The 72089-nt window shown below is 40.3% G+C and overlaps 2 protein-coding genes and 1 pseudogene across 3 annotated transcripts in view; all 3 read left to right on the forward strand.

The window, feature by feature from the left end:
• The first annotated feature begins 2633 nt into the window (after window positions 1-2633).
• On the forward strand, window positions 2634-30938 carry dcun1d5 (DCN1, defective in cullin neddylation 1, domain containing 5 (S. cerevisiae)). 2 transcript variants are annotated; one of them, XM_060923457.1, is made up of 12 exons: window positions 2634-2741; window positions 3116-3175; window positions 8905-8960; window positions 20322-20364; window positions 20449-20557; window positions 21039-21130; window positions 21284-21354; window positions 24574-24665; window positions 24759-24867; window positions 27118-27222; window positions 27583-27685; window positions 30538-30938. In XM_060923457.1, exons 5-12 carry the CDS (start codon window positions 20487-20489, stop codon window positions 30591-30593), a joined length of 699 nt encoding a protein of 232 aa, XP_060779440.1. In that variant the 5' UTR covers window positions 2634-2741; window positions 3116-3175; window positions 8905-8960; window positions 20322-20364; window positions 20449-20486; the 3' UTR covers window positions 30594-30938. The 2 variants fall into 2 exon arrangements, with proteins under 2 accessions (XP_060779440.1, XP_060779441.1); XM_060923458.1 differs by having other exon boundaries at window positions 2723-2741; window positions 8886-8960.
• A 1597-nt stretch (window positions 30939-32535) lies between these two features.
• Window positions 32536-34893, forward strand: LOC132888245 (piggyBac transposable element-derived protein 3-like; annotated as a pseudogene).
• Window positions 34894-57819: 22926 nt separating this feature from the next.
• capn5a (calpain 5a) overlaps window positions 57820-72089 on the forward strand; it is an 84706-nt gene continuing 70436 nt past the window's right edge. Inside the window, exons 1-2 of the mRNA XM_060923459.1 lie at window positions 57820-57939; window positions 69085-69256. Of these exons, the coding sequence (XP_060779442.1) occupies window positions 69092-69256 (165 nt within the window). The 5' untranslated portion in view covers window positions 57820-57939; window positions 69085-69091. The remainder of the gene's footprint in view (window positions 57940-69084; window positions 69257-72089) is intronic.

Raw genomic sequence — 72089 nt, forward strand, 5'->3', positions numbered from 1 at the left:
TGATACAGAAATAACAGACTGCAGATTTCTGGAATTAACCAATCAGAATTGAGGTATTCAACAAAACCATGTAATAATTATATAATAATGTGACCAAATAAATATGTTAATATAAAGTAGGGTTGTAATAAATATATTGTAGGCTTTTTTGCTGTTATATAATCAATAAATGATCTTCTTGTGCAGCACACATGAATGTCTTTTCACATGAGTGTCCAGTGTCTTTTCTTAAAACACACTATCAGCATTCCTCACTGATTTCATATTTATTTAAATGTGGAAATTCTGCTTCAGTTTCAACCTTGGTGTTCAGAAGTAATAACACTGTTTTCCTCTCACAAGCAAACACACTTTTTAGTCAACAAACTGAACCTGTTAAATCTGTGTATCTAATAATCTGGTGTTCTTGTAATGCTAAATAAACTGATAACAGATGGATCTTAAAGTGCAATTTTGCTGTAAAGAGTTCAAAGTTAATTCTCACAAGAGATTGCAGCAAGCTGGCCAATTTATTAGTTTCCAAATGAAACTTACAAACTAACACACCATGATGAAGAGTTCAGGAGGGTTTGGATAACCAATTTCCATTTCCTTTCTACAACATTCCCTAATTGACCAAAATGTTTTGCACATTTTGATTTTTGATAAATCCAATTGAAAGCCAGACTTTTGCTGTAAAATTAATAGCCAAACATTTTACATTAACAAATTCACAACAAACTGTTTGCTTTTATTATATTGCCATTAAATGTCATAATACTTTACACTAAAGATAATTTTACAGTGTATTTTATGGTAAAATGCTGGCAGCTGCAGTTGGCATTTCGGTACCCTACAGTGGTGCTTGAAAATTTATGAACCCTTTAGAATTTTCAATATTTCTGCATAAATATGACCTAAAACATCATCAGATTTTCATACAAGTCCTAAAAGTAGATAAAGGAGAACCCAGCTAAACAAATGAGACAAAAATATTATACTTGGTCATTTATTTATTGAGGAAAATGATCCAATATTACATATCTGGGGCAGCATGGTGGTGTAGTGGTTAGCACTGTCACCTCACAGCAAGAAGGTTCTGGGTTCTAGCCCAGCGGCCAGCGATGGCCGTTCTGTGTGGAGTTTGCATGCTCTCCCCGTGTCCGCGTAAGTTTCCTCTGGGTGCTCCGGTTTCCCCCACAGTCCAAAGGCATGCAGGTTAGGCTAATTGGTGGCTCTAAATTGACCGTAGGTGTGAAGGTGAGCGTGAATGGTTGTCTGTGCCTATGTGTTAGCCCTGCGATGACCTGGTGACTTGTCCAGGGTGTACCCTGCGTCTTGCCCATAGTCAGCTGGGATAGGCCTCAGCTTGCCTGCGACCCTGTAGGACAGGATAAGCGGCTACAGATGATGGATGGATGGATGGATGGGTTACATATCTGTGAGTGGCAATAGTATGTGAACCTCTAGAATTAGCAGTTAATTTGAAGGTGAAATTAGAGTCAGGTGTTTTCAATCAATGGTATGACAATCAGGTGTGAGTGATCAACCTGTTTTATTTAAAGAACAGGGATCTATCAAAGTCTCATCTTCACAACACATGTTTGTGGAAGTGTATCATGGCACGAACAAAGGAGATTTCTGAGGACCTCAGAAAAAGCGTTGTTGATGCTCATCAGGCTGGAAAAGGTTACAAAACCATCTCTAAAGAGTTTGGACTCCACCAATCCACAGTCAGACAGATTGTATACAAATGGAGGACATTCAAGACCACTGTTACCCTCCCCAGGAGTGGTCGACCAACAAAGATCACTCTAAGAGCAAGGTGTGTAATAGTCGGCGAGGCCAGAAAAGGACCCCAGGGTAACTTCTAAGCAACTGATGGCTAATAACGGGGTCCATCTTGGATTTCCGACTTGCTGTACTGGAACGCAGTCAACTCAGGTGTGACGACATTCCCAGCTCTGACTTCCAAGCTAAATGGACCACAGCGTTAGCTTGGTGAAGAAGTATTATCACAGTTAACACCCGTTAAACAATCACCAGCCACTTTAATAGGAACTTGTTCTTAACTCTACAGTGGTGCTTGAAAGTTTGTGAACCCTTTAGAATTTTCTATATTTCTGCATAAATATGACCTAAAACATCTCTGATGATGTTTTCAGGATGTGAAGATCAGACTTTGATAGATCCCTGTTCTTTAAATAAAACAGGGTGCCCACAAATGCACGTTAAAAACAGATATAAAGAATATCCAGAAACACCTTCTCTGGGCCTGAGCTCTTTTATGATGGACTGAGGCGAAGTGGAAAATCGATTGAGCATGACACAAGCTTGATTGAGCATGTCCTGCTATGGACAGGAGGGAGATGCCATGGTGGTTATTGCACGATTCCTCAGTAGTGTCCAAAAACACTTATCGGCAAGTTTAAGCTTAGGCATCCTGACAGATGATTAACATTACTCTTTAGATTTTTCTGATGAAGTTTTTTTTTTCATGTCTTGGCGGGTCAGCTGGTTGAGAGATCATTTTGCGGGTCATTTGGGTGGTCTATATTCTATATTCACGCTCTGTACTGTTTTTTGTTCGAACTTTTATTTTGAAATATTTGCCTCCCCGGAAGTCACTGTCATCATGGGGGCGAGTTTCACATTTCTCTTCACTCAGAAAAACCTGCGATTTTCCTGTTGTGAAAAAGCAGCTCGGGTCTTAGTTTCTTTATTTACACTAAAGTCTTTCTACTCGGAGTTTGAGTTTTCAGGTTTGAAGAATATTCTGATATAATAACAGTGTTCTCGTTAATGGTAACATCAGCTTTAGTCAGATATTTTTCTTGACATTTATGACCGGTGTTAGTTTTTATCGACCACCCGGCATTCGAGCTAGGTTAGCCAGGTTGCTAAGTTTAGCTAGCTAGCAGAATACTCAGTTAGGGATTAGCTGCATTTATCTGTTTATCATCTCTATGTGCTTTATGTTTACTTAGAAGTCTGTTTTATGGAGAATAAATAATAGTCTACTTCTCATCTTATGACGCGACAAGCGTGGCAGCTTCCTTCGTTTTCTAGGGTTATATTTAGAAATGTTGGCTGGGTGTTTTTTTTTTTTAATTTTATATATTTCTCTGGTTTTCAGAAACACGACACTCAGGGATTTGAGCTAAACATTGAGGAAGAGGATCTTCCTATACCTGAGGTGAGATTTGTATGGCGTTCATTTTGTACCAAAAGTTTTTTTTTTTTTTTTTAATCCACAAGCAAAATATTAATCAAAATGTGTTGAAGTAAAAACAATTTATTCAGAGTCTAAATAAAAATGTCCAAAAGGTGTCTCTTCATTCTCACACTCATTTTGCTTTATTTTTTTTCCTATATGCAAATATTTGTTGATGCAGTTTTTCTTCTGGAATCTATACTATTGGTCAATTGATTTGAGTGGGCGGTGCTCTGAAAGTTAACCCCGCCCACTCGTTTAACGGGAGATTGGAACAGAAAATTTGAATAAGAAGCCAACTTCTGCCTGGTCACCAAACTAATGGTAGCTGTTTAAACTGTTACTCAGCTGGAATAAACGTATAACGTGCGTGATGAAGAAATGTGTATGAATGCATCTACAACCGGTTCAGTACTTACTCATTCTTTTCGTAATATGAGTAATATAAGATGCAATGTCATAATGAGGGCGTGGTTAACTTTTAGAACACCTCCCACTCAAATTAGTTGACCAATAGAGTTTGAAGGTGAACACCTTCTAAGAAAACCCTCCTCCTAAAAATGTGCTAAAGGTCAGAAGCAGAAGAATGATTCTAGAAGCAAAGAAACTGCATCAGCAAAATCCACAAATAGAAAAAAAAATGAAAGCAGAATGAATGTGTTAATAAGCAGCATCTCTATATTTAATCTGGAAATGAAATTAGTTCGTCGCAGCGGTCTGCTGTGTGTGCGCGCGCGTGTTTTTAATAAAAGACTTTGTGTCTAATACCCAACAGCAGAAGGACCATCACGCATCTGAAGTTTAATTTCCCAGTTTTTGTTTTCAACTTTTTTTTTTTTTTAAGCATTGATCTAAGATTTATTAGTGATGGCGGATCACAATTTGTCTTTGGTTTCAGATTATAAGGTTTCCAAACAATTATTGGTAACCTCATTTTCCATCAAATAACAAAATAGAAGTAGTACGATACTACAGTGACCTCATGAAGCTATAGTAATAAGTCAATTACTGTCCAATACTTGACTCATATTTTCCCAATGCTATCTTAATAGTACAATCCTTCATTCACATAAATCAGTCCAACATTTTTCAGATTGAGGCTTCTCATATATGAAGCTTATTTGTAACATAAATAAGTTCCAGTGACGCTTGAAAGTTTGCAAACCCTTTAAACTATTCTCCATTTCTGCATCAGTATAACCTAAAAGATCAGATTTAAACTCTGGTCTTAACAGTAGATAAAGAGAATCCAATTAAACAAATGGGACAAAAAAAACCATACTTGGTTATTTATTTATTTATTTAGGAAAATTATCCAGTATTACACGTGTGAATGTGTGTGAACCTCTAGGATTAGCAGTTAATTTGAAGGTGAAATTAGAGTTGAGTCTTTTCAATCAATAGGTTGACAATCAGGTGTGTGTTCACCCTGTTTTATTTCAAGAACAGGAATCAAAGTCTGACCTTAACAACATATTTGTGGAAGTGTATCGTTTCACTAACAAAGGAGATTTCTGAGGACCTCAGAAAAAAGTTCTTGATGCTTATCAGGATGGAAAAGATTCTAAAATAATCTGTAAAGAGTTTTGACTCCAATCAAGTCAGACAGATGGAGGAAATTCAAGATCACGGTTACCCTCCCTTGATCAAAGTGTGTAATAGTCTGTGAGGTCACAAAGGAACTTAATGTAACTTCTAAACAACTAAAGTCCTTACTCCCATTGGCTAATGTTCATGAGTCCACCATCAGGAGAACACTGAACAACAGTAGTGTGCATGGCAGAGTTGCGAGGAGAAAGCTACTGCTCTCCAAAAAGAACATTGCTGCCCGGCTACAGTTTGCTAAAGATCACATCGAGAAGGTAGAAGGCTATTGGAAAAATTTTGTGGACGGATGAGAACAAAATGGGTCATTTTGGTTTAAATTAGGGCTGTGCCGATAGACGATGCCATCGTCCATCGACGATGGTGGTCATCCATCGCGATGGAGAGCCACCATCGTGATACCACGCCCCCTCCTGTCATAATCATGCATACGGTATCATCTGGGCCTATTTAACCTAAAAAGTTAGTTTTTTGTTAGTTTAGTTAGTTAGTTTTGTTTAATATATAAATATATTATATAACGTGTATATATATAAATACATAATTATATAAATCATTATAAAGTAATATCCTATTACCGCTTGTTCACGTAGGCTATGGTGCAGGGACGTGCTAGTGAACATAACGTGGTTACACAAATACAGTATGCTACTAATAATAAATTTCAACTTCATTTTTTAGCCTACACTATACTTTTAATGTAAAATTTGTCATGTTGTTCAAACAAATAGCCACTATTAACGACTTCAGTCGGGAAATATTGCACCTTATCAAACGGCAGTGAAGCGCAGACTTCGGCAGAAGTCAAATAACTTTAATCTGGTAAATAGGCCTACTTTCAGACACAAAATGGTCCACTCTAAGCCATAATGTCAACCCAAATGGAAGAATGAAGGTGATTCTGATAAATGTAAAGACAGTAAAAAAAAAATATTAAATCATGATTTTAAAAGCGGCTGCAGTAATTCAAACACTAATAAATTGGAAAAATTAGCGCGTTCAAGTGCGCACTAAAGGCCGAAACGCATCTTCAATTGATATGGTGTAAATAAACAATGAGTAATAGCTTAAGTGTAGTTTCTTCTCATAGTTTGAATACTAGTCTTTCATTGTTAGAGCAGATTAATATCTTGCCGTGATCAGTGAGTGCTCGGGGAGGTTCATTTCCACCTGCGCTTTGCGCAGCTCATTTCTCCGAAGCCAGCTGTGCGCAAACGCAGTGTTGACTGCTCGGCAAACTCCAAACGCTCGGTCTGTATTGGCCCTCTGTTGCGCAAGCGAGTTGGTTATGGCCAGGTTCAAATTGTGCCCAAAACAACTTAACCACGGCCATTTCAATTGCCTGATGGCTGTGACAATATTCGCCCCGTTGTTATGCAGGCGATCTTTTTCTCCTCTATTTTCCATTCGGCAAGTGTCTCGCGCAATGCGTCTTCTAAATTGTCTGCTGAATGTGTCTCTGGCATGAAACTCGTCTGCAGGCATTTGGACTGCATTGCCCACTCTCGGTCCACATAATGTACGGTAGCTGACATATAGGGCATCATGTTGCAGCTGAACCACATATCCGTTATCAAGGCCAAATATTCCACATCACCTAGCGCTTTTTTTTCCTTTACGTGCCAAAGCCTCGGATGAGTATCTAATACTTTTAATAATAATAATAATAATAATAATATATTTAATAACGTGGTATTAAAATCCCCCGCCCACGATATCATCGTCCATCACGATGTTTGCACTGTAAACATCGTCGATGCCAATTAAGGGGACATCGCACAGCCCTAGTTTAAATGAGGAACATTTATGTTTGGAGAAAGGAAAACACTGCATTCCAGCATAAGAACCTTATCTTATCTGTGAAGCATCATCGTTTGGGCCCGTTTTGCTGCATCTGGGCCACCATTAAATTGAATAATGAATTCTGAATTTTTCCAGTGAATTCTTAAGGAAAATCTCAGGACATCTGTTTTGCCGCTTTTCCACTACAAACGTGGCTGAGCCGTCCCGTGCTGAGTCGAGCTGAGTGAGGCTGTTGGAGTTGCATTTCGACTACAACCGCGCTGAACCGTGCTGGCTGGAAGTGGGTGGACACATTGGGTGGAGTTAGCGAAAGTGGGTGGACGTCACGTGATGTCGTTAAGCAGCGCAAACAGTGACATCAGTGACAGTGGCGGAACAAGTCAGAGCCGGGCCGGGGGCGGGGCAAATGACCGGGCCCTTTATTAAAGCTTATCATAACATCATTTTAGGCTACAAAATGTCCGCAACTGCGGTGTTTACCAATTTCAACACTACCGGGTGCAACTATGTTATTTAGTACATCAAGTCCTTCAAATGAACATGTAACTCAGAAACAAAAAACATTAGGATACTGTACATGGCTCATAATAAAACATCAATAGCCTATACTGCGCACATTATTTGAAGGGCATACGAATGAGCGCTCAGAGGTTGCAACGGTGACAGGAAGAGTCAGAAATAAAAGGAGGGCGGTGCAAACCTCACTGAATGCACTGTGTTTACCAATTTCAACACTCCGGGGTGCAACTATGTTATTTTGTACATTAAGTCCTTCAAACGAACATGTAACTCAGAAACAAAAAAACATTAGGCGACATACTGTACATGGCTCATAATAAAACATCAATAGCCTACTGCGCGCATTATTTGAAGGGCATACGACGAGCCTTGCGCTCCGCGAACTCGTCCACGATGCTCTGTATGTCACTGATTCAGTGATCTTTTAAGCGGTAGTCTCACGACCCGAATAGTAAACAATAAACATGGAGGACATGGAGTCGTTAGTGTTGCTGGTCTTGGTGCTGTGGCTTGTTGTCACCGACAACGCCAACAGATACTGGCAAGAGCGTATAGATGAGGCGAGGCGCATAAGGCTTCAGAAATTCTCGTAATTCGTAATTCTTCTTCTTCCAGGTTTGCGGTGTTTACAGATCCCAGCGCGCTCGCGGGGCGTGTGTGGGCATGTGAGGACACTCCTCCTCACCAATCAGTGCACAGGGGGGGAGTGTCTGCTCACACCCCCAGCCTCACTCGGCACGGTTTGGCTCGCTTCAGCCCCACTCCAAAACGGTGCGAGTTTTAGGGGCTAAGCAGGGCTGAAGCGAGCTGAGTCGTGCTGGTTTTTGGTAGTCGAAATGCGAGCCGTGTCGGGCTGAAGTGAGCTGAAGCGAGCTGAAGTGAGCTGAAAAAGGGTAGTGGAAAAGGGCCATTTGTGAACTGAATCTCAAGAGAAAGTACGGTAGGTCATGCAGCAAGACAACAACCCTAAGCACACAAGTCATTCTAACAAAGAACAGTTGAAGAAGAATAAAGCTGCTGTTTTGGAATGGCCAAGTCAAAGTCCTGACCTTAAACAAATAGAAATGTTGTTTGAGCAGTTCATGTAAAGAAACCCACCAACATCCCAGAGTTGAAGCTGTTCTGTACAGAGGAATGGGCTAAAATTCTTCCAAGTTGATGTGCACGACTGATCAAGTTACCAGAAATGCTGAGTTGTAGTTATTGCTCTACAAAGGGGTCACAATAGATGCTGAAAGCAAAGGTTCACATAATTTTTCTGCTGAATTATATATAATGTTGGATAATTTTCCTGAATAAAGTTCTTCTAACCAATGCTGACAATTTCAAGGTATTCCATTTAAATAGGTGACATTTGAGAGTTTATGAATGAATTGTAAACAAATAGAATCGTTGCTGTTGCGAGGTGACTTATCTGATAACATTTTTGTGAGTACCCACAAATCACGAGTTCTGATTTAATCAGTGACTGAAATCCTTGTTTGAGACATTTCTGAGATGGTGTAGTAAACACAGTGAATTGAGATGTTGGGTTTCGGCATAGGAGTATTGTTAATTCAGTAAAATGAAGTAAGTACTTGCTGTAAAAACAGTAGCTTAAATCACAATAATACTTTTTACATTTATAATAAATCCTTTATATTTTTCCTTTTAAAACACAAGTATAACTTTGTTTTTGTCATGATTTAAAGTTACTGTCCAAGGTTAAAATGTTATAAAGGCCTGTAGAATGTTAATGTGTTATTTGTAATGTGTGTTACAAAAGCCTCGTTTTTATTCTGAAGGACAACGGTACGGACTGGAGGACGTTAAGAACGTGTCCCAAACACTGGATAGACTTGTAAGTCAATTTTTGGGCTTTAGATGATCTATTGAATAGTGTGTGGTGTTTGTTTCTCTGATTATTGAATCGTACTACTGGAGGTAAACTATAGTATTGTGTTAGATGAAATTATATTAAGATAATATCTTAACCATTAGAGGTATAAAATGCATAAATTGGAGTGATAAAAAATAACAGTGAAATAGTGAAAAGTATTTACACTGATTTGACTTAAGTCAGATCTTGGTGAAATTTGTGACTTGATTTATGCATTGAAGTGTTTATTAAAGAATCTGTAATCTGTTTTTTATTTGTTTTATGTTAGGGCTGAGAAATAGGAAGATTTAATCAGATATTGGTGAAGTGACAATCTTGTCATCTGAAATTTTTAACTTGTTGATGATTAATATTAGGCATATCAGATACTCGCTGGCCATGCTGTGAAAATTGTGCATGCAGACGCTCATCTTATGCCGCTTTTCCACTACGAACGCGGCTGAGTCGGGCTGAGCCGTGCCGTGCTGAGTCGGGCTGAGCGGGGCTGTTGGAGTTGCATTTCGACTACAACCGTGCTGAACCGTGCTGGCTGGAAGTGGGTGGACACATTGGGTGGAGTTAGCGAAAGTGGGTGGACGTCAGGTGATGTCGTTAAGCAGCGCAAACAGTGACATCAGTGATCTTTTAAGCGGTAGTCTCACGACCCGAATAGTAAACAATAAACATGGAGGACATGGAGTCGTTAGTGTTGCTGGTCTTGGTGCTGTGGCTTGTTGTCACCGACAACGTGGACAGATACTGGCAAGAGCGTATAGATGAGGCGAGGCGCATAAGGCTTCAGAAATTCTCGTAATTCGTAATTCTTCTTCTTCCGGGTTTACGGTGTTTACAGATCCCAGCGCGCTCGCGGGGCGTGTGTGGGCATGTGAGGACACTCCTCCTCACCAGTCAGTGCACAGGGGAGTGTCTGCTCACGCCCCCAGCCTCACTCGGCTCGCTTTGGCTCGCTTCAGCCCTACTCCAAAACGGTGCGAGTTTTAGGCTACGTTTACATTAGACCGTATCTGTCTCGTTTTCTTCGCGGATGCACTGTCCGTTTACATTAAACCACCTGGAAAAGCCGGGAAACGGGAATCCGCCAGCGTCCACGTATTCAATCTAGATCGTATCTGGTCCGGTGCTGTGTAAACATTGAGATACGCGAATACGCTGTGCTGAGCTCTAGCTGGCGTCCTCATTGGACAACGTCACTGTGACATCCACCTTCCTGATTCGCTGGCGTTGGTCATGTGACGCGACTGCTGAAAAACGGCGCGGACTTCCGCCTTGTATCACCTTTCATTAAAGAGTATAAAAGTATGAAAATACTGCAAATACTGATGCAAATACTGCCCATTGTGTAGTTATGATTGTCTTTAGGCTTGCCATCCTTCCACTACTTAGTAAGTGATATGCGCTGGGATCACACACACAGCGGCTCAGTCCCGAATCGTGGCTTGTGCACTTCACTCGCGCGCTGTGTGAGCTGCGCAGGGCTGGAGTGCGCACCCTCCAGAGGGCACTCGCTGTTCAGGGCGGAGTGATTTGGAGCGCAGGATGCCTGCGGAGCCGAGCGTATCCGTGTATTGGTGTTGCTGTGTGCACGGCTAACGGTTTTAGTGTAAATGCGAATCGTTTTAAGAACGTTAATCTGATGATCCGCTGATTCGACGTAATGTAAACGTAGCCTTAGGGGCTAAGCAGGGCTGAAGCGAGCTGAGTCGTGCTGGTTTTTGGTAGTCGAAACGCGAGCCGTGTCGGGCTGAAGTGAGCTGAAAAAGGGTAGTGGAAAAGGGCCATTAGTTTCCAGATCTCTTGCATATTTTCTATTGTGAATACTATCATTAAAAAGCTTATTTCTGCTTTCCAAAGAAATTTATCTCATTAAGATCTGTTCAGTACTTTGGGATTAACGGCAGGTTAAAGTTGGTACAACAGAGTACACACTCTGATCGCGTGACATCGGGAAGCTGACGGTGCTTTTTGAGTCACGGGAAAGCGGTCAGGCTCTCTCTCTTCTGATCAGTTTCTGACTGGATTACTCATGAATATCAATCAGATAACTTTTATAGGGATGTTCTGTAGCTCTCACTGTTTCTGATGAAGTATTCAGCAAAATTTTCCATCTGCTAGTTTTGATGTTGTGATTCATGGGAGACTTTGAAGTGAGTTTTCATAGCTTTACCTACTTATTTTTTCAAATCAAACATTCATGTAAATAAACAACCATTTGAGAAGATAACTGTAGTTGTTTTGATTGGAATGAGATTTTAAAAAACGGGAAGTCAGAAACGCGAGTGTCAATTTCAGTTCAATTAATTGGGATTGTTTATTGGATGTGGCTTGCACAGTTTTTTTTTTTTTTTTTCCCGAGGTTTGCCTTGAAAGCTGTGAATCTTATCATTCATATTCTTTCATATAAACACTAGTAGGTGCTACTTTTGAAAAATACAAAGGCCTACAGAGCAGTGTTTTCGTTAACGATGACGAAATTATTTCGTTAGCGCACCTTTTTTTCATGACTAAAACGAGACAGTGACGAGCTAAACATAACTCTTTGATCACGAAAATATGACGAGACGTATCTGTTGTTTTCGTTGACAAGACGAAAATGTTAGTGGGTTGGCTATAGGACTATCAAAATGCATGGCATTTTTTTCCTCCAACGGCGCGTGCAATCTGTCTGCCAAGTGCTGAAAATATCAGCAATACACTGCATCCTGTCCTTGTTTGGCCACGCCCACCAGGCACAGTGCACACAGTTCATGGACCATGGTGGCGGCAACGCCAGTACAAGGGCTTGGTGGGCGGAAAAGACGCGATGATTTATGGACATACTTTACACATAATCCAGCAGAAAATAAAATGGAATGCTTTGTAGTGGGAGACAGGTACACGCTGTGGCTATAAACTACGTGGCAAGAATACGACCAACCTCAAGAGTCATCTAAAGGCTCACCATGCTGCTATTTCTGTGACGGTAAGTTAACGTTACAAGAAGTCCTTAACAGATCATGTATACGTTTGCTAGCTTTGGTTAATGTCACTCAACAATTGGGCTGTGATGAATTTCCTATGAAGTTTTCCAAAACACCGTGACCTGGCAAAAATGAATGGGACCGCTAGCTTCATGCTAAAGTTGGCTTGGTTAAGCTAACTTAAATTCATTTAACATGTCCATGAGTAAAACTTGTCCTGCAGGGATTATTGGTGGGACAACAACTGAATGCTTTGTTATATATTGACCCATATTTGAGTTACTGTGAAACATACGGGGGGAAATGCAGCTTTTCAGACCTGTTGCTGTGCCTTAATATATTGCGACATGTTAAACGGAGGCAGAAACACGAGTCTGTGAACAATGGAGCATGCGTACTAGCAGACATCCCAGCCTGCAGAAACTCATTTCAGGGAGGTGTCGTGACGCATGACTTTTTTCCCATCAGCGAAGGGGGGTGTCACGACACCTCCCTGAAATGAGTTTGGATGCCTGCAAGCCAATCAGGATGCTCTTTGTCTAGCTTGCACTACATGAACAGGCACACACGCAGAGACTCTCGCTCTCCCTCGCGCACTCCGTCATATGCGCGATGCAGACATTAATGTTTTGCGTGCATGCTCTTGCTCGCTTGCTCTAGATTCCGGGAGATATTATCCAATTTGCGGGCATCAGGGAGCCACTATCAATATGCGGGAGACTCCCGGAACTTGCGGGAGACTCCCGGAACTTGCGGGAGACTCCCGGAACTTGCGGGAGACTCCCGGAACTTGCGGGAGACTCCCGGAACTTGCGGGAGACTCCCGGAACTTGCGGGAGACTCCCGGAACTTGCGGGAGACTCCCGGAACTTGCGGGAGACTTGGGATGTCTTCACTAGACAGTGTTTATGTAGAGAGCATGCGCACTTCAATCAATCAATCAATGTTTTATTTCAATTACATATAATAGACTACACGAGTCTGCAAATAGCGCACTGCTAATCAAAGCAGACTCATGTTTACAAAGAAATAAAATATTTTATATGAATTAATATAATACTTAAATATGTATGAAAAAGATAATAAAACATACTTGACAACAACTATTTTGTTGATTAACAACGAATAACAACTTGTTATTCAATATAAAGGTACAATAATATATCATTCAGTAACATTGAAAAAAATATACAGAGAGAGGAGTATACTTGTCATACTGATAATAATTCATGCATGGTATTAAATAATATTTAAAGTTAAAATTAAGATATATAATCTTAATTTTATATATATATATATATATATATATATATATATATCTCTGTAGCGCGTATCGAGTGTGGGTGGAGCACAGAGGACGGCAGGACAATGCTTGGAGGCAGATAAATCTATTTATTTTCACAACTTTTCAGTCTGAATACTTCCATACACACACACACACTTGTCTGGTCCCGGGTTGCGCTCCCTCTCCTCTCTCTCTGCCTCCTTAAATAGGGAGCGGTTACTGGGAAAACACACACACAAACGCAGGTTAATTACCCTCAGGTGTCGCGATTCTGCCACTCACCTTCCCTGGCTCCACCCTCCTGTCACAGACCGGCGCTTGACCACGCCCCCGCTGCCACAATATCTTAATTATATATAGAAATAAAGTTATGTAGAAAAAAAGAGTTTGGAGATGTCAGCATCATATCCATATCTACTTAAATCAGAAAAAAGGTGGTGTCTGACTTTTTTCTTGAACGACAATTTAGATGAAGATCTTATAGAAGTTGGAATCTGGTTCCATACCCTAACACCAACACAGGAAAATGAGTTCTTTTGTAGATTTGTACGAGAATACTGAGTATACAAGTTCTTGGAGTAAGATGACCTAGTGTTATAAGAATGGATACTAGAAATAGAAGAAAATAATTTACAAATGTTTGAGGGTGCACTTTGATTAACAACGTCATACATTAATTTAGAAATACATTCATAGAAAAGATTTACGAGTAAAATATTGGTTTTGGAAAACAGTGGAAGGGCACCTTCTCTATTATCAACAAAATGGATTAATCTTAAAGCTCGTTTTTGTAGGATTAATACTTTATTTATATGTTTTACAAGCCTGTCCCCAAGAACTAAGACCATATGTTAAATAAGGTTGAATCAGAGAGCGATATAATGTCATAAGGGTATGTAGTGGAATAAAATGTCTAAGCTTGGCCAAAAGGCCGACAACCTTGCTTATTTTGTTGCAAATAAAATCAATATGCGGCTTCCAAGAAAGATTGTCATCGATTATTAAACCCAAGTATTTGACATACTTTTTACGTTCAAGTGAAACAAGTTTGTTTTGAGACACCGTTTTGAGTGTTATGCACAACCTGTCAACCTCGATTACAATTTCCTATCTCTGTATTGGCCTAATTTAATGTTTTAAAGTAATTATTTTTTTCAACTAAAATGAATGACTAAAACCCTTTTAGTTTTCGTCGACTAAAACTAGACCAAAACTATCAAGGATGGAATTGACTAAAATGTGACTAAAACTAATAAGCATTTCGTCCAAAAGACTAAGACTAAAACTAAATCAAAAATGGCTGCCAAAAACAACACTGCTACAGAGCACAACGAGGTTATTAGAAATCTTATTACCTTTTTTGAGTGTATCAATTTTAGCTAATTAGCATAATACCAGGGGCTTCAAAGTTTGGGAGAATAGCAGGGTACAAATAATTTACAGCACGGTGCAAAATGGTAAAATGTCTGCCAGTGGCAGACATAATGCACGCAAAGCATGCAGGGGGGGTTTCAAAGGGGGGTGCGCCCCCCTTTGGGCACGGAAAGTTTTATGAAATGCACTGAGAAATGGTGGCCTCTGGTAACTTTTAACAGTGAAAATAAAGGGTAATCAATACTATTTGGAAACTTGAAATATGAAACCATACCTCAGTCATTTTATCAAATTTCAGAAATATTTGCAAACAAACACAAAAAGTAGTCCGATTGAAATCCACATATGGATGATATAATAATTTTAAGTCTGATGTGCACTTTGACTAAGCTAAGGTTACAAGTTTCTCCAGATTCTCTAATACTATTGAATATGGTGAAATCTTGAATACAGATGAAGAACAAAACAACTTCAATTATAATCAAAATGTTTATTTTTTGGCAGTCAATAAACTGTTACATAAAATGCAGCTACATGTACTTCATCAGCTGACTTCATCGTTATTAAAAAACAGCAGCTAGCAGCACTCATTGACAGTCTCAGCATTTCTATTGAAAATAACTTTTATCCAAATCTCATCAACTTAATCATGTAGGGGCCTACTGAATAGAAATTTAGTGCGGGTTAGGCACAACAAATATTGTGTGTGTGTGTGTGTGTGTATATATATATATATATATATATATATATATAAATATATATATATATAAATATATATATATATAAATATATAATATAAAATTTTCCTTCTCACCCCCGGCGGGGTGTGTGTGTGGTATCCATGTCATCCTCAAGCTCGGGTCCTCTACCAGAGGCCTGGGAGTTTGAGGGTTCTGCGCAGTATCTTCGATGTTCCTAGGACTGCGCTCTTCTGGACTGAGGCTTCAGATGTTGTTCCTGGGATTTGCTGGAGCCACTCTCCCAGTTTGGGGGTTACTGCCCCAAGTGCCCCCACTACCACGGGGACCACGCAACCCTTGACCTTCCACATCCGTTCCAGCTGCTCTTTCAACCCTTGATACTTCTCAAGTTTCTCATATTCCTTCTTCCTGATGTTGGCGTCAGCTGGGATCGCCACATCTATCACCACCACCCTCTTCTGCTCTTTGTCCACCACCACTATGTCCGGTTGGTTAGCCAGGATCTGTTTGTCAGTCTGGAAGCTGAAGTCCCACAGAACCTTGGCCCTGTTGTTCTCAGCCACCTTCTGTGGTATGGCCCATTGGGACTTGGGTACTTCTATTCCATACTGGTTGCAGATGTTCCTGTATACTATCCCAGCCACTTGGTTGTGCCTCTCCATGTACGCTGATCCAGCTAGCATCTTACACCCTGCTACTATGTGCTGGACTGTTTCAGGGGCTTCTTTGCACAGTCTGCATCTTGGGTCTGATCTACTCTGGTAGATCCTGGCCTCTATGGCTCTTGTGCTTATGGCCTGTTCTTGTGCTGCCATGATTAGTGCCTCTGTGCTGTCTGTCAGTCCTGCATTATCCAGCCACTGGTAGGATTTCTTGATATCAGCCACTTCCTCTATCTGACGGTGGTACATGCCATGTAGGGGTTTGTCCCTCCAGGTTCCTCCTCCTCTGCACTCTCATCAGGGTTCTGCTGCCTGAGACATTCACTTAGCAGTTCATCCTTTGGGGCCATCTTTCTGATGTATTCTCGGATTTTCGATGTTTCATCCTGGACCGTGGTCTTGATGCTCACTAGCCCTCGGCCTCCCTCTTTCCGCTTAGTGTATAGTCTCAGGGTGCTGGACTTGGGGTGGAACCCTCCATGCATGGTGAGGAGCTTTCTAGTCTTGATATCTGTGGCTTCTATCTCCTCCTTTGGCCAGTTTATGATACCAGCGGGGTATCTGATGACTGGTAGTGCGTACATGTTGATGGCTCGGACCTTGTTCTTACCATTCAGCTGACTTTTCAGGACCTGCCTTACTCTCTGGAGGTATTTGGCTGTGGTTGACTTCCTTGTGGCCTCTTCATGGTTTCCATTAGCCTATGGGATGCCAAGGTACTTGTAGCTGTCTTGGATATCACCTATGTTGCCCTCTGGTAGGTCAATCCCCTCAGTCCGGATCATCTTGCCTCTTTTTGAGACCATCAGGCCACACTTGTCCAATCCGAATGACATCCCTATGTCATCGCTGTAGATCCGGGTGGTGTGGATCAGCGAGTCTATTTCTCGCTCGTTCCTGGCATACAGCTTGATGTCATCCATGTAGAGCAGGTGGCTGATTGTTGCCCCACTACGGAATCGGTACCCGTAGCTGCTCTTCGTGATGATCTGACTGAGGGGGTTCAGGCCTATGCAGAACAGCAGTGGTGATAGCGCATCTCCTTGGTATATGCCGCACTTGATGACTTGGGCAATGGGTTTTGAGTTGGCCTCTAGGGTTGTCTTCCACATTTCCATTGAGTTCTGGATGAAGGTCCTTAGGTTCCTGTTGATCTTATACAGTTCCAGACATTCCAGTATCCATGTGTGTGGCATTGAGTCATAGGCTTTCTTGTAGTCAATTTATGCAGTGCACAGGTTGGTCTGTCTCTTCTTACAGTCTCGGGCGACTGTTCTATCAACCAGTAGTTGGTGCTTGGCTCCTCTGGTGTTACTGCCAATTCCTTTCTGTGCCTCGCTCATGTATTGAGCCACATGCTTACTCATTTTTGCCGCAATGATGCCCGACAGGGCCTTCCATGTTGTGCAGAGACAGGTAATTGGCCGGTAGTTGGATGGGATGGGTCCCTTCTGGGGGTCCTTCATGATTAGGACTGTCCTGCCTTGGGTTAGCCATTCTGGGTGGGTCCCATCCCTCAGCAGCTGGTTCATCTGTGCTGCTAGGCGTTCATGGAGTGCAGTTAGCTTCTTCAGCCAGTACGTATGGATCATATCGGGGCCTGGTGCTGTCCAGCTCTTCATCTTTGACACTCTTTCTTGGACGTCTGCCATTGAGATGGTTACTGGTTCTTGTTCTGGGAGGTTGCTGTGGTCAGCTCTTAGGTCCACTAACCATTGGGCATCGGTGTTGTGTGATGCCTTTCTTTCCCATATGTCTTTCCAGTATTTTTCCACCTCAGCTCTTGGTGGGTCTGACCGGTTGTTGTTCCCCTGCCACTGAGAGTACACCTTGGCTGGTTCAGTGGAGAACAGCTTGTTTATTCTCCTAGCCTCTCCCTCCTTAGTGTATCTCTTCAACCGGGTGGCCAGAGCTGTTAGTCGCTGTTTGGCAGTTTCGAGTGCGTCTGGTATGGAGAGTGAGTTGTACTTCCTGGGTGCCCCTTTATTCACCATGTTCCCTATATATATATATATATATATATATATATATATATATATATATATATATATATATATATATATATATATATATATAAATAAAAGAGAGAGATATGCAAGTACGAATTTTTCATGGGGCGGGATGGTTTGGAACAGGTCATCTAAAATTGGGATAACGTTTACCCGGGACGGGTATTTGAGGCGGGTCGTCTAGCTTAAGCTTGATTAGCGTTGTTACGCACGCAGTTTGTTTTTTCGAGCAGCTGTCAAACGCAGAGTCAACTTTACGATCTGCGATTATAATGTCTTAAGCAAGGCTGAGAAATGGTGGACTAAGACGTATTTATTTTTCTATATCAACACAATGACAGAATAAATTTGCGTTCAAAGCGTACTTACCTTTCCCTCTAGACCTTTTTAGCCACGCATCCAGCATGGAGCCGCTTGCAACTCTCTTCGTCGCCATTTGTGAGTCACATGATGGTATGAACCATTCACAGTCCATGGAACACTCTAAGCCAATCAGAGTACGGCTTACATATGGCACAAGGGGCAGTAATGGCTGCACTCATATAGAGGATGTAAACAAAGTTGACGCGGCAACGGACATACATGACATAGTGGATGTAATTTACGTTCACAACTTTTTTTTGCCGTCAGAAATATTTAATATTAAATTTTGTGACTTGACTGACAATAGCCGGCGGCATAACAAGCCACAGACGGCGATTTGCCGCCGGTGACCGGCTACTTTTGAGACCGCAGAATACTCATTTGCATAATTGGGTTTTACTAATTTTTCACACTTTGTATTCAGTATACAGCCATCTATGTACCTGCCAATTTCCACGTAAATATCTTGAAAAATAAAAAAAGTTATTAAGAAAAAACATTTGATCTCATGCGTTAATGAGGCCCATTTTGGACCATGTTATCCTAATGCATAAGTTTTCTAAAAATTAAACCATTTTTTTCAATCTTTAATTTGGAATATCTCAAGAATGGATAAATGTATTTTAATTCTGTAAAATGTATGTTCTGCATTCATTTCTGAATTCAGTGAGAGCCATTTCAGGCAATTTGGACTGAATTTGAATTTTCACCTGATATGCCTAATTAAAGAATCCGTTTTGGATCTGTAATCTGTTATTTTTATTTTTTATGTTGGGGCTGGGAAATAGGATGATGTCATCAGATATTGGTGAAGTGACAATCTTTCTGTCTCTAAATGTTAACTTGTTGATGACTACCACAAAATTCTTTAGTTGTATACTTACTGTCTCTGCTATCATTGATTTATTCACTGCTGTCAGCTCAGGCCGGGTATTTCCACCAATAACAAGCGATCATGGCCCCCCATGTGAGGACACTGATGAAGCGATCGGACCGTGGACATGTTCAGAGCGAAGAAGCTTATCAATACTGCTTTAAATTCTCAGCATTTGTAATATGTGGTGTACGAGGGTGAGAGCAGGACATCAGGATGAAACAGGTTGCCATGACAACCCTGCTGTAAAACATTTTACACATGGTGCTGGGGGGAAATGGTGATTGTAATCATATCACAATACTTTTTTTTTTTTTTTTGTGTAATCACTTTCAGCTATCACCCAGCTCTGGTTTATTTACAGATTCATGATTTTTAAAAAGGATGAGATTAATATACTGTAGCAGTTCAGTGGCAGTGTGATGGATCTATCTTAGCCTTCAGTATATTATCTAAACCATGGAGGAATTCTATCAGTAAAAACAAAAATGGAATTAAATGATAATTAATGTGAGCGTAGTCATTGGTTGTTTGGCAGCATGGTGATGCACTGTTACCTCAGAAATCGGAACTGGGAATGACATCACACCCAAGTTGAAAGCATTCCGGTACAAATAGTCAGAAAACCAAGATGGACGCCTCCAGGAAAACTTTTGTATGCTGTTCACCATTGTTAGCAATACTAGTTGATTATAGCACATTACACAGTATTATGCACATACGAACTCTGTAGCAACATGTCCATGGATAGAAGTGGGATAGTACGGTGTGTACAACTGACTTAAGACAGAAGTGCTAATAAACAGTATATTACTATAGTTTTCACTTACTGGTGTTGCGCGGAGCAGCCATCTTGTATTTTGAGGTCAGGGTTGGTAAGGTTCTTTCATCTTTCCGAGTCAAAAACCTGACTTCAAGGGGCATTCCAGTTGGAATTTCTAACTGGGAGCTCAGAAATTCCAATATCCTAGGTCATATGGAAACACACCATGAGCACAAAAAATTAGATTGTTTGTTTAAAAGTCTTTTCTTTTTTTTCCCCTCAGTCGCAGTGTAACAGAATTTCTAATGCTGTTTTTGTTTTTCTCTTTCTGAAGAATCTTGTTGACTTGAATGGACAAAGTGGCCGCGTGCACACAGGTATAACAGGCTTCCAGTTTTTGTTTAGGACATGTTGTTTGAGTTAATGTCTGTCGTGAGCAGTATTATGGTTTTATGTTTTAGATTCTGCAAGGCTAAATCAACCTTTTGGAAACCCCGTTATGCCTGTAAAAAAGAAAAGAAAGTCCTGTGGTTCTGAAGACCCCAGCATCCGGAAGTGCAAAATTACCAGGTAGGCCGATGCCCCAAAGAGCTTTCATCCTCTGTCAGCCTGCTGGATGTGCAACTCAATTGTGCTTGACAGGGTTTAAACTAAATTGATCTAATGTAAATTTAAAGCAATAGTTCAGCCCTGATATAGTTGATTTAACTAAGACATGCTTACTTTTGCACTGGAGCAGCATGTTAGTTTGGCATTTTCATATTGCAATGAGTTTATATACCTCGTGTCCAGTTGTTTTCGGACACTGTGATGTACTTGTTCTATTCAAATATATATAATGTGTTATTTATTTTATCCAAACCAACTTATAAACCATACAATCCAAGCGTGCTGCTAAAGATTTGAGTGTTTGTAGCCACAAATGCATGTGGGAGTTGAACTTAAGACCTTCTGGAATTTACAGTTTGTGAGTTTATTAAATTAGCCTCCAGATATTAGCCTCCAGTTACGTGACAGAGTAACTTGAATGTAATGATTGAATTTTTTTCAGTTACTGTAGGACACAGACTCCTGGGAGGTTGATAAACTCTGAAGATCAGTTCTCCAGCAAGAAGTGCCTTGCGTGGTTTTATGAATATGCAGGTATGCCATTTTCCTGCATTTGCTTAAAGAATTTGATGCTGTTTGACAGTAGACCTAAGAAGCTCATCATATCATAACATAACCGTAAAGTCTGTTTTCTGTCCCGATGTGTAATTTTACATAATCAGTGCATCATCATCTTGCTTCCATCAGGACCGGATGATGTGGTGGGACCTGAGGGCATGGAGAAGTTCTGTGAGGATATTGGTGTTGAACCTGAGAATGTTAGTGTCTTCTTACTTTGTTGATTCCCCCCACACACACACACTCAAGAATTTAGTACACAGGTTTGAAAAACTGAGAGCGTCCTGGATTAGTAATCTTTAAAATTTTTTTTTTTTTAATTATTGTAAGGCATTTGTAAGGGACAATTGTGCTTGTGCTCAATCACTGTGGTTCTTCAACAGTTTTTATTTTATTTTTTTAATTCTCTTCGCTGTATCAGTCACCAGCAGTCTCGCACTACAAGAACGTTTTAAGGCCCTCAGAAAAATCAAATGTTTGAAAATATTGCAAGGCATTCGATTATTCTAAAATGGGATCTAAAATCTTAGACAATATGACATCAAAGCTGAACTTTTTGCTTTGCCAGCTCGTGTTTTTAGTCAGATTGTACATGCTTTGTCTGTATTAATCATTTAAAATACTAAATTTCTCTTTGTCTGTAATCTTCCACTAAACTGCAGTGACGTTTCACAGCTCTAAACAGCCTCTGAGCCTTGTGAATGAGATGATAAAATGTTGATCATTATATATTTATGTGCATTTGAGTTTGGACTGGTTGGATGTACAGGCACAAATAAATATGGCGTCACTCCTGAGACAAAAATACAACAAAATTTTGCCTCCACAAGTATAGTTCTCCATAGTCAATTACAAGCTAGCGCCTTAATGTTTGTTTTGGAATGGCCACTTTCACAAGCCAGTCAAATCCTGCTCGATAAACCCACCTGCTCGAATATGGCATTTCATTCAGGAAGGTTACATTGTGGGGGGAAAAAAAGTGCTTTTCTCTAATCACCGACGCCAGCTGTCCATATTGATCCAGTCGAATTTGCTTCTGATTTCAGAAATTAGATTCAAGCGAAATGTTTTATAGAATATCCCTGGTTTTCTAGCTCAGCCCTGACTCTGGATGATGTTTAAAATTATGTACACGAGCACTGTGCACTCTGTACTGTTCCTTCTGGTCGTATGTAGTATGCAAAAATTGATTTGGTGTACTAGAGTCATGTGATATACAGTTCTAGAATTATGAAATGACTGTGTTGCACTGGGGATGCAGCATAATCACAACGTTGGTCTGCCTTCTTGAAAATTCAGCCTGAGTAGTAGCATGTGCTCAGTGTAAAGGAAATATTTGTTGTTTACATACAGTGTTGTCCATACTGCTTTATCTCTAGTATTATATCCCTCATCAAAAAAAACCTGTGCAGGGATTGGCCAAGGATGGCTCATGTGACAAACAGTTCCACCATTGATTTTAAGCAATGTATCTCGTGACGTATGGTGCGTCAGTCATGGTATATCCTGGATAACTCATGAACTGCTGTCACAATTTCAAGCTATACAGCTAACCTGATTCTTTTTTAAACAATAAAAGGATGAAAATAGAAGTCATTAATACGATCAGAACATTAACGTTTCAGCCAGGGGGATTTTCAACTGAAAACATTTTAATATAACCACATAAATCAATAGTTTTAATAGCTTTCTGATTTTCTGAGTCAGTGATTGTTTTTATGTACTGCTTGGGCTCCTTTTTCAAATACCAAAAATAACTGTTTAGTAACTGACTCGAGTCACAGCTGTAGCGCCATGAGCATTTGTATATTGCACATGTGCAGGTTGAAGGCCGCTCCGACATAACAAACATGGCTGCCTCCAGTGAGTTTATGCTGAGATTCAAACTTGTAGATGAAAGTTAACACTTTTAGTTTGGAATTTTTTGATGAGGGATGTACTGTAAATCAAATACTATACCATGCACTGAAAGATACCGGTAATTATGGATTCTCTTTGGTGACTGGCATAGTACTGTTTTCTTTAGGGCTGCACCCCTCACTAAATAGTACTATACCAGTCACCTCAGAGAAGCTATAATTTCAACTGGAGCCTCTTGGTGCATGGTATATTTTATTTGTATACATAGTACATCATTTTGAATAATCACTGGGGCTCCTTTATACATTTTAGTAAAGTTTATTACAAAGATTTTCTTTGTACTCTCATGAGTATGTTGATAAATGCCAGTCACATGGTGGGTATTCCAGAAGTAGGTTTAACAAACTCTGAGCCTAACACTGAACTCCGAATTGATGAACACTGTGTTTGTGGTTCCAGAACAGCTGATCCGAGTTTGTACAGTCGACTCTGAGTTAAGCGTGTGTGGAAAAATATGAAAAGCCATTATCAATGGTGTTCTATGGCAACTAGCCAGTGGGGGAAAAAAAGGTCCTAGAACTTCCAGGTTTCCAAAATTGTATGTGGACTGCCTCTAAGGGGTGCCCAAGACAAAAACTGTAATGGTGGAAATTAAAAATAATAATAATAATTTTTTAAAAATCTAAAATAAACTGAAATTATTTTTTAAAGATTTGCATGCATTTAAAAATATCAAACTTTCAATGTATTGTAATCTAATCATTAGACAAGATATTTTAGACTCTATTGATTTACATAGTACATCTAATCAGGGTCTCAATATTCTTCCCCCATGTAAGGCTTTGTCAATTAATTCGTCTTTTAACATCAAGTGAATAAAGGACACCCCGTGTCCGATGGCTACTTCAGGCACAGCAGGAGGGAGGAGATAGGAGATGGTGAGAAACTCGGGGTTTGTTCAAGAAAACCTGCCAGCAAGCAGGTTGGGGTCACAGACTTGGTTGCCATGGTAACTAACCTAGAGTCTGAATTGGCTGCCTTTCTGGAAAGGAAAACCCAAAGTTTTCTTCTTCTCAGGGTTAACAAACTCCGTTTTTCCATGAAACCCAATTTAGTGAGCGCACTAAATCTTCCAGTAATGCACCTCAGCCATTGCAGTGCATCAGCTGACTTGGATACACACTTGCACTTACTCTTGTCCTAATTGAATGGCAACTGGTACTATTGTCACGACATAGTGACAATTTTAGCAAATGTCAGTTATTTTCATACATCGTACCTACTGCAAATTTAAATGTACACAAACTTAGGAGCCCTCATAGTATACGTATTTTTTCAGAGCAAATTGGATTTTTATGAACGTCACGTTTCTCATGTAAGTGTTCTTGTGAACATTTTTTTAAACAAATAAATCCATTTGTATCTAGCTTGATAAATGAGGCCCACTGTCTGTGTTATCAGTCTGTTTTGTTTCCGTATTACCTCCTGCCTTGCTCTGAGCACCTGATATTTAATCACCTAACATTTCTAACTTTGTTCTTTTTGCATTTCTCCTTTAGATTATCATGCTAGTCTTAGCCTGGAAACTAGAAGCACCAAATATGGGATTTTTCACAAAAGAAGAGTGGCTGAAGGGAATGACGTCACTGCAGTAAGAGAGTCTCTCAGTGGTGTTCTGGTGGAGCTGTGAATGCATCTGGCTCTCCAGCATTTTAACATTTAATTTCCCTTTCCTCTGAAACAGATGTGATTGCACAGAACGGTTACAAGGCAAACTCGACTATCTGCGCTCTCAGCTGAACGACGCAGCCGTGTTCAGGAACATTTACAGATACGCCTTTGACTTTGCCAGGGTAATGTTTTTGTTTTTAATCTTTGTTTTAGGCATGCACTGGTGAGTGATTTTGAATGGATTCCTTTAATGTGTGCACCGAAATTCTGCACTAGTTCCAGCAATCCACAGTAGCAAGGACATGAAAAAGAAGGATGTGAATAAGGGGAGGTCATTGAATGCTTTAAACCACAGCTGCAATGATTAGTCTGAATAATTGATTGTCCATTATGAATAATTATTGCTGGGGATTTTTATGTGAGACTTGTCATTTAGTTAACAGTGACGTGCTATGAGTGCAAAGACCTCTATTCTTGACTATAGGAGTCTTTGCATACCATCATGAAGCCTCGAGGGGCAGCAGCTGCTTCTGCGTTGTCCATCAGTTACGTTCACAACTCAATGGGAAACAACATTAAATCTTTTTCCACATTCACTCTGATGGTTCTGTTTGGCTTCTTGTTATATCAGTAGGACCTGTTAAATTGTTTTCGTGTTCTTTAAAAACCACCTAAGAACAGCTTTGCGCACAATGCTGTGTGATACAGTAATGTCAGCGCTGCTGCTGACTCTAGCAACCTCGCTGATCTTACATTCAACACAGGAATAGAGGTCTGTATGCTCTTACGTTTTTTATATATGTTATTCCACGAAATCGAGTCGGACATGAGCTGATAGCCGATGAGTCACGTAGTGCCAACTTGGCAGTAAGCCATGTTCAACAAGATTGAGTGGAGTAACTGTTTTATTCTATCCACATTCACTGGATTTTGAGAAACGGAGCATTTTTTTAAATTTTATTTTTTGCAAATTTGATAAGAACTTTTATACAAAACATCCGACAAAATAATTTCCACTTAGAATATAAACAAACCGGTGAAATGACCGTAGCAATTTGTGAAAAATGCTGCTAATAATAATTATTCTTGGGGGAAAAAAGAGAGAGACCATCAAATGCTTTTATTCCATATTTTTTTGGGGGGGTCTTCTTTAGGGTTTTTTGGCGGTTGGCAAAACAACTTAAAGGTGCATTACTGTCATCGAGTGTGGAACAGGAGATATTGGGGGGGGGACCAAAAATTATATTCTTTTAGTTATTTTTGTTTCTTTTAAATACTTTTAACAGTTTTTGGGGGTTTGTTTTTGAGTAGAGTTTTTTTTTTTTGGGGGGGGGGGAGGAAACAAACAAAAAACACGCTCTGCCATTTTTTTGCTTTTCTCTACTCATGGTATATGAGCAGATATCCTAGTAGTAGAGTAGCCCATCAGAGCACGCAATTGCTCATATCCAGTGAATATGGGTAGAAATGTGTATATAAAATATATTTTTAGGCACTGCCTAAAAGCGGAGCTCCAGATGAGTGTAAAATGTGTTAGTAAATAATCCCATGTAATTTTTATTTATTTTTAAGGTAAATTAAAAATAACTACTGGATTTAAAAACCTGTTTATCTTATGTAAATAAAGATACAAATTTCATTGCCAAGTGTTTTTGAGATGCCTTGCACTTGCAGACAGTTTACGTATGGACGTTGTACGGTCAAAAGCCATCAAAAATTTGGTTGATGCATTATCATATTCTCTTAAGTATGGAGCTCCATTTTGTGCGTGGGGAGCTCCACTATATCACGTCTCTGTTATTTGGAAGTCAACAAGGTAGCAAAATAACAATTTATACTCGATCAAAATTACCCATTAATGGGATTAATCCTTGCAGCCTTAACTCTGTCTAACTTTTTATTAACTTGTTATTAAAATATTTAAACCTTGTATTAGGGTGGAGTAATGTGGGGTCCCCCCCTTCTGGGTTGATACTGATGGTGATTATTAGTAATCCAGGACACCAATAACTAATTTTCATTATTTGGGGATTCATTGACCATAAATGTGATGTTTGTTTGAAAATTTAGAAGAACTTACATGAATTGGACACAGGCTGCATTCACATTACAAGTTTCATTGAGCAAAGAATCAGAATTGAACAGATAAGATTTGCTTGTCTTGATGGTTCACATTGATAATCACACGTAGCCTGTATCTAACTGTAATGTGAACACATTGTCTTCCAAAGCTGCAAGCATATTAGGCTCTAGAGTAATAGAAGTAATAGAAGCCTACACTTTTTCCCCTCTCTTTCTTGCAAAAAGAATTAATTTGCTACAGTTGTGGCCATGTTTAATAAATACTCGGATACGTGTATATATGCATACAATATTTTTCAGGAAGCCCTAACAGAATATCTTTATCCATAATGTCTGTTCTTTATCTCTAGGATAAAGACCAGCGTAGTTTAGACATGGACACTGCAAAGTCAATGTTGGCGCTGCTTCTTGGAAGGACATGGCCCTTGTTTCCGGTGTTTCACCAGTTTTTAGAGGTTGGTGTGTGCATCTTTATTATGGAACTGTTCATTATTGTGGTATGTGGAGCATACATATTACTATATTTTACAGGGTACAAGCTATTTTCTTTCTTATTAGCTGTTCAGCTAATTTTCACAGCTTAATGTTATGCCTGTTTAAGTTTTACAGCATAATTGCAAACAATAAACTCGACCAATACTGGAAGTGAAGTCACACTTGTAATTAAAAAGACATGATGAGCAGAAATTACTCTTGAAACCTTTTTTTTTCCTTCTTTCAGACTATAATACACTGTTAGATTTTATACCACGCATGTAGAATTGAACTTGTAGTCCAAATATGGTACCCTCACACTTTTTCCCTTCTCCTTTTAGCAATCCAAGTATAAGGTTATGAATAAGGATCAGTGGTACAACGTCTTAGAGTTCAGCCGCACTGTTAACTCAGACCTCAGTAACTACGACGAGGACGGAGCTTGTAAGTCTGAGGTCTTAATCTACTGTAATCATTCATTTCTTTTGACCACTTGAGTTCCTTCACTGTAGCTTCACACATTGTCATCTCTCAGGCCATAAAATTGTGCGGTAGTCATAGATGCGACAGTATACCTAGATAAACAAAGAAAGTGGTTATACTTGTGGTGTAATCATCTAGATGATTGTACCATAGGAACAGTCCCAGGTATCATATGTTACTATCAATACAGTTTTTCAACTGGGTGGCCCACATTTTTATAGGTTTATAAATTAGAGAAATGAAATTACCCTCTTGTAATTAAATAGTGAAGGTTAGATTAATCACATTGAAGCCTGTTTAAAAAATATTTATTATTTATCCCAAACGAAATAATTTTGTGACATTAATCATGCGATAATGATTCATTATTATGTGTAAATATGTACTATGATATGTGATGAACATTTGTATCTGATTGGTCAGGTGTTGATTCATTTTCTGTAGCAGCAGCTCAGATGAGGCAAATCACAAGTTTATGTTAAAGCACTCGTTCCCGTTTTTACTACTCATTCTCAGGGACGTGGAAGCCGGACACTCTAGATAATCTAAGGCTAATAATAACGGATTTAAAAAAATGTGTAATTTAATACAGAAAATCTAATCATTGGTATGTTGAAGCACTTTGTAGATGTCTAAGTTTTCCACCATGGGGAAAGTCTTAAGGACAGAGGAGTTTGCGCTGTCTGATTTCTCTAACATGACAATTTTTTTTTCTTTAATTTGAGAGAAAAGAGAGGCTATTGAGGAAACAATAGGAACTGACTTGTCACATGAACATTCCACAATGTTGAACGTGACTAAAATTATGGAAAAAAATGTTGGATCATTCTTTAATTAGTAAAAATTTAATCTTCAAGTTGTTGTGATAAAAGAAGAATAAAACACTTCGAGGTGTGCTGTTATTTAACAATTATTCGCCAAAGACGAAGTGAATAAGAACTGAGACGAAGTCGAGGTTATTATTCACTGATATTCACTGAGCCGGATGTTGTTGTTTTTTTAAGTATAAATATGAAGCTGATTTTTATTTTTAATCAGATAAATATAATTTTTTTTCAAACTTCAAAAACCGCATGCAAACGTTATAACAGCGTGGCACAGGGTTGTCACTTATCTACAGTGGGGCAAAAAAGTATTTCGTCAGCCACCAATTGTGCAAGTTCTCCCACTTAAAAAGATGAGAGAGGCCTGTAATTTTCATCATAGGTACACTTCAACTATAAGAGACAGAATGGGGGGAAGAATCCAGGAAATCACATTGTAGGATTTTTAATGAATTAATTGGTAAATTCCTCGGTAAAATAAGTATTTGGTCACCTACAAACAAGCAAGATTTCTGGCTCTCACAGACCTGTAACAACTTCTTTAAGAGGCTCCTCTGTCCTCCACCTGTATTAATGGCACCTGTTTAAACTCGTTATCAGTATAAAAGACACCTGTCCACAACCTCAAACAGTCACACTCCAAACTCCACTATGGCCAAGACCAAAGAGCTGTCAAAGGACACCAGAAACAAAATTGTAGACCTGCACCAGGCTGGGAAGGCTGAGTCTGCAATAGGTAAGCAGTTTGGTGTGAAGAAATCAACTATGGGAGCAATTATTAGAAAATGGAAGACATATAAGACCACTGATAATCTCCCTCGATCTGGGGCTCCACGCAAGATCTCACCCCGTGGGGTCAAAATGATCACAAGAACGGTGAGCAAAAATCCCAGAACCACACGGGGGGACCTAGTGAATGACCTGCAGAGAGCTGGGACCAAAGTAACAAAGGCTACCATCAGTCACACACTATGCCGCCAGGGACTCAAATCCTGCAGTGCCAGACGTGTCCCCCTGCTTAAGCCAGTACATGTCCAGGCCTGTCTGAAGTTTGCTAGAGAGCATTTGGATGATCCAGAAGAGGATTGGGAGAATGTCATATGGTCAGATGAAACCAAAATAGAACTTTTTGGTAAAAACTCAACTTGTTGAGTTTGGAGGAGAAAGAATGCTGAGTTGCATCCAAAGAACACCATACCTACTGTGAAGCAGGGGGGTGGAAACATCATGCTTTGGGGCTGTTTTTCTGCAAAGGGACCAGGACGACTGATCCGTGTAAAGAAAAGAATGAATGGGGCCATGTATCATGAGATTTTGAGTGAAAACCTCCTTCCATCAGCAAGGGCATTGAAGATGAAATGTGGCTGGGTCTTTCAGCAATGACAATGATCCCAAACACACCGCCCGGGCAACGAAGGAGTGGCTTCGTAAGAAGCATTTCAAGGTCCTGGAGTGGCCTAGCCAGTCTCCAGATCTCAACCCCATAGAAAATCTTTGGAGGGAGTTGAAAGTCCGTGTTGCCCAGCGACAGCACCAAAACATCACTGCTCTAGAGGAGATCTGCATGGAGGAATGGGCCAAAATACCAGCAACAGTGTGTGAAAACCTTGTGAAGACTTACAGAAAACGTTTGACCTCTGTCATTGCCAACAAAGGGTATATAACAAAGTATTGAGATGAACTTTTGTTATTGACCAAATACTTATTTTCCACCATAATTTGCAAATAAATTCTTTAAAAATCAGACAATGTGATTTTCTGGAATTTTTTTCCCTCATTTTGTCTCATAGTTGAGGTATACCTATGATGAAAATTACAGGCCTCTCTCATCTTTTTAAGTGGGAGAACTTGCACAATTGGTGACTGACTAAATACTTTTTTGCCCCACTGTATGCTGACTTGAATACTTTGTTTTGAAATCGATAAAATAAATCACAGTTCCACCTTACCTTAGTCTCGTACTAACCCCGTCTCCTCTGTCCTCCACAGGGCCGGTGATGCTGGACGAGTTTGTGGAATGGTATAAAGCCAGACTGACTTTATAGCACCACATGGTCATGTGTGTAAAATTAAAGGGCAAAGAAAATTTAAGGGCAAAAGCACATCAATGGACACCATCCCTCCACCCTAAACAGTCCAGAGAGTCACTTGCACACCTTCTCATGAAAGCCATCATGCTTCTTGTGGGCCCATCACAACCCAGAGACTTGCAGTGTTAATTTAACTTGAAAAGGAAAATGTCTGAAATGGAGGGAACTACTTTAACTGTGTTGCATCTTTCAAAGCACTTTCATTGCAAGTGTTGCTCAGCCTGGTGGAGGGAGGTCATCTGTTTATGTAATATTTTTGTTTATAGTGTTTTCAAAGGAAAATAAAGGAACTGTATGGAATTGCTGTTCTTTTTCTTGGTTATGTCTTTGAATTATGTTGAATATATTTGCAGAATGGTCAAAAACCCAGCAGTATTCATTAATTACTGACAATGCTGTTGAATTCTCGATTCTGATGGGTCATCGTTGATAAATTTTCCATAACAGCAGCTCCGAAAGTAGTGACAGTGGACTTTTAATAAATAGGCATGTAATGCTATATTGTATGCTGATAAATCACAATATAAAATTAACTATTCAAATTGATGAAATAAAAAATGAAGAATTGTGATTTATGAGGCTGCTTAATCTTAGTTTTTAAGAAGCTTTTATTTTTGTCACATGTACACTCGAATACAGCGAAATTCCTCTGCATTTCAAGACAAGTTTATTTGTATAGCGCTTTTAAAAGACATTACCACAAAGCGGCTTTACAGAAAATTAAAAGCTTTAAACATGAGCTAATTTTATCCCTCATTGGACCCATTTGAAGCAGTGAACGCACAAGTGAGCAATGAGCACATGCACATACCCAGAGCAGCGATACTACAGTGCCTGGGGAGCAGTTGGGTTTAGGTGACTTACTCAAGGGCACTTGAGCCATGATACAGTATAGGGGAAAGTGCTGCTCATTCATTCAACTCCACTCACGTTTTTCTTGACAGTCCTGGAAATCGAACCAGCGACCTTTTGGGCCTGAGGCTACTTTGCTAACCTTCAGGCCATGGCTGTCCCATGGAACTTTCCTAGGTGTAATTGCATTGTTTAGAGAACAGAGGGCCCAATACCGTGCAATAGTGGGAATACACATGACTTCCCCCTATGGTGAAGTCACACATCTCTAATGTCACAACAATGCACAAAAAGCTGATCTAAAATGGGAAAGAGCTGTTGTGGGATTGACTGACTGTACAAATAGTTTCAACAAGAAATCAGTGCTCTCTTTATATAGACTGCTGAAAGCTAAAGAAATGAGAAGCAAATGGAGGTAGTACAAATGTTGATAAAGGTTTTAGAAAGGGCCTATTTGCTATTAACTTTTTCATTTTTTAATAAAAGGGATTTCAATTTTTTTGTAATTTTAATAGGATATATTTGACACCATCCTTTTATAAATGTGGGTAACTAATTGTTGGTTATTAAGAAAATGAAACCAAAGTATTTTTATTTAACGAAATGAATAAGTTGATAAATAGGAAAACAAGTGTTGCATTTTTAATAAATTTTCTTCATTTATTTTTTTTCAAGAATAACATTGGAAAATCAAATTGTTAAACCTAATACTGTAAAATGAATCATTAATTAGGTGACTCGTTACATGCCAATAGTAACATCCAAATGAATTTGCCTGGTGGGCATGCTATATAATCAAAACCTGATAATAATCAACTGATTAGGAAACATGTTTTATAACAAAGAAAAAAAATTTCATTGTTGAGATACAATAGAGCCCTGTGATGACCTGGCAACTTGTCCAGGGTGTACCCTGCCTTTCGCCCGTAGTCAGCTGGGATAGGTTCCAGCTTGCCTGTGACCCTGTAGAACAGGATAAAGCGGCTAGAGATAATGAGATGAGATACAATGGAGTTTTCTGGAAGGAGACTTTTATTTGACATTTATGGAAGGAGTCTCCAGTGCCAGTGCTTTGTAATGGACAGTTTTCTGCTCCAGGAAAGTGATCAGGAAGAGAGGACTTTGTTCTTTCTAGTTTCTTGGTCACATGATAAACTGCATTTCATCTGTCTTAGGCTATTAGAAGAAGATGAAGAGGGCATTGAAGTTGAGATAGAGGAGGATGTCTCAGAAGTGGAAGTAATTTTGATCCAGACTTTGAGGAGACTGACCAGTCAACAGATGGAGAGGCACCTGAAGAACAGGCACCTGAGGAGACATTCCAGTCCAAGAGTGGAGACTTGCTCTGGTCTTCATCCCCCCAGGACAGAGGAAGTAGAGCGAGAGTGGAAAACATCATAAAGATGACGCCAGGGCCAACACAGTATGCAACATCTTGTGTGGATGACATCAAGTCCAGCTTCCAACTCTTTTTACCAGAGTCCATTGAGGGAATTATACTGGAGATGACAAACCTGGAGGGGAAGCGTGTGCTTGGGGACACCTGGAGAGAATTAGACCTGGTAGACCTCCAAGCCTACATAGGTCTGTTGATTCTAGCAGGAGTATATCGCTCAAACAATGAGGCTACAAAAAGTCTATGGGATGCAGAGTCTGGCAGGCCTATATTCCGGACAACTATGTCCTTACGACAGTTTAATCTCCTCTCAAGAATTATTCGGTTTGATAACAGAGATACACAATGCATCCGCTGGCAAAATGACAAACTGGCCGCCATCAGGAATGTTTGGGGCAGGTGGGTGGAGCGCCTACCACTGATGTACAATCCAGGCCCTGAGGTGACAGTTGATGAGCGCCTGGTTCCTTTCAGAGGTCGCTGTTCCTTCAAGGTGTGCATTCCAAGCAAACCAGGGAAGTATGGAATAAAGATCTGGGCAGCATGTGACTCCAGGAGCAGCTATGCCTGGAATATGCAGATATACATGGGGAAACCCAGTACTGGAAGGGCCGAAAAAAAACAGGGCATGCGTATTGTGCTGGACATGACAACTGGTCTCCAAGGGCATAATATCACGTGACAACTTCTTCACATCATATGCTCTTGGTCAGGAGCTGCTGAAAAGAAAGCTCACCATGGTAGGGACAGTGAGGAAGAACAAGCCTGAACTTCCCCCTGCACTGGTATCGACCAGAGGAAGAGAGGCACTGTCATCAAAATTTGCTTTCACTGACACACACACTCTTGTGTCATATGTGCCCAAGAAAAATAGAAATGTCATCCTGATGAGCACGCTACACTAAGACGCCACTGTCAGCACCACAGAGGACAGGAAGCCCCTTATGATCCAGGACTACAACAGGAACAAAGGAGGCGTTGACTGCCTTGATAAGGTAATGTGTAGTTTCATCCATCATGCGTTTTATTTTATTTTTATTTATGTGAATCATAGCGGAGCTCCAGCGGAGCACCATACCTAAGAAAAAATGGTAAACCCATAGAGTCGATTTTTTGTAGTTTGTCCGTGTACGTGTACCACCAGTCATACACACTGCCTAGTGGTCAGTGTTAGTGGCCAGTGCTAGCCAGTAAAGAAATAAAACAAAAGAGACTGGCTATGACATAAGAAAATTCTACAACCCAGAAACAGATGGGAGCTCCGCTTTTAGGCAGTGCCTAAATAAATAAATATATATATATATATATATATATATATATATATATATATATATATATTAGCATTTTGTGTAAGACAGATACAATATTGTTTCCATTATCTTTCATTGCAGCTTACTGGTACATACACCTGCAAGCGAATGACAGCCTGCTGGCCTGTGGCAGTGTTCCACAACATCCTTGATGTGTCTGCATGCAACGCATATGTGGTGTGGACAGCGATCAACCCAACCTGGAATCAGGGGAAGTGTTTCAAGAGGAGACTCTTCCTAGCAGAGCTGGGGAAAGCTTTGGTGACTCCTCTTATTCAACGGTGCCAGCACATTCCCCGCACACCAGCCTCTGCCAGTCTGGTTAGGAGTGTGCAAGCCCCAGCCGCTGCCCTGGCCACTCTCCCCCAAAAAGGACAGGGGCAGAAAAGGAAGCGCTGTAAGCTCTGTGCCCCTAGAGACAATAAAACAAGCCTGAGATGCTGCAAATGTGATCGCTACGTTTGCAAGGCCCACTCTGACCTGAGTGTCAAATGCCACTCATGTCCATGAATTCACACACACACACACACACACACACACACACCATGTTGAGGAGTTTGGTCTCTGGTTTTCCCTTTCTTTTTTACATAACATTCATTCTGTTATAAATTTTCAGTGCCTTTTTGTATTTTGAATGTAGTTATTCATGTTAACCACTACTCTGAGGCATTGTTCACAGCTAAAGAGTGTTAAATAAAACTTTGATGGTGACTAATGTTTTTTTTGTTAGTCTAAGAGCAGTTAAAACAGACCAGTCAAATTTGACCGGGAACACTAAAGTAAGGGGTGGGGGGTGAACACGACAGGAGGGTTAACTTCAAGAGAGAGAATAAAAGAGATGGTGGTGTGGGGACAGTTGTTTATAGCTGATGTAACATAAGTGATAGCAGGAACTAGGATTTTATATGTAAGTTATAAAAGTATGACATCATTCAGTAATAAACTGAAATTTGTAATTGTTTGGTGAATTGCTGCAGTATAAGAGAAATAAGACACTTGACATGCTGTTATTGGAAAATGAGGCATTTTGGGGTAATTCCACTTTGCTTTATTTAGAGCTTCTTCATACCTTCCCATCACTGATAATTCCCCCCAGGTGTTTTATTCCTCACAGGATAGTGTGTTAAGTGAAACCTTTAGAGAGGAAATAGATTCTCTTGAGTCATTCAGGTTGCTGCATGATACAGTATATTTCTTTTTGCAGAAGTAAATCATATTATGTTCCAGACTGTATGTCATCAACTGAAGCGGAACCTCAGTTCATAATTCTTTGATCATAGACCTGTTTTACAGATAATCAGACCAGATACACACTCAAATCATTCTGAACACACACTTTATTATAGTTTACCCACTAATTAATTAAGGGTGCTGACTGCAAAATTGAATTCTGGGCAAAATGTTCTATTTCTATTGCTGTTGGACTTCTGAGATGTTGCCCTGCTGCACACACTGTGTATCCTATGTGTAAATGTTTTGCTGAGATGAAAAGTGTCCCACACTTTACAGTTTTGGAGATTGCCAAAGCAAGTGAGCAACAATATCGCGTGACCACCATTGGGCGTGTTTGACCTACTTTTAACCAAAACAAGTCGGCATGGGCAAAAAAAAAAGCCAGCAGAAAAGAAAAAAAGCCTGCCTAGTGAGTGCAAGTACGAGATAGACCAAGGTTAGATGACGTCATTTTTCTGGACAAATAACTAAATTATTCTAGGCAGTGTTTAGCTATCTTAGCCTTAGAATGCATGGGCTTGACTCCACGGTAGCGAGTATGGAGTTATACACCTAATGTTTTGATCTTGCAGAGAAAGAAACGATAGCACAAAAGCAGTAATAGAGAAAAGATATATTTGTCTTTTGTTTTACGGATCTATTCGTGAATGTCAACCACAAATTACATCCCTGCGACTCAAAACTCTCTGAGGTCAATGCAGAGTCACAATGTTTTCCACGCGTGGCCATCTTGGTGTGACGCAGTTCCATAGTTACGCTAATTTGTTAAAGCTCCTTGCGTTCAGCTGTTTCCATAGGGCCATACTGTTTACCTCAAGAGGTAGGAAAATGAGCTTCAGTATATCAAAATGATCACATCTCGTCTGTGTGATATTGTTCTTGCGGGACAAAGAAAATGTCATGAACAATAAAAAATTTCATCTGACTTTGCAGTCAGCAACTTTAAGAACAATAAAAAGTGTTCCACCAAATCACAAAATCCTTGTATTTAAGGACTTATTCATCCTCTGATTCTGATTTTCAGAAGTAAGTTCTGTGTTAGAAGTGCGTGCACTTGTTTGGTGAAGCAGTTACTGGAAGACTGTACATTAGCATAAGCCTAGATTTGTCTGAGAGTTTATATTAGACAATTATAGAGTATGTTCTGTGCCACAAGTGCCTAATTAGAATGATCTAGATTATCCATTTCCAGTTAGATCTAGATTTTTCTCTCACTGAAATAAAATATCACAAAATTGTTTCTTAGAATCTCATCCACAGTTCTTATTTATTACTGAACATTTCAAATTCTAGCATTTGAAACTTGAACTGTGTTCTTGAGGTTTACCAAATGACATGTTAATGCAGGGTGTTCAAAAACACGCATTAGTGTTATCGACGTGTCAAAATATCACAAATCCAGTGGCAGCATATTTATAGCCTCTTTAAAGTGCACTCTTGGAACTTTTAAAATATTGTAACATTTTCAATTTCAGATATTAGACTGTATAATATTAATATGGTAAATGGTTATGCAGGGGATATACTGTATGCCATATGAAAATTTTATATTGGTGCACGTCTACAGGTACACTGTATATTACACAAAAAATGTGATATTTTATTTCTAATTTCCTGATACATGCCTTTGTATACGTCCTTCAGATGACATCACTCAAAATATTTTCTGGAAATATCTCAACTTCAAACCACATCCAATTCCTCAGTAGTTACACAGATGTGCCAATGTGGTCTAGAACACTGTGTCTGACTGTAATCAAAAAAGATATTGGACGAAAGACTTTCATTGCTTGTTAACCATATTAACCTTCGTTCCAGTGTTTCACTAAAGCAAGCACTGGACACCACTGTGTTTCTGCATATTTGTGATTGATGGAATATTGTACTTAGCTTAACGATATCTTAAAGCATGGTAATATGAGTATGCATTAACGTTTCTTTTAAAATTGTTCAAATTTGGTGTTTAAATGTCTAAGCCATTCTGAGACCTTCATCAGGTTCAGCTGAGTCTCTGCTGGTGGAGAAATCTGGTGATTTCACCTCGTTCATGATGCTTTGGAGTCGAGTGAGTGACATCACTCTCTGTCTGGGTGTAGGATTGTCCTCAGGTTCTTTAATGTGACTGTATTGGTTTCCATCTTCATCGTAGTTGTATAGTTTAATAACTCTACTGAGTCGTTTGGGCTGTTTGCTCATGATCGTCTCTGATCCCATTCCAGCATTCTGTTTCTCTCCTTCTTGGTCTTTTGCATGATCTAATTCATCATCAGCTTCTCCATTTGATGTGCTGTTTATGCCATTTTCAACATTGCTGCTTACTGAGTCACCTTCCACGTGAGCTCCATCTTTGCTGTCTTGGTTTGTCTTGATGTTAGAAGGAGCCTTGATGGACGCTGAGGACTCTGGCGCAAAGTCAACAGTGTCTTCTTCAGAGTTTGGTTTTCTGTGGGAAAATACCGCCCTGAGTCTATGACTACCGACTCTCACTGTTTCTTGGTGGCTGCTTTTTTTAGGACACATCCTGGCCCTGGTTCTTTGTAGACACTTAATTATGTAGGGTTGGCTGAACGCACCGAGTATAAACGCACCTATAAAGGTGACCAACACTGATGATGAGACAGCTGCTGCGAAGTGAGCATCTGAATAATGGATGGTGGACATCTTGGCCTCTCTGGCTGTTCTTATCCTCTTTCTTGTCTTGTGTGTCTTTTCATTCAATACATTTACTCTATATGGAATGACTGTTGTGCCTCTACTGTCCACAAGATGGCAACTGTAGAGTCCAGTGTGACTTAACGTAACCTTTGAGATCCTTAAATTCCTGTTAATTATCTCTATCGGGTCCTTAGTGCTAAACTTGTATCTTTCTCTAAGTGATCCAAATGGAGTCTGCCAAAACATTACCAATCCTACAGAATAGAAGAACAAGACACATTTAGAGCTTAGAAGAATATTTTAAACTCATTGTTAGCAGTAACTAAGACAGAATATGTGAATGGAGTGTTTACCTTTGCTAGTCTCATTCCTGCATTGTAGCTCTGTAGCATTTCCTACAATGACACTGACTGTGATTTTCGGCTTGATTTGGATTGTGCTCCATTTTTCCTCCAGAAACTCCAGACCTATTTTAGAGTTTGTCTTACTTAAATCATGGGTCATTGCAACAGCAGATCCATCATGTGTTTGAAGATAAAGTGTTCTCCAAAACAGAAGTAGCCTCATTAGTTGCCTCAGTTTCATTGTTTCAAATCTAGACAAAGATTCAATACAATCTTGTGAGTTATACACTGAACTGCCAGTTTATTAGATACACTTTACTGGCCATTGGCTAGTTCATTGGGATCATCTACTACTGTATATAGGTCACTTTGTACATGTACACTTACTTAGATGGTCATTGCAAAACAGTGATTTGGTGTTTATTTAACTTTATCTATGTTATTTGCAAATACTTACAGTGCCTTGCAAAAGTATTCATACCCCTTGAACTTTTTCACATTTTTCCACCTTACAACCACAAACTTAAAAGTTTTTTATTGAGATTTTATGTGATAGACCAACACAGAGTAGCACGTAATTGTGAAGTGAAACAAAAATGATAAATGGTCTTCAAAATTTTAAACAAATAAAAATCTGAAAAATGTGATGTGCATTAGTATTCAGCCCCCCTGCGTCAATACTTTGTAGAGCCACCTTTTGCTGCAATTACAGCTGCAAGTCTTTTGTGGTATGTCTCTACCAGCTTTGCACATCTAGACACTGAAATTTTTGCCCATTCTTCTTTGCAAAATAGCTCAAGCTCAGCCAGATTGGATGGAGAGCATCTGTGAACAGTAATTTTCAAGTCTTGCCACAGATGCTCAATAGGATTTAGGTCTGGACTTTGACTGGGCCATTCTAACACATGAATATTATTTGAGCTAAACCCTTCCATTGTAGCTCTGGCTGTATGTTTAGGGTCATTGTCTTGCTGGAAGGTGAATCTCCTTCCCAGTCTCAAGTCTTTTGCAGCCTCCAACAGGTTTTCTTCCAGGATTGCCCTGTATTTAGCTCCATCCATCTTCCCATCAACTCTGACCAGCTTCCCTGTCCCTGCTGAAGAAAAGCATCCCCATAGCATGATGCTGCCACCACCATGTTTCACATTGGGGATGGTGTGTGCAGGGTGATGAGCAGTGTTAGTTTTCCGCCACACATAGTGCTTTGCATTTAGGCCAAAAAGTTCAACTTTGGTCTCATCTGACCAAAGCACCTTCTTCCACATGTTTGCTGTGTCCCCTACATGGCTTCTTATGCCTGTCTTTCAACAATGGCTTTCTTCTTGCCACTCTTCCAAAAAGGCCAGATTTGTGGAGTGTACGACTTATAGTTGTCCTGTGCACAGATTCTCCCACCTGAGCTGTGGATTTCTGCAGCTCCTCCAGAGTGATCATGGGCCTCTTGGCTGCTTCTCTGACCAGTGCTCTCCTTGCTCACTCTGTCAGTTTAGGTGGACGGCCATGTCTTGGAAGGTTTGCAATTGTGCCATACTTTTCCCATTTTTGAATGATGGATTGAACAGTGCTTCTTGAGATGTTCAGAGCTTGGGATATTTTTTTATAACCTAACCCTGCTTTAAACTTCTCCAGAACTTTATCCCTGACCTGTCTGGTGAGTTCTTTGGTCTTCATGATGCTGTTTGTTCTTCAGTGTTCTCTAACAAACCGCTGAGGCCTTCACAGAACAAGTGTATTTATGCTGAGAGTAAATTACACACAGTAGGACTCTATTAACTAATTAGATGACTTCTGAAGGCAATCGATTGCACTGGATTGTATTTACAGTAGAGGTATCAGAGGACGGGGGCTGAATACTAATGCACACCACATTTTTCAGATTTTTATTTGTTTAAAATTTTGAAGACCATTTATCATTTTCGTTTCACTTCACAATTATGTGCTACTCTGTGTTGGTCTATCACATAAAATCTCAATAAAAAACTTTTAAGTTTGTGGTTGTAAGGTGGAAAAATGTGAAAAAGTTCAAGGGGTATGAATACTTTTGCAAGGCACTGTACAACCCCATTTCCAGAAAAGTTGGGATATTTTCCAAAATACAGTCAAAACAAAAATCTGTGATTTGTTAATTTGTGTGAACCTTTATTTAACTGACAAAAATACAAAGAAAAGATTTTCAGTAGTTTTACTGACCAACTTTAATTGTATTTTGTAAATATAGATGAAGTTAGAATGTGATACCTGCAACGCACTCAACAAAAAAAAAGTTAGGACAGAAGCAAAATAAGACTGAAAAGTTCATAGGATATTTAAGTAACTCCATTTTGGAAGATTCTGCAATAAGCAGGTTAATTGCTGTCATGATTGGGTATAAAAGGAGCATGCACAAAAGGCTCAGTCTTTACAAGCAAAGATGGGTTGTGGCTCACTGCTTTGTGCCAAAATTTGTGAGAGAATTGTTTGTCAATTCAATAGGAACATTTCTCAATGCAATGGTCTTTCAAAATCTACTGTACCTAATATTGTGAAAATATTCAGGGAATTCAGAGACATTTCAGTGCATAAAGGGCAAGGTTAGAAACCACTGTTGAATGTGTGTGACCTTTGAGCCCTCAGGCAGCGCTGCCTGAGAAACCGTCATGCTAATGTGACAAATAAAGCCACATGGGCTCGGGAGTACTTTGGAAAACTGTCGTCACTTAACACACTACATGCTGCATCCAGAAATGTAACATGAAACTGTATTACGCAAAGAGGAAGCCATTCATCAATTCTATGCAGAAACACCGCCAATTTCTCTGGGCCTGAACTGATCTCAGATGGACTGATAGATAGTGTGCTGTGGTCAGATGAGTCCACATTTCAGCTTATTTCGGGAAAACCAGATGTTGAGTTCTCAGTGCCAAAAGTGAACACAACCATCTAGTTTGTTGTCAGAGAAAGGTGCAAAAGCCAATGTCTGTGATGGCATGGGGGCATCAGTGCCCAAGGCATGGGTGAGTTGCATGTGTGTGAAGGTGCCATTGATATACTGGGGCATATATTGGGATTTTAGAGAGACATATTCATTAAGGCAATGTCTCTTCCCGGGAAGTCCATGCTTATTTGAGCAGGACAATGCCAGGCCTCATTCTGCATAGGCGTGTCTTTGTAGACACAGAGTGCGTGTGCTTGACTGGCCTGCTGCCAGTCCGTATATGTCTCCTATTGAGAATGTATAGCGCATCATGAAGAAGAGAATCAGACAATGGCAACCACAGACTGTTGAGCAGCTGAAGTCTTGTATCAAGCAAGAATGGACAAAAATTCCAGTTGCAAAACTGCAACAATTAGTATCCTCAGATCCTATACGATTAAAAAGTGTTATTAAAGGAAAGGTGATGTAACACAATGGTAATAATGCCTCTGTCCCAACTTTTTTTGAGTGTGTTGCAGGCATCAAATTCTAACTTTGTTTATATTTACAAAAGACAATTGAGTTGGTCAGTAAAACTATTGAAAATCTTTTCTTTGTACTTTTGTCAGTTCAGTAAAGGTTCACATGAATTAACAAATTACAGATTTTTTTTTTTTTGCATTTTGGAAAATATCCCAACTTTTCTGGAAATGCGGTTGTAGCTCATCATCCTGTTGAAAGCTCAATCTATAGCCACATATTAACCTCCTGGCAGAGGTAACCAGAATTCTGGGGTGAAATATCCTGGTACTTAGCAGGATTCTTAATACCATCATTCTACATAACACCTTGGAACACCAGTCACAAAAACAGCTCCAAAGCATCACTCATCTAACTCCACACTTAACAGTGAATATCAGGTGCCTGTACTTGTACAGTGTCACCTTCTGAGCAAAGCTGTAGTTGAAATGATGACTGGTAGTTCAGGCACTACTTTTTGTGTGATGGTCTCAGGAGGAGCTTCTTTCTTGCAATACTTCCAAGCAGCTTGTTATTGTGAAAGTAGTGTTTTTGAAACTTGATGACCACAATAGCCAAGTAAACTATGTAATAAACTGTGGTCTCTCCCTCTGTAACCCCCCCACAAAAACAACAAACAAACAAAAAACCCACACAAACACTACCACCACCATCCGTCTCACTGTGTGGAGACGACAGTGTGCTCATGGGTTCAACTCCTACCAAATACCCAAAAAGTTCATTGGTTTACATATAACAAGGGATAATAAAGGGATTTTACATATATGCAACCTCATATTTATACCTTAGGAAAACAGGACATGGTTATCAACAACAATAGCAAATTATTTTTCTGGGAGCATTTTTTTTCCAAGTATGACAATTTGTTTGCATTTTAAGAAAATATTTCTTATTCCTTGTAATTTATCATTTCCAGCCCTACACACAGCACCACACCGAACTTGACAGTCAGTACTGTGCTGAGAATCATCCACCACCCTCATAATAACTGGTTCATGGTGTTGCTTTTGCAAAAATGGACGAATTGGGAGGGGGAGGGGGGGGGCTGACACATTGTACATAAGCCATGGGCTTTACTGATATCTATCTATCTATCTATCTATCTATCTATCTATCTATCTATCTATCTATCTGTCTGTCTGTCTGTCTGTCTGTCTGTCTGTCTGTCTGTCCGTCCGTCCGTCCACAATGTAAAATACATCTGATTAGCCTCAGTTATAGTCATTAATACCTGTCCAGTAATTTGATAGAAATTCTTACCTCTTTAGCACAGTAAGATGAATGCAGTATTAAAATCGTCCATTTGCTGGAGAAGTTTCACTCCTATGTTTCACAGGTTGTTTTGTTTCTAAAAGAGGAGTAAAGTACAACCCTCACATGACACTTTAAGTTCCATCTCGTGCTTCATGTTTAAAGATTAACATTTTGTCCATTGAAAGGAAAAAGGAAATGTTACACGGATCTGAAATTCTAGTTAGAGTAACTGACTAACCTGTGTGTGAGCAGCTGCTGTGACATCCCTGTTTGATGCAATATTTTTTATTAGTCCAAATGTCAGAGATGAACATATGTGCTTATAAGAATTTCCTAGATGTATTTGGATTTGACCATATTAATAAATGCTTGCTCACTGCCACTGAAGATTAACAATTACAAATCAATTATGGAACATTTTAGCTGGAATGTATTTTGGATGCCCAAATAGATGTCTGTTATTTATTACCTCTACCAACTGTGTTCGAGGAGCTTATATTTTCACCTCCATTTGTTTGTTTGTTTGTCTGTTCCCAATGTAACTCAAAAAGTAATGAATGGATTTTGATGAAATTTTGAGGAAAGGTGGGCCATGGGCAAAGGAGTAATTTATTAGATTTTAATGCAAATCTGGATATGTATGTGGATCCACAACTTTTTTTTTGTCTTTTCCCAATGTAATTCAAAAAGTAATGAACAGATTTTGATGAAATTTGGTGTACAGCTTTAGTATTATCCTAGGTTCAAGAGATATGATTTTGATGTTGATAATATGTGCTTGGTGGAGGTATGCACTCTACTAAGTGCTTTCTAGTTTAATTATTATTATTTGCTTGTTTTGCTATTTTTATTATTTTTTCTTTTCTTTTGTATTTATTTACATTTATATTATCTGAATTATTTTAGTTTATTTTTACACACATTTTACTATGCTTGTATAATTTATATTATTATTTTCCTTTTTTTGTCATTTATTATTCTTTAATTATCATTTGCCTGTTTTACTATTTAATTCTTTATTTCTCTGTAAATTATTAAGAAAAAAAGGCAGTTGACCAAAAGTGCTCACTCTTTGACCTTGGAGTCAAAACCAGCAAAAATGTTCTGTTAGAGGCTGTAAACAAATGTTTCAGTGAGATTTACACCAAACTCATGTACTGTGTCACCACAACTGTAGACCTGAGATGTACAAGGATTATTATTTTGATGTAGATGTAAAATCACAGGCACACAAAATGCTACAAACATAGATGAAGCAAACATTGAGCAAGCATACAGAACAAACAAATAACCCACAGCTAGATTATTCACAAAAGAAGAGAGGTAGGACAGTAAAGCTGTCCTAGCTATGACAAGGGGAACTAATGATTTTATTACAAGTTTTGACTTCTATTTAATCAAATTTAAAAGAAAATGTAATATCTGCACTGTGTTTGTTTAACATTGCCCAATAAACACAAAGTTGAAAAAACAATATAGCCTACTAATACTAATATAATACAAAATATTATGAATATAACTATAGCATGAATCTAATCACAACATTAATAATATTAGGATTAATAATAAGCATAATTATCATCTCATCTCATTATCTCTAGCCGCTTTATCCTGTTCTACAGGGTCGCAGGAGCCTATCCCAGCTGACTACGGGCGAAAGGCAGGGTACACCCTGGACAAGTCGCCAGGTCATCACAGGGCTGACACATAGACACAGACAACCATTCACACTCACATTCACACCTACGGTCAATTTAGAGTCACCAGTTAACCTAACCTCCATGTCTTTGGACTGTGGGGGAAACTGGAGCACCCGGAGGAAACCCACGCGGACACGGGGAGAACATGCAAACTCCACACAGAAAGGCCCTTGCCGGCCACGGGGCTCGAACCTGGACCTTCTTGCTGTGAGGCGACAGCTCTAACCACTACACCACCGTGCCGCCCCTGCATAATTATGGTATTAATAATTATACTTTATAATAATGAGGATGGGTTCCCTTTTGAGTCTGGTTCCTCTCGAGGTTTCTTCCTCATGTCGTCTGAGGGAGTTTTTCCTTGCCACCGTCGCCACAGGCTTGCTCATTGGGGATAGATTAGGGATAAAATTAGCTCATGTTTTAAGTTGTTCAAATTCTGTAAAGCTGCTTTGCGACAATGTTTATTGTTAAAAGCGCTATACAAATAAACTTGACTTGACTACTTTATTAGTGGTTCAAGCAACAAAGTTCCTGTTTTTATTAAGACTTTTACTTTTCTTCTCATTATTATTAGGGGTCCAAGAATTTATTTATTTTTTATTTATTTAACCTTTATTTAACCAGGAAAAGTCCCATTGAGTTACAATAACTCTTCTCCCAGGGAGTCCTGGCCAAGACTGGCAGCAAAAAGGTTCAAAATACATAAAAAAACAAGACAAAGGTACATACTACACCACAAATCCCATACTATACATACTAAAACATAAGACATTACACTTAATATGACAAATAACAAGCTAATACAGACACAACTTAAAGGGCACCTAGTTAAAAACAATTATACTGTTCAGTCAGAGTTGACATTAAAAGGTTTTTAAAAGTATTAAAAGATGGAAGTGATTCTAGATTTAAAGTGTTTTGGAGTTCATTCCAGACATTTGGTGCATATGATGAGAGAGCTGTTTTACCAAGTTCTGTTCTTGCTGATGGCATAATTAGTAGTATTTTTTCTGATGACCTTGTCCTATAAACACTATTATGGTAAGTAAGCAAGTTTGAAATATAGAAGGGTAATTTACCCATTAATGCTTTAACAATGAAAATCAATAAATGGAATTTCCTTCTGAGAGAGAGGGAGGACCATTGTACAGTTTCATACAGAATGCAGTGGTGAGTCCTAGTTACTGCACCTGCAATGAAACGCAAAGCTGAATGATATAGTACATCTAGTTGTTGTTTTTTTTTAATAAAGATGAAGTAGAGTGCATATAAATTAGGTCACTCTAATCCAACACTGATAAGAATGTGCTCTGCACCAGCCTTTTCCTTGCTGCAAAAGGAAAGCACTTCCTTAATCTAAAGAAAAAACCTAACTTGGGTCTGAGGTTTTTTTTTTAAAGACTCTCAATATGGACCCCAAAAGACAATTTATCATCCAACCAAATACCTAGGTATTTGTAGGAAGTTACTCTCTCTACTGGAGTACCATCTTGTGTTAAAATAGTGAAATCTATAAGAGCATGTGAATGTGTAAAAAACCATTGATTTTGTTTTGTTAACATTTAATACCAACTTTAATCCTACCAAAGATTTTTGTACCTGACTAAAAGCAGACCGTAGATAATGAATTGCTTCCTTCACTGATGTAGCAGAGGTGTACAAAATAGTATCATCTGCATAAAGATGAACCTTTGTTTGTTTCAGATCCATACCTAAATTATTTATATAAATAGAAAATAAAATAGGACCAAAAACTGATCCTAGGGGGACACCCATTTTTACTTCTAGCAAGGTTGAGGTACAGTTATCTACAACCCCGATTCCTAAAAAGTTGGGACAAAGTACAAATTGTAAATAAAAATGGAATGCAATGATGTGGAAGTTTCAAAATTCCATATTTTATTCAGAATAGAACATAGATGACATATCAAATGTTTAAACTGAGAAAATGTATGTAAAGAGAAAAATTAGGTGATTTTAAATTTCATGACAACAACACATCTCAAAAAAGTTGGGACAAGGCCATGTTTACCACTGTGAGACATCCCCTTTTCTCTTTACAACAGTCATAAACGTCTGGGGACTGAGGAGACAAGTTGCTCAAGTTTAGGGATAGGAATGTTAACCCATTCTTGTCTAATGTAGGATTCTAGTTGCTCAACTGTCTTAGGTCTTTTTTGTCGTATCTTCTGTTTTATGATGCGCCAAATGTTTTCTATGGGTGAAAGATCTGGACTGCAGGCTGGCCAGTTCAGTACCCGGACCCTTCTTCTACGCAGCCATGATGCTGTAATTGATGCAGTATGTGGTTTGGCATTGTCATGTTGGAAAATGCAAGGCCTTCCCTGAAAGAGACGTCGTCTGGATGGGAGCATATGTTGCTCTAGAACCTGGATATACCTTTCAGCATTGATGGTGTCTTTCCAGATGTGTAAGCTGCCCATGCCACACGCACTAATGCAACCCCATACCATCAGAGATGCAGGCTTCTGAACTGAGCGCTGATAACAACTTGGGTCGTCTTTCTCCTCTTTAGTCCGAATGACACGGCGTCCCTGATTTCCATAAAGAACTTCAAATTTTGATTCGTCTGACCACAGAACAGTTTTCCACTTTGCCACAGTCCATTTTAAATGAGCCTTGGCCCAGAGAAGACGTCTGCGCTTCTGGATCATGTTTAGATACGGCTTCTTCTTTGAACTATAGAGTTTTAGCTGGCAACGGCGGATGGCACGGTGAATTGTGTTCACAGACAATGTTCTCTGGAAATATTCCTGAGCCCATTTTATGATTTCCAATACAGAAGCATGCCTGTATGTGATGCAGTGCCGTCTAAGGGCCCGAAGATCACGGGCACCCAGTATGGTTTTCCGGCCTTGACCCTTACGCACAGAGATTCTTCCAGATTCTCTGAATCTTTTGATGATATTATACACTGTAGATGATGATATGTTCAAACTCTTTGCAATTTTACACTGTCGAACTCCTTTCTGATATTGCTCCACTATTTGTCGGCGCAGAATTAAAGGGATTGGTGATCCTCTTCCCATCTTTACTTCTGAGAGCCGCTGCCACTCCAAGATGCTCTTTTTATACCCAGTCATGTTAATGACCTATTGCCAACTGACCTAATGAGTTGCAGTTTGGTCCTCCAGCTGTTCCTTTTTTGTACCTTTAACTTTTCCAGCCTCTTATTGCCCCTGTCCCAACTTTTTTGAGATGTGTTGCTGTCATGAAATTTCAAATGAGCCAATATGTGGCATGAAATTTCAAAATGTCTCACTTTCGACATTTGATATGTTGTCTATGTTCTATTGTGAATACAATATCAGTTTTTGAGATTTGTAAATTATTGCATTTCGTTTTTATTTACAATTTGTACTTTGTCCCAACTTTTTTGGAATCGGGGTTGTAATACCACACACTGAGTTTTACCACTCAGGTAATTAGAAAACCAATTTAACACAGTGCTACTAAAACCTATGCTTTGCAATCTTTGCAGAAGAAGATGATGGTCAACAGTGTCGAATGCTTTAGATAAGTCAATGAATAGAGCAGCACAAGACTTTTTGTTATCCAAAGCATTAACAATATAATTTATAACAGAGCTTACAACCGTAATTGTACTGTGTCCTTGTCGGAAACCAGACTGAGTGGGACTTAAAATACAATTATCAGCTAAAAAATGTTTCAGTTGCTCATTTATAAGAGACTCAAACGGTTTAGCCAAGACAGATAGTCTGGAGATTGGTCAGTAATTATCTAAGACCAACGGGTCTCCACTTTTTAATAGTGGGAGGACAAATGCAGAAAGAAAAGAAGGTTACTGAAAAATTACTTTAAAAAAAGACCACCATCAGCCAATCAGATTTCAGCAGGCATTTGACAAGGCTTCATTATGTTACTCTCATGAAATACAAAGGTTCAGGGAGGGACCTACAGTACTATGAACTAAAGCAATCGCACTGAAATTGGCCACTAGCGGGAGCTATTCACGTTCTTAAGGGTCAGAGTTAAAGGGGCCGGCTCACCCTTTCCAGAAGCCTGTGCCAAGTGGCCAGTTTGATATGCAAGTGATATTCCAAAAACAATCTGCAACAATCCAGGGACATGCTAGGCCAATGATTCCCAAACTGCGGGACATGTAATTTGATTGTATTACAGACAAGTTGTTACATATACATGTCACATAACATAATGATGTAAAAATTAGTTGTTCAAATATTTAAAAAATACAATTTTCCTGTGTTTAGCCGCATAGGGTGATGTGATGCTACATCCGACATAGCATGAACTAGTGATGTTAACATTAGCTAAATGTTGAACACCTTGACACAGTTGGATTCAGCCTCCTCAGATTTTTGATGCCATTTATCACAACATACCTTTGTGAAAAAGGCTTTTCTGCTCTGTCATGAAGACCAACTACCGCAACCAAATGGGTACAGAGCCAGATTTGCAGCTTATGGTGACTGCACCTATGCCTGAGATTCCAAGACTATGCCAGTCTAAACTGACTCATCTGTGTTACTGAAATATTATTATTATTATTATTATTATTATTATTATTCGTAGTAGTCAGTAGTGGACTTACATAGGCGAGGTGGCCCTTCCATTGTTAAACTATTAATACCGACAGTGGGAAGTGGTACTTGGGAAATTTGGTTTGCTACATAATGGAACATGGTCTGAAAAGTTTGAGAACCTCTGTTCTATGCCAAAACTGTAAGTCTTAAACTATAACATGAAATTGAAGATATTTTGTCAAAGTATCTACGTTTTAAATCCTTGAATAGACCCATTCTTTTTTTGTATGGTCATTCCATCGTAATAGACCCAAACCAGCCTCAGCTGTCTCACGCGCAGCCACAAAGGAAAGAACAAAACAAGGCATATTTTGTTCAAAGCTTCCACATATGACATGTAGATGAAGAACAAATTTGAGATGACTTTCAAAGGGATCACTAACAATGAATTTCCGGAGGTTTTACTGCACAGAGGGCTAGTAGGAAGCGGTCATGTGCTTTCAAATCAAAAACAAAGAAGTGGATTCTGGGGAAGGGTGAGCCAGCCACTTTAAATTCAAATAGCTGTTTCTCAGGAACCAAAACTCCAATTAAGCTTAAATTTGGTGTGCTGCATCGCTCTGCTAATCTGCAACAGGATATTTAATCATCAATGAATTACATTAAAAACATGGCTGCCTTCAGTGAATGAGTTTTCAGCAGGCATTTTACACAACTAGCACTGAGCTATCATCACAAAACTTGATAAATATGTTCATGTGTGGTCTCTTTATTGTTCTACAATATGTATCTTGGCAAGAACTGGCCACTGGAGGTATTATTTGCAAGGAGTGCTTGAACCTTGCATGGCCACTTGCAGCTATAAAAAAATGCAGCTGTCAACTGTAAAATAACATCAAAATGCAGAACAGTATGAAATACAGAATCAGAATCAGAAGCACTTTTATTGCCAGGTATGTGGACACACACGAGGAATTTGACTCCGGTTCACTTAGCTCTCATAGTACAAAACAGATAAAAAAGCGTATACACAAAACAAACAAACAAACAAGCAAACAGCAACAACAACAACAAAAATAGGTGCATAGTGCAAAGTAATCCAGGTAAGTCAAGTATGGAATAGTTAAATAAATATAAAGTATACAGTGTGCACAGAATGACGGTATAAGTGTTCAGATATTTTACAAGTGATATTACTGATATATGAATCTGGATTTTAGCTGTTCATCACAGAAAGGATTTCCCTTTTGGTGCAATATGGTGCATAGTGCAAAGATGAAATAGTAAATTTAAATAAGTATAATATAATATAAGTAACAGTGAGCACAGAATGACAGTATGAGTGTGCAGATATTTTGCAAGTGATATTACTGATCTATGAATCTGGATTTTAGCTGTTCATCACAGAGACAGCCTGAGGGAAGAAACTGTTCTTGTGTCTGGTTGTTTTTGCATACAGTGATCTATATCGCCTCCCTGAGGGGAGAAGATTAAACAGATTGTGACCAGGGTGTGATGGGTCCGCAGAGATGTTACCTGCCCGTTTCCTGACTCTGGACAAGTATAAGTCTTGGATGGAGGGCAGGTTGACACCAATAATTTCCTCTGCAGACCTTATTGTCCGTTGCAGTCTGTTCTTCTCCTGTTTGGTGACCGATCCAAACCAAACAGTGATGGAAGAGCAAAGAACAGACTGAATGATGGCAGAGTAGAATTGTGTCAGCAGCTCCTTAGGCAGGTTGAGCTTCCTGAGCTGGCCCAGAAAGTACAACCTCTGCTGAGCCTTTTTGATGATAGTGACTGTGTTTGTCTCCCACTTCAAGTCCTGAGAGATTGTGGAACCCAGAAACCTGAAGCTTTCAACGGCAGTCACAGTGTTGTTGGTGATGGTGATGGGCAGCAGAGTGGGGGGGCTCCTCCTAAAGTCCACTGTCATCACACAGTTTTGAGCGTGTTCAGCTCCAGATTGTTCTGACCGCACCACCAGACCACCCATTCAACCTCCCATCTGTATGCAGACTCGTCACCGTCCCGGATGAGGCCGATGACCGTTGTATCGTCTGCAAATTTCAGGAGTTTAACAGACGGGTCTCTTGAGGTGCAGTCGTTGATATAAAGGGAGAAGAGCAGTGGGGAGAGCACACACCCTTGGGGGGCACCAGTGCTGATAGTCCGAGTGCTGGATATGATGCTCCTCATTGTCACCTGCTGCTTCCTGTCAGTCAGGAAGTTTGTAATCCACTGACAGGTGGAGGGGGGCACAGTGAGCTGGGTGAGCTTGGTGTGGAGGATGTCTGGAACAATGGTGTTGAATGCCGAACTGAAGTCCACGAACAGAATCCTGGCGTATGTCCCTGCAGAGTCAAGGTGTTGCAGAATGTAGTGCAGTCCCATATTGATTGCATCATCCGCTGACCTGTTTGCCCGGTAGGCAAACTTCAGGGGGTCCAGCAGGGGGTCTGTGATGTCCTTCAGGTGTGACAACACCAGTCTCTCGAAGGATTTCATGACTACAGATGTGAAAGCTACAGGCCTGTAGTCATTCAGTCCTGTAATGGTGGTTTTCTTGGGAACTGGGATTATTGTGGAGTGTTTGAAGCATGAGGGGACTTCATACAGCTCCAGGGATCTATTGAAGATCTGGGTGAAGATGGGAGCCAGCTGATCAGCACAGACCTTCAGACAGGAGGGTGACACACCATCTGGGCCAGGTGCCTTCCTGATCTTCTGTCTGTGAAAAAGCTGACAAACATCCTCTTCACAGATCTTGAGTGCTGGTGTGGGGTCAGAGGCGAGAGGAGGCAGAATAGCAGGGGGTGTAAATGGGTCTTTAATGTCTGAGGGGGGAAGAGGTGTGAATTTGTCGAACTTGTAATATAAAATGAGATGAGATGAGATGAGATGAGATGAGATAATTTGTCTCGATCCTGGCTCAAAATCTTCCTAATCTTTACACAGTGTCCCATTCTGTTGTATAAATTTTCTTATAGGAGTCAATGTTCAGTAAGTAAGTAGACAATGTTTATGTCACACACACACACACACACACACACACACACACACACACACACACACACACACACACACACGTGCCACTACCATGTTAATCGTCAATAATCACATCTATGAAATGCATCTGTTGCCTGAATAGTATTTGATAAAATGGCAACTCTGTGTATGTACTACAAACATGTCATGAAGTGTGCACACTGCTGTGATCCAAGTGCCATAAGATGTCAGTATTGAGCTTCATAAGGTTTGAAATGTATCAGTGATCATCTCCACCCATCTTTACCAAATAGACAGGAGATAAGAGAACTTGTGTAATATTGTAGTTATTAATATTAATGCAACTAATTGTTGATATACCTGATTATGTACAGCTAGGTAATTTGCCTTTCATAGGCCAAAAGTTTGCGGACACCTAACCATCACACCCATATGTATTTTTGAACATCCCATTCCAGATTTAGTCTCCCTTTGCCGTTATAATAATCTCCATTCTTCTTGGAAGGGTTTCCATTAGATTTTGGAGCCTGGCTGTGGGGATGTGCCCATTCAGTCACAAGAGCATTAGTGAGGTCAGGTATCACTGATATTGGGCGAGGAGGCCTGTAGTGCAAGTTGGCGTTCCAGTTAATCCCAAAGATGTTCAGTGGGGTTGAGGTCAGGGCTTTGTGCAGACTACTTGAGTTCTTCCACTCTAATCTTGGCAAACCATGTCTTCGTGGACCTCGCTTTGTACATAGGAGCATTGTTATCAGGGGCGTAGCTAGGATTTTTCAAGGGGGGGGGGGGGGGGGTGTCACATACTGACTGACAGCCTGAGTACATACCCGCAGGTTTGTAAATGAAAAAATACATTAAATACATTTGAGAAAATAATGCGATCTTTGCATCATTCTTTCATCTCATGTTGCGAGCTGTTGAGATGTCAGACAATGATTAGGCCAAATCAGCTTTATCCAGCAGTGTATAGATAGCAGCTCAACAAGGCAACTGATGCAGATCTCTCTATTCTTGTTGTCTTACTGCTCATTGGCCAAAATGTTTCTAAGTAAAAGGTGTCGTGGATGACAAATGGCAAAGATGTCAACAATCTCGTCAATGTCAATCGCTCTGCGAATAGTGTATGTTCATCATCGCCAGTCCCGACTATGAAAAATATGTAACAAAAAATAATTACCATTGCTAGTTTTAGGTAGCTTAGAAACCGGCTCTTTCATTATTGCTGTTTCTTCCATGTTTTCTTGATGTTGTGTTCTAGAAACGGCACACTAAAACTTAGCTTCGAAACCACAAAATGCAACTTTGATGGAAAAAATATGTAATAAATTGCTTATCTCTCTTCATGTTGAAAGGAGGAGGAAAGTTTCACTTGTTTTGACATGGCGAACTATTAATACAAGAGGAACTACTCGTAATTTGCAACTAAAAAAACTGCAGCTACACTGGCAGCTTGACCATGCTTTCTAGTGCGATTGTGTTGCGCTTGCGTAGAACTGGGTTTTCGTGCCCAAACCACAGGAAGTCCATACAAGGTTATAGAAACTCTAATGAGGCTGAGGTGACAATTTAGTTTAAAAAAATGTTAGAAAAATTACAGTGGGCACTTTTCTAATATTCTTATGCAACTATTGAAAAAATGTATGGTCCGACGGGTGTGTGTGTGTGTGTGTGTGTCACAGGCACCCCAGAACCCCTCCCCTAGCTATGCCCCTGGTTATGCTGGAACAGGTTTGAACCCTAGGGGACAGGGGAAACTGTAATGACACAGCATCCAAAGACATCCTATACATTTGTGTGGTTCCAACAGTTTGGGGAAGGCTCACATAACAGAATGGGTATAACGGTTAGGTGTCCATAAACTTTTGGCCATATAGTATATACAGTGCTCAGCGTAAATAAGTACACCCCCTTTGAAAAGTAACATTTTAAACAATATCTCAATGAACACAAACAATTTCCAAAATGTTGACAAGACAAAGTTTAATATAACATCTGTTTAACTTATAACGGGAAAAAATAAGGTTAATAATATAACTTAGATTACACATTTTTTCAGTTTTACTCAAATTAGGGTGGTGCAAAAATGAGTACACCCCACAACAAAAACTACTAAATCTAGTACTTTGTATGGCCTCCATGATTTTTAATGACAGCACCAAGTCTTCTAGGCATGGAATGAACAAGTTGGCGACATTTTGCAACATCAATCTTTTTCCATTCTTCAATAATGACCTCTTTTAGTGACTGGATGCTGGATGGAGAGTGATGCTCAACTTGTCTCTTCAGAATTCCCCAAATAAAATAATTTCTTTCCACCACAAAGGTGAAGGCTACAAGAAGCTTTACTTATCAGTCAGAATACTGTAGCAAAAGTGGTACAAAAATTTAAGAAAGATGGAACTGCAACCATCTCACAGAGACGTCCAGGTCGTCTATGGAAGTTAACACCTCGACAGGAGCGTCTTCTGATGAGAAGGGTTGAAGAAAATCGGCATGCAAGTTCACTGCAGTTATCTAAAGAAGTAGAAAGCCAAACCGGGGTGACTATTTCCCGTGACACAATACGGCGTACACTGCAGAGGAATGGCATGCATGGATGCCGTCCACGAAAGAAGCCTCTCCTAAAGCCCAGGCACAAAAAAGCCCACCTAGAGTTTGCCAGGGCCCATGCTGACAAAGATGAAGACTACTGGGACTCTACACTCTGGAGTGATGAGACCAAGATAAATGTTTTTGGTACTGATGGCTTCAAAACTGTATGGCATCGCAAAGGTGAGGAATACAAAGAAAAATGCATGGTGCCTACAGTGAAACATGGTGGTGGCAGTGTCCTTATGTGGGGCTGCATGAGTGCTGCTGGTGTCGGGGAGCTGCATTTCATTGATGGCATCATGAATTCACAGATGTATTGCTCTATACTGAAAGAGAAGATGCTACCATCACTCCGTGCCCTTGGTCGTCGTGCACTTTTCCAACATGACTAAACACACATCTAAGGCCACTGTTGGATTTCTGAAGAAGAACAGGGTGAAAGTGATTCAGTGGCCAAGTATGTCTCCTGATCTGAACCCAATCGAACACCTATGGGGAATTCTGAAGAGACAAGTTGAGCATCACTCTCCATCCAGCATTCAGTCACTAAAAGAGATCATTATTGAAGAATGGAAAAAGATTGATGTTGCAAAATGTCGCCAACTTGTTCATTCCATGCCTAGAAGACTTGGTGCTGTCATTAAAAATCATGGAGGCCATACAAAGTACTAGATGTAGTAGTTTTTGTTGTGGGGTGTACTTATTTTTGCACCACCCTAATTTGAGTAAAACTGAAAAAATGTGTAATATAACTTATATTATTAACCTTACTTTCATGTTATAAGTTAAACAGATGTTATATTAAACTTTGTTTTGTCAACATTTTGGAAATTGTTTGTGTTCATTGAGATATTGTTTAAAATGTTACTTTTCAAAGGGGGTGTACTCATTTACGCTGAGCACTGTATGTATCATCGGTGCCCAGTATTATTCATAAAGGGGCTAGGTTTCTGGCAAATTGTTCTTCCTTTTGAGACATCTTGCCAAGAGTTTCTGTAAATGCACACTTCACTTGAGCACAACTATAAAGTCACGCTTCCTCATATATTTTAATGCTAATTTCTGATCATATCATAGCCTATCAAATCATTAGATCACCAATGTGACTGCAGGTTTTCATTTCAACCAATCTGGAGCCAGTCAGGTGTGGCTCCTGATTGGCTGGTATGAAAACTTTTTGTCACACTGGCCCTTTACGGATAACATTGTACCCTTTTGCCATATAGTGTCATTGCTGATAGTTTGGCAACCTGTAGTTTGTTTTTATATTGTCATAATTACAGGACCTAGTTCTGACCTGAGAGTAAGACGTTGGCCAATCTAGCACTCATGAAGGAGTATGTCAATGTTATACACTTCAAACTTATGTGAACGTAACATTCATGGCTCATGCTTGTAAAATAAACACTGATTGAAAACTCAGTATAGTATTACCTAACGTCTAACCTAACAAATTATCAACTAACCTAACTAACTAACTAACTAACCTAACTAACCATTAACTTACTTAATAGTATTACCTATTTACTGTTGAATGTTAGCTAAGTGGCTAAGGTTTGCTGTCAGTATATTACTGGTACTGAGATTTTTCACTGAAAACCATCTTTTCTGTGCATGCACTTTCACACACCCATCACTTCATGTGTTTTAAAGGTATCAGCATTTTCTGATGATAAGATATTCTATTGAAATACAGTATGCTACTGATAGTCTTCTGCTGGAGGCATTTTCTGATAAGGCCACAGTAATAAAGAGGTAAAAATAGAACAAAGTACTTGCAGTGTTGTTTTATAAAGACCTATAAATGTGAGAAATGTATGTCAGATACTAATACGAGAGGACAGTTTTAATGAGGTAGGACAACACCAGCATTTGAGACACCCTCACTAGAAGACAAATAAATACACAATATGGCCAAAAGTTTGTGGACGCCTGACCTTCACACCCATACGCGGGGGAAGCCATGGCCTAATGGTTAGAGAAGCAGCTTTGGGACCAAAAAGTCACTGGTTTGATTCCCTGGACCAGCAGGAATGGCTGAAGTGCCCTTAAGCAAGGCACCTAACCCCCAACTGCTCCCCAGGCTGCTCTAGGTATGTTGTACGCCACTCTGGATAATGTAATATGTGGGTCTTCCTCACAATATTATCACAAAATTGGAAGCACACAACTATATAGGATGTATTTGTATGCTCTAGCATAACAATTTCCCTTTGCTGGAACTAAGGGCTTAACTAACCTGTTCCAGCATGACAATGCCCCTACGCACAAAGTGAGGTCCATGAAGACATGGTTTGCCAAAGTTGGTGTAGAAGAACCTGAGTGGTCTGCACAGAACCCTGACCTCAACCTCATTGAAGACTTTTGTGTTGGATAAGTTGGAACGCCAACTACACACCAGGCCTCCTCGCCCTACATCGGTGATGACCTGACCTCACTAATTCTCTCAAGGCTGAATGAGCACAGATCCCAAACTCCAAAATCTCGTGGAAAGCCTTCCCAGAAGAGTGTAGCTTATTATAACAGCAAAGAGGGAACTAAATCTGGATGGGATGTTCAACAAGCACATACAGTGTAGGTGTGGTAAGCAGGTGTCCACGAACTTTTGGTCAAACAAGTTTTGGTCTTCTTCAAGTTTTTCGGGGTTTTAAAATTACCACCAAATACGTTAGTGTAAGCAGTTACTAAGGAAGAATGAACCTTTTCTTGAAGTCTCAGATGATAAAGGGTTATTGAGCTTACTGTTCTGACCAATCAGAGTAAAGGGAATTTCAGCGCGGGAGCGTTTTGACCAATCACAGCTCAAACTAGCACGGCTGTTGTGTTTGGACGGAGAGCGGCTTCCCCACAAAATGGCCCCGCCCAGCTGAGAGCCTGGAGGAGGGGAGAATCATAAACAAACCCAAGCAAGCGAACCGCTGTGTTGCTGAGTGTGCCGTCACTGTGAGGTCCCCCGGGGAGAAACGAGGCTCATTAGGGACGGAGGACGCTTGACAGGTAAATTAAAATAGAATGAAAACTTCTGACAAGCTTTTTAAGCTGACAGGATGTTCACTGCCTCTGGGGGGGAACTAGGGTTTTCACTCTGCGCGTGCTCTCTTTCTATTTGCTTTAAGTGTTTACAGATGTGCTTCAGTTCATTTTTCTTCTAACGAGGGAGCAAAACTTTTGATTCCTTCTATTCAAACAGCACCTACAGGCTTTATTAGTGTCTATAGATACTATTTCTTTCCTACCAAGAAGTTGGTTTTGTCATTAAACTTGTTTCTTTAAGCCCTAAATAGCTTACATCTGAGTATCATATGAATTTTAACTGCAGTGTTTTAAACCCAGCACTCAGGGATTGTGATCACTTCCTGTTCCTAACACACCTGGTCAGATAATCTGCCTCGAACATCATTTATTTACAGGCAGATGTGACTGAGAGCTGGACAAGAATTAAAAATGTGATTGAAAAAAAACCCTCTGGTTTTTTTCTGCTCTAATGATATGTACATTCTGCACATCAGATTTCTTGAAAAGCATAACTTTTGCTTGTAAATATACAACCCCGATTCCAAAAAAGTTGGGACAAAGTACAAATTGTAAATAAAAATGGAATGCAATGATGTGGAAGTTTCAAAATTCCATATTTTATTCAGAATAGAACATAGATGACATATCAAATGTTTAAACTGAGAAAATGTATCATTTAAAGAGAAAAATTAGGTGATTTTAAATTTCATGACAACAACACATCTCAAAATTGGGACAAGGCCATGTTTACCACTGTGAGACATCCCCTTTTCTCTTTACAACAGTCTAAACGTCTGGGGACTGAGGAGACAAGTTGCTCAAGTTTAGGGATAGGAACGTTAACCCATTCTTGTCTAATGTAGGATTCTAGTTGCTCAACTGTCTTAGGTCTTTTTTGTCGTATCTTCCGTTTTATGATGCGCCAAATGTTTTCTATGGGTGAAAGATCTGGACTGCAGGCTGGCCAGTTCAGTACCCGGACCCTTCTTCTATGCAGCCATGATGCTGTAATTGATGCAGTATGTGGTTTGGCATTGTCATGTTGGAAAATGCAAGGTCTTCCCTGAAAGAGACGTCGTCTGGATGGGAGCATATGTTGCTCTAGAACCTGGATATACCTTTCAGCATTGATGGTGTCTTTCCAGATGTGTAAGCTGCCCATGCCACACACACTAATGCAACCCCATACCATCAGAGATGCAGGCTTCTGAACTGAGCGCTGATAACAACTTGGGTTGTCCTTCTCCTCTTTAGTCCGAATGACACGGCGTCCCTGATTTCCATAAAGAACTTCAAATTTTGATTCGTCTGACCACAGAACAGTTTTCCACTTTGCCACAGTCCATTTTAAATGAGCCTTGGCCCAGAGAAGACGTCTGCGCTTCTGGATCATGTTTAGATACGGCTTCTTCTTTGAACTATAGAGTTTTAGCTGGCAACGGCGGATGGCACGGTGAATTGTGTTCACAGATAATGTTCTCTGGAAATATTCCTGAGCCCATTTTGTGATTTCCAATACAGAAGCATGCCTGTATGTGATGCAGTGCCGTCTAAGGGCCTGAAGATCACGGGCACCCAGTATGGTTTTCCGGCCTTGACCCTTACGCACAGAGATTCTTCCAGATTCTCTGAATCTTTTGATGATATTATGCACTGTAGATGATATGTTCAAACTCTTTGCAATTTTACACTGTCGAACTCCTTTCTGATATTGCTCCACTATTTGTCGGCGCAGAATTAAGGGGATTGGTGATCCTCTTCCCATCTTTACTTCTGAGAGCCGCTGCCACTCCAAGATGCTCTTTTTATACCCAGTCATGTTAATGACCTATTGCCAACTGACCTAATGAGTTGCAATTTGGCCTCCAGCTGTTCCTTTTTTGTACCTTTAACTTTTCCAGCCTCTTATTGCCCCTGTCCCAACTTTTTTGAGATGTGTTGCTGTCATGAAATTTCAAATGAGCCAATATTTGGCATGAAATTTCAAAATGTCTCACTTTCGACATTTGATATGTTGTCTATGTTCTATTGTGAATACAATATCAGTTTTTGAGATTTGTAAATTATTGCATTCCGTTTTTATTTACAATTTGTACTTTGTCCCAGGGCGGCACGGTGGTGTAGTGGTTAGCGCTGTCGCCTCACAGCAAGAAGGTCCTGGGTTCGAGCCCCGGGGCCGGCGAGGGCCTTTCTGTGTGGAGTTTGCATGTTCTCCCCGTGTCCGCGTGGGTTTCCTCCGGGTGCTCCGGTTTCCCCCACAGTCCAAAGACATGCAGGTTAGGTTAACTAGTGACTCTAAATTGACCGTAGGTGTGAGTGTGAATGGTTGTCTGTGTCTATGTGTCAGCCCTGTGATGACCTGGCGACTTGTCCAGGGTGTACCCCGCCTTTCCCCCATAGTCAGCTGGGATAGGCTCCAGCTTGCCTGCGACCCTGTAGAAGGATAAAGCGGCTAGAGATAATGAGATGAGATGAGACTTTGTCCCAACTTTTTTGGAATCGGGGTTGTAAGTACATCAGCTAAACTTGATTCCTTCTGCATGTTCTAATGAATTGGATTGGATTGTCAGTCTGTACAGGTTACATAACAGGTTAGGGACAGTGGTGCTTGAAAGTTTGTGAACCCTTTAGATTTTTCTATATTTCTGCATAAATAGGACCTAAAACATCATCAGATTTTCACACAAGTCCTAAAAGTAGATAAAGAGAACCCAATTAAACAAATGAGACAAAAATATTATACTTGGTTACTTATTTATTGAGGAAAATGATCCAATATTACATATCTGTGAGTGGCAAAATTATGTGAACCTCTAGGATTAGCAGTTAATTTGAAGGTGAAATTAGAGTCAGGTGTTTTCAATCAATGGGATGACAATCAGGTGTGAGTGGGCACCCTGTTTTATTTAAAGAACAGGGATCTATCAAAGTCTGATCTTCACAACACACATTTGTGGATGTGTATCATGGCACGAACAAAGGAGATTTCTGAGGACCTCAGAAAAAGTGTTAATGCTCATCAGGCTGGAAAAGGTTACAAAACCATCTCCACACAGTTTGGACTCCACCAATCCACAGTCAGACAGTTTGTGTACAAATGGAGGAAATTCAAGACCATTGTGACCCTCCCCAGGAGTGGTCGACCAACAAAGATCACTCCAAGAGCAAGGCATGTAATAGTAAGTGAGGTCACAAAGGACCCCAGGGTAACTTCTAAGCAACTGAAGGCCTCTCTCACATTGGCTAATCTTAATGTTCATGAGTCCACCATCAGGAGAACACTGAACAACAATGGTGTGCATGGCAGTGTTGCAAGGAGAAAGCCACTGCTCTCCAAAAAGAATATTGCTGCTTGTCTGCAGTTTGCTAAAGATCACGTGGACAAGCCAGAAGGCTATTGGAAAAATGTTTTGTGGACAGATGAGACCAAAATAGAACTTTTTTGTTTAAATGAGAAGTGTTACGTTTGGAGAAAGGAAAACACTGCATTCCAGCATAAGAACCTTATCCCATCTGTGAAACATAGCGGTGGTAGTATCATGGTTTGGGCCTGTTTTGCTGCATCTGGGCCAGGACGGCTTGCCATCATTGATGGAACAATGAATTCTTCTGAATTATACCAGCGAATTCTAAAGGAAAATGCCAGGACATCTGTCCATGAACTGAATCTCAAGAGAAGGTGGGTAATGCAGCAAGACGACCCTAAGCATGCAAGCCGTTCTACCAAAGAATGGTTAAAGAAGAATAGTTAATGTTTTGGAATGGCCAAGTCAAAGTCCTGACCCTAATTCAATCGAAATTTTGTGGAAGGACCTGAAGTGAGCAGTTCATGTGAGGAAACCCACCAACATCCCAGAGCTGATGCTGTTCTGTATGGAGGAATGGGCTAAAATTCCTCCAAGCCGTGTGCAGGACTGATCAACAGTTACCGCAAACGTTTAGTTGCAGTTATTGCTGCACAAGGGGGTCACACCAGATACTGAAAGCAAAGGTTCACATACTTTTGCCACTCATAGATATGTAATATTGGATCATTTTCCTCAATAAATAAATGACCAAGTATAATATTTTTGTCTCATTTGTTTAACTGGCTTCTCTTTATCTACTTTTAGGACTTGTGTGAAAATCTGATGATGTTTTAGGTCCTATTTATGCAGAAATATAGAAACATCTAAAGGGTTCACAAACTTTCAAGCACCACTGTAGGTGTGTCTGACATTATTTACTGCAGTGTTTCCCAACCCTTCTCCATTAGTTTCATTGTACTGCTTTTTTTCTTGCTCAGATTGAAACTAAATAAAGGCTTTGATAACAAGTCAGCCAGTTGCCTCAATCATATTAGAATGGGAAGATCCACTTAGAGCAAGCGTAAAACCTTTAATGTTTTGAAACATGGACACATTCTTTCTTAAACCCGCTAACACACCACAACAATTATACTGCATTGTCTTGTGGTTCTACCTGATTCCAGACAGCTGTTGAAACATCTCAAATCCACCAATTATGTAACCTTCTCGTTCAAGTTCAAAGTGTTTGTCATATGCACAGTAAGGACATGTCCTCTTGCACAATGAAATTCTTAGTTTACTGTCCACCATGAATGCCAATTACAAATAAAAATAAATAAATAAGGCGGAACAAATAATACAAAGTAAAGGCAATGTAGTGCAAAATAAAATAAAAAAACCCAATATAGTACAAGCCCTGTGATGACCTGGCGACTTGTCCAGGGTGTACCCCGCCTTTCGCCCGTAGTCAGCTGGGATAGGCTCCAGCTTGCCTGCGACCCTGTAGAAGGATAAAGCGGCTAGAGATAATGAGATGAGATGAATATAGTACAAAATAAAGGTAAATGTAGTGCAAAACCTACATTCTACAGACCGTTCATATACTTAATGTACTTCTGGGAGCCTCTGCTTATTGTCAGTGTGATTATTGAATTCATAAACAGGGTTAGCCAGATGACGGATCTTTGCAGTTATCGTCATCATAATCATCATCATCTGACTAATCTCCCACACAACAGGCCTGTGTTTGCTTTTCTGTAGCTGTGAGTAGATTCCTCCCCTATGTTCTGGTTTTGCAAGTCTACTTCAGCAGGAGAAGACTGAAAAGCAGCAAAGTAAAAAGGAGTGGCCTACTGTGCATTTGAGTAACATGATCGTTGGTGACTGTTTTTCTGACTCTGGGCATTACTATTCCGGCAATTTGAGGAAATAAGTCAGCGAGTTGTTGTCGTGACGTCCCCACATGTTCGCTTGCTGCTTTTTATAGATGATACAAAAGCCTCCAGTGCTACACACAAAACACAGGAAGTGTCCTGTGTGTAGGGCTTCAGTTTCGATTATTACGCAGTGTTTCATAACTTACTGGAACTAAACACATGGGAACGAGTGGCAACATAAAAAAGAACTACATAACATTTAAAAACACAGCAATAAAACCACAGGATTCCTGCCAAGCCGAAAGCCTTGGATTTGGGACAGTTTTTCTCCATTTGCTGTTTCTTTTTTCCATCCATCCATCCATCCATCCATCCATCCATCCATCCATCCATCCATCCATCCATCCATCCATCCATCCATCCATCCATCCATCCATCCATCCATCCATCCATCCATCCATCCATCCATCCATCCATCCATCCATCCATCCATCCATCCATCCATCCATCCATCCATCCATCCATCCATCCTATTATTTCCATGCTTATGAAAAAAGGTTCAAACTAGAATTCACAAGTGTTCTTTGGTTTGTCTCTCTGGGGGAACACTTCCTAGTAATATGTATGTCCCTATCACTTAATTACCAAAGAACCCTGTAGAAACCACTTCTTCCAAAAGTATAGAGGCTTTGCACTGTCACGTGACCCCATAGCAACGGTAACTACACTGCCATGACAAAGGGCACACTTGTAGTGCTTCAATCAGATGAGTTAGTTGTTATTGATTGGTATGGGAAGGTTTTGCTGTGTTTTTGGATGTGCAAAACGTTCTGAACGAAACAAAGATGTCAGATTTTTAAAATTTACCAAAAATAATTCATCACTGGGTAAAAAACTAGAGACATTTCTAAATGTAGAAGGGAAAATGGGAGGAAAAACTCAGCATGACCGTGTCGAACGGAGAGGTCAAAGACCCGATGGTATGCTCACTTAATTTCCACGAAGGTGAGAATTTAAAAAAAAAAAAAATCACAACTGCAGCAAGGTGCTCATTCTTATACAGTGAAGTGAACATGATCGTCAACACAGCGGTTCGGCAGAGCCTAACCTTCACTGGGACTTAAAAAGTGCATTTACATTCGGGGATCCTTTGGAGTGCGTTGTGCATGTGCTTGGGAGCCAGTCATTATGGGAAACATCTGATGATGATTTGAGCACAATCAGCACGCGCATATAAGGACACAGAGACTTTGTGAAGTACTATCATTATCACGGTCATGTTTATTTCTAGCCATGTTTATGACTCTGCTTTCAGTTTCACTTGTGTTTTGTTTGTGTAAATATCATGCCTGCTAATAAACACTCTTCCTCCACTTAGATCCGTCTACTACTGCATACCTGACGGAATACTTCACAAAGTCTCTGTGAAAACAGCGTCCTTATTGCGCTCAAATCAGCATCAGGTGTTTCCCATAATGACTGGGTCCCAAGTGTGCTCACAACGCGTTCTGAAGGATCCCTGAATGTAAATACACTTTTTAAGTCCTGGTGAAGGTTAGGCTTTGCTGAATGGCTGTGTTGATGCTCTTGTGCACTTCACTGGATAAGAATGAGCACCTTGCTGCAGTTGTGAATTTTTTTTTTTTTTTTTAATTCTTACCTTCATAGAAATGGAGTATACCATCGGGTTTTTGACCTCTCTGTTTGACACTGGGTCCTGCTGAATGTTTTTTCCTGGTTTCCCTTCTACGTTTAGAAATCTCTCTAGTTTTTCCCCCAATGATGAATTACTTTTGGTAAATTAAAAAAAAAGTCTTTGTTTCGTTCAAAACGATTTGCACATCCAAAAACGCAACAAAACCTTCCCATACTGATCAATAACAATTAACTCATCTGAATGAAGCACTACAAGTGTGCCCCATTGCTATGGGGTTACCGTTGCTATGGGGTCACGTGACAGTGGAAAGCCTCTATAGGTCTTCTCTTGTCACAGGACAGCTACAAATTCAGGATGGTAAATCAGCCCTGTGTTTCCTCTTACAATATGTAAAACGGCATCCAGCTGCGAAATCTTCAACAGCCACACCATTTGGAGTTCCTCCTCTGTTATCTCTTTTGGCCCTTTTCCACTACCCTTTTTCAGCTCACTTCAGCTCGCTTCAGCTCACTTCAGCCCGACATGGCTCGCATTTCGACTACCAAAGAACGGCACGACTCGGCTCGCTTCAGCCCTGCTTAGCCCCTAAAACTCGCATGGTTTTGGAGTGGGGCTGAAGCGAGCCAAACCGAGCCGAGTGAGGCTGGGGGCGTGAGCAGACACTCCCCTGTGCACTGATTGGTGAGGAGGAGTGTCCTCACATGCCCACACACGCCCCGCGAGCACGCTGGGATCTGTCAACACCGTAAACCCGGAAGAAGAAGAATTACGAATTACGAGAATTTCTGAAGCCTTATGCGCCTCGCCTCATCTATACGCTCTTGCCAGTATCTGTTGGCGTTGTCGGTGACAACAAGCCACAGAACCAAGACCAGCAACACTAACGACTCCATGTCCTCCATGTTTATTGTTTACTATTCGGGTCGTGAGACTACCGCTTAAAAGCTCACTGATGTCACTGTTTGCGCTGCTTAACGACATCACGTGATGTCCACCCACTTTTGCTAACTCCACCCAATGTGTCCACCCACTTCCAGCCAGCACGGTTCAGCGCGGTTGTAGTCGAAATGCAACTCCAACAGCCCCGCTCAGCTCGACTCAGCCCAACTCAGCACGGCACGGCTCAGCCCGACTCAGCCGCGTTTGTAGTGGAAAAGCGGCATTTGAGTTTGGTCCCTTCCATTCTGTGCTATTTGTGTTGTTGGCGCAGGCAGCAGCATGTTCTCTTCATTCAAGCCCTTTGAGAGCTGCAATGTGAAAGAGAAACCACTGGAGCTGGCTGCTGTTGAACTGTGTATACAATTAGTGTTTATCTCTTCAGGACCTAAATGAAACATTTTCATCAGCTTTCATTATCTTCTCAAACAATATACAGTGGTGCTTGAAAGTTTGTGAACCCTTTAGAATTTTCTATATTTCTGCATAAATATGACCTAAAACATCATCAGAGTTTCACACAAGTCCTAAAAGTAGATAAAGAGAACCCAGTTAAACAAATGGGACAAAAATATTATACTTGGCCATTTATTTATTGAGGAAAATGATCCAATATTACATATCTGTGAGTGGCAAAAGTATGTGAACCTCTAGGATTAGCAGTTAATTTGAAGGTGAAATTAGAGTCAGGTGTTTTCAATCAATGTGATGATAATCAGGTGTGAGTGGGCACCCTGTTTTATTTCAAGAACAGGGATCTATCAAGGTCTGATCTTCACAACACATGTTGGTGGACGTATATCATGGCATGAACAAAGGAGATTTCTGAGGACCTCAGAAAAAGCGTTGTTGATGCTCATCAGGCTGGAAAAGGTTACAAAACCATCTCCAAAGAGTTTGGACTCCACCAATCCACAGTCAGACAGATTGTGTACAAATGGAGGAAATTCAAGACCATTGTTACCCTCCCCAGGAGTGGTCGACCAACAAAGATCGTTCCAAGCGCAAGGTGTGTAATAGTCGGCGAGGTCACAAAGGACCCCAGGGTAACTTCTAAGCAACTGAAGGCCTCTCTCACATTGGCTAATGTTAATGATCATGAGTCCACCATCAGGAGAACACTGAACAACAATGGTGTGCATGGCAGGGTTGCAAGGAGAAAGCCACTGCTCTCCAAAAAGAACGTTGCTGCTCGTCTGCAGTTTGCTAAAGATCATGTGGACAAGCCAGAAGGCTATTGGAAAAATGTTTTGTGGACGGATGAGACCAAAATAGAACTTTTTGGTGTAAATGAGAAGCATTATGTTTGGAGAAAGGAAAAGACTGCATTCCAGCATAAGAACCTTATCCCATCTGTGAAACATAGCGGTGGTAGTATCATGGTTTGGGCCTGTTTTGCTTTATCTGGGCCAGGACGGCTTGCCGTCATTGATGGAACAATGAATTCTGAATTATACCAGCAAATTCTAAAGGAAAATGTCAGGGCATCTGTCCATGAACTGAATCTCGAGAGAAGGTGGGTCATGCAGTGAGACAACAACCCTAAGCACACAAGTCATTCTACCAAAGAATGGTTAAAGAAGAATAGTTAATGTTTTGGAATGGCCAAGTCAAAGTCCTGACCCTAATTCAATCGAAATTTTGTGGAAGGACCTGAAGTGAGCAGTTCATGTGAGGAAACCCACCAACATCCCAGAGCTGATGCTGTTCTGTACGGAGGAATGGGCTAAAATTCCTCCAAGCTGGTGTGCAGGACTGATCAACAGTTACCGGAAATGTTTAGTTGCAGTTATTGCTGCACAAGGGGCTCACACCAGATACTGAAAGCAAAGGTTCACATACTTTTGCCACTCACAGATATGCAATATTGGATCATTTTCCTCAATAAATAAATGACCAAGTATAATATTTTTGTTTCATTTGTTTAACTGGGTTCTCTTTATATACTCTGAGGACTTGTGTGAAAATCTGATGATGTTTTAGGTCATATTTATGCAGAAATATAGAAAATTCTAAAGGGTTCACAAACTTTCAAGTACCACTGTAATCGATAATATGTAATGTATCGTCGAAAATGTCTTGAAGTTTGGGATTTTTTTTTTTTTTGCCTCAACTTCAGCTTTTGCTGGATCAGGAGTGTTAGGAGGTGATATAGAATAAGAAAATATGTGTGGGAGCCTGGAAAAAACTTTAATGTGCTGAAATTTTGACATATTTCAGAATCAGAATCACTTTTATTGCCAGGTATGTGAACACACACGAGGAATTTGACTCCGGTTTCACTTAGCTCTCTTAGTACAAACAGATAAAAAAAGCATAGACAAAAAACAAAACAAAAAGCTATGTACATGTAGAATCTTTTGGTGCAAAATGGTGCATAGTGCAAGGATGACTTAGTAAATATAAATATACAGTGTGCACAGAATGACGGTATGAGTGTGCAGATATTTCACAGGTGATGTTACTGATATTTGAGTCCAGTTTTAGCTGTTCATCACAGAAACAGTCTGGTTGTTTTGGCGTACAGTGATCTGTAGCATCTCCCAGAGGGGAGAAGTTTAAACAATTTGTGACCAGGGTGTGATGGGTCTGTAGAGATGTTACCTGCCTGTTTCCTGACTCTGGACAAGTACAGGTCTTGGATGGAGGGCAGGCTGACACCAATAATTTTCTCTGCAGACCTTATTGTCCGTTGCAGTCTGTTCTTGTCCTGCTTGGTGACCGATCCAAACCAAGCATTTTACTTATAACCACAGTCTTTCTTGGACTGAAATATGCTTTGCGTGTATCTCAGTCAGACGTGAAGTTGTAACCTTTTAAGATCTGGTTAAGTCCAAAAGTAAAATGAACAGATAAACTTGCATTTAAAGTGTCCACTCTGACTGAGGTACAGGAGCATCACAGACAACTGGTACCTGATGGCAAACTGAATTAATCAGGATTATGTCCATTTTTTTTGGGGGGGGGCTTTTTGCACCTTTATTGGATAGGACAGTATAGAGACAGGAAATGAGTGGGAGAGAGAGACGGGGAGGGATCGAGAAATGACCTCGGGCCGGAATCGAACCCGGGTCCCCGGATTTATGGTATGGCGCCTTATCCACCTGAGCCACGATGCCTCCAGGATTATGTCCATTTTGCTACAGAATGGTAGCTATCCAACAACAGCAGAACGACTGTTTTTATCACCCATGTTTTTTAAACTGGCTCCTGACCTAAAATGTCAGCCAACACAAAAGTACATAGAAATATTTTAACATCATGTTTGCCACAATTCAGCCTTGGGTTTTCCCAGTCAACCAGGTATGTGTATTCGGTTTTACACCTCAGGTTCCTCTTCTTCATTCTCTGCTCTCTGTTGTTGTTACAGGCTCACAATGTTCTCCTCAGTCAAGCCCTTTGAGGACCAACAGTTTGCTGCTCTGAGGCAACAGTGCCAGCAGAACAGGAGGTTGTTTGAGGACCCGCTGTTCCCCGCCGAGGATCGTTCGCTCTTCTACCAAGGCAACCGCATCGGCAAAGTCACATGGAAGAGGCCAAAGGTGAGGGAATGAAGAAGAGATGAGATGAGGGCTATTTTAAAGGGATAGATTGGTGAAAAAAACAAATGTACACAATTTTCACTTTAAAAGGAGTCAGTCAGCCAAGAAATGTTTGCTAGCTGTTTTGCTTCTTTAGTTTTGTTTCGGGGCGGCACGGTGGTGTAGTGGTTAGCGCTGTCGCCTCACAGCAAGAAGGTCCTGGGTTCGAGCCCCGGGGTCGGCGAGGGCCTTTCTGTGTGGAGTTTGCATGTTCTCCCCGTGTCCGCGTGGGTTTCCTCCGGGTGCTCCGGTTTCCCCCACAGTCCAAAGACATGCAGGTTAGGTTAACTGGTGACTCTAAATTGACCGTAGGTGTGAATGTGAGTATGAATGGTTGTCTGTGTCTATGTGTCAGCCCTGTGATGACCTGGCGACTTGTCCAGGGTGTACCCCGCCTTTCGCCCGTAGTCAGCTGGGATAGGCTCCAGCTTGCCTGTGACCCTGTAGAAGGATAAAGCGGCTAGAGATAATGAGATGAGTTTTGTTTCGTTTTCAAGCCAAAAAGATGTGTACAGTAAACCAAGACATTTTTACAATATGCCCCATAGGCCCCGCCCCCTAAAATTTCCACAGTAATCACAAATGTGTGAATGTGGACGAAATCTGTGCTGTTTAAAAAAAATGGGGTTATGTAGTTTAAAAGTATGTATTTACAAGAAAAGATTTTGGGTCAGATAGACTTCCATTCATTGTTACAGCTACATTAGACTTGTAGTTTTAGTGCAAAATTCTTTGTGTGCAATAGACGTCACTTCCAGTAGTGATCTGCCTCATTATGTATTCCATTTTCCAGCTGACGGGCAGGGAAATTTTTACAGTCGCTTTGCAGCGACTGTAAACATGTTTACAGTCTTGTGTCTCGCCTCCAAATGTGCCAGATTTTTGCTCTGTATTTGGATGTTCAAACCGATCAAATTGAGAAAAAGACAAGATGTATTATAGGATACCAAAAGAAGTTGTGCACGACGGTGCAAGAACTAAAAATATCTCAAAAAGACGCAGTGAAAAATGGCTCGTAAACCTTTCACTGTGTTTGAAAGGAATCGAGAATCCACAGGCTCGTGTTTGCAGCGATCATTTTGTTAAAGGTGTGGACATCAACTTTATGGATCTAAAATCAAAGCTTCTAATGTTAAATGAGTTTTCTTACATTTTGGATGTTGTAAAACAAACCGTTGATGAAACTAGTTTGTAGGTCTGCTTTGATTGAAACTCGATTGTTTATGTATTTGGCGGCACGGTGGTGTAGTGGTTAGCGCTGTCGCCTCACAGCAAGAAGGCCCGGGTTTGAGCCCCGTGGCCGGCGAGGGCCTTTCTGTGCGGAGTTTGCACGTTCTCCCCGTGCCCACGTGGGTTTCCTCCGGGTGCTCCGGTTTTCCCCACAGTCCAAAGACATGCAGGTTAGGTTAAGTGGTGACTCTAAATTGACCGTAGGTATGAATGTGAATGGTTGTCTGTGTCTATGTGTCAGCCCTGTGATGACCTGGCGACTTGTCCAGGGTGTACCCCGCCTTTCGCCCGTAGTCAGCTGGGATAGGCTCCAGCTTGCCTGCGATCTTCTGCGCGCTTCGACAGCGCATTGATACCGTCACTCCTGAGTGACGGTATCAATGCGCTGTCGAAGCGCGCAGAAGGTGTTAGTACGCCTGTCATTATAGTCTGGACTTTCCATAGCATAGAAAATCGCCACGTTTCAATTTTTTTAACTGAACTTTGTTTCATGTCACTGGTCATATAAACCTATGTAAACAGGAAAAACGTGGAAGAGTTTGGTCGCATCTAACTATAGCCCCAAAAAATACTGTTGGCCATACTGAGCCTAGCTACATTGCTAACAGGAGTAAACAGGAGTAACAGCGCGTTTGACTGACTGGGAGGTCGCGCAAAGCTCGGAGAGGTACGGATAAGCTCGTCTCAATTCAGAAAAGAACATATTTCATTATGGAAGTACGGTGGACTGTTCCTTTAAGATTTTTGAAAACTTTCATTTGATTCTTCATGTCAAATGATGTTTGGACTACTAGATAATTGGAAATGTCCAGAAACTGTATGTTTGGAAAGTTGTTGAAATCACTTGAAAAGCTGTAGGGGTCCAATCCATTGCATAAATATATTTTTTTCTTGATATCTCGATTTTACTTTTGGTTCTAGCCCGTTAACATAGTCAGATGTAATTCTACATCTGACTATGTTAACAGGCTAGAACCAAAAGTAAAATCGAGATATCAAGAAAAAAATGTGTGTTTTCCACAAGATGACGATGATGATGGATGCGTACTTGGCTTGGACGCCATCTTTGATTGTTGCCCATCACTTGGAAACTGGAAGTGAACCAGGAGGAAAAAAGTTACATGATTGCAAACAAAGAATTAAGGAAAATAATGGCATCTTGGCTGATCATCTACATTCGATTTTTTTTCCTAACCATTCCGAACCATAAAAGATGTGAATCTTTTGATGCACGTTACATCACTACCAGCAGGAGAGCAAGCGTTAATTGAGATTCAAGCAAATGATAAATGATTAAATCCTTTGGAGAAAACATGCATATGGCATGTGTACTGGACATGAATAAAGAAGACATGTTGGAAGTAAGGAACAGAGTACGGATAGCAGGACTAGATCACGGCAATACCGGATCCTGTTTCTGTTTATATTTGAACAGCTGAGCAGGATAAGGGAAAGGAATTTTTATTTGCCAGTGTTTAAAGACCAGTGTTGTCAATTGTAGTGTCCTTGTTTCAGTCTCCTGTAGTAATACAAGCACAAACAAATACTAGAGGTTCAGTATGAG

The sequence above is a fragment of the Neoarius graeffei genome, chromosome 6, assembly GCF_027579695.1.
Source record: "Neoarius graeffei isolate fNeoGra1 chromosome 6, fNeoGra1.pri, whole genome shotgun sequence".
Taxonomy (NCBI): Eukaryota; Metazoa; Chordata; class Actinopteri; order Siluriformes; family Ariidae; genus Neoarius; species Neoarius graeffei.

Coding starts and splice junctions, on each gene's coding strand:
- dcun1d5 (XM_060923457.1), top strand. CDS start 20,487: ATGCCTGTAAAAAAGAAAAGAAAGTCCTGTGGTTCTGAAGACCCCAGC. Junction 21,355..24,573: donor TTGGTGTTGAACCTGAGAAT/GTTAGTGTCTTC, acceptor TTTCTCCTTTAG/ATTATCATGCTAGTCTTAGC. Junction 27,223..27,582: donor TGTTTCACCAGTTTTTAGAG/GTTGGTGTGTGC, acceptor TTCTCCTTTTAG/CAATCCAAGTATAAGGTTAT.